This window comes from Zea mays, chromosome 6 (genome assembly GCF_902167145.1).
Source record: "Zea mays cultivar B73 chromosome 6, Zm-B73-REFERENCE-NAM-5.0, whole genome shotgun sequence".
Classification (NCBI taxonomy): Eukaryota; Viridiplantae; Streptophyta; class Magnoliopsida; order Poales; family Poaceae; genus Zea; species Zea mays.
The window spans coordinates 95,338,018-95,409,871 of record NC_050101.1 but is presented as its reverse complement, the minus strand read 5'-3'; the positions used below and the strand labels follow the sequence as shown (position 1 = coordinate 95,409,871).

General features: G+C 42.3%; 2 protein-coding genes, 2 long non-coding RNA genes and 1 pseudogene across 8 annotated transcripts; 4 read left to right on the top strand and 1 right to left on the bottom strand.

Annotated features, from left to right (window-relative positions):
- Nucleotides 1–27,375: 27,375 nt before the first annotated feature.
- On the bottom strand, nt 27,376–35,565 carry LOC103629579 (uncharacterized). 3 transcript variants are annotated; one of them, XM_008650656.2, is made up of 4 exons: nt 35,264–35,565; nt 28,732–28,822; nt 28,370–28,637; nt 27,376–27,933 (listed from the first exon to the last, which is right to left on the bottom strand). In XM_008650656.2, exons 2-4 carry the CDS (start codon nt 28,813–28,815, stop codon nt 27,746–27,748), a joined length of 540 nt encoding a protein of 179 aa, XP_008648878.1. In that variant the 5' UTR covers nt 28,816–28,822; nt 35,264–35,565; the 3' UTR covers nt 27,376–27,745. The 3 variants fall into 3 exon arrangements, with proteins under 3 accessions (XP_008648878.1, XP_035815884.1, XP_008648877.1); XM_035959991.1 differs by having other exon boundaries at nt 31,845–35,472; XM_008650655.1 differs by having other exon boundaries at nt 28,732–28,830; nt 35,264–35,472.
- Nucleotides 35,566–37,147: 1,582 nt separating this feature from the next.
- LOC103629577 (uncharacterized) lies at nt 37,148–39,510 on the top strand. The gene is made up of 4 exons (XR_002748633.1): nt 37,148–37,504; nt 38,188–38,338; nt 38,452–39,250; nt 39,325–39,510. It is a non-coding gene; the product is annotated as an uncharacterized lncRNA (long non-coding RNA).
- A 3,705-nt stretch (nt 39,511–43,215) lies between these two features.
- Nucleotides 43,216–47,592, top strand: LOC109940333 (uncharacterized). 2 transcript variants are annotated; one of them, XR_002263121.2, is made up of 8 exons: nt 43,216–43,294; nt 44,266–44,334; nt 45,048–45,122; nt 45,272–46,136; nt 46,214–46,277; nt 46,351–46,462; nt 46,882–46,949; nt 47,076–47,592. It is a non-coding gene; the product is annotated as an uncharacterized lncRNA (long non-coding RNA). The 2 variants fall into 2 exon arrangements; XR_002263120.2 differs by having other exon boundaries at nt 44,984–45,122.
- Nucleotides 47,593–48,057: 465 nt separating this feature from the next.
- LOC100194351 (uncharacterized) lies at nt 48,058–53,065 on the top strand. Its single transcript, NM_001139386.2, has 3 exons — nt 48,058–48,490; nt 51,946–52,126; nt 52,653–53,065. The coding sequence occupies exons 1-3, from the start codon at nt 48,156–48,158 to the stop codon at nt 52,698–52,700; spliced, it is 564 nt and encodes a 187-aa protein (NP_001132858.2). The 5' UTR covers nt 48,058–48,155; the 3' UTR covers nt 52,701–53,065.
- LOC112529889 (myb pseudogene) lies at nt 48,819–52,033 on the top strand (annotated as a pseudogene). The gene is made up of 4 exons (NR_156470.1): nt 48,819–49,521; nt 49,612–49,923; nt 50,030–50,417; nt 51,946–52,033. The product of NR_156470.1 is annotated as a myb pseudogene (transcript).
- Nucleotides 53,066–71,854: the final 18,789 nt, after the last annotated feature.

Here is a 71,854-nt window from a genome sequence, read left to right as displayed (position 1 = left end):
GTTCGTGAGAATCCTAGGTACACCAAGATGACACCCGAGGAGATACTTGGGAAGTTTGTGAGCGGGCGCATGATGGTGAAGGAGGCCCGATATGTGGACGATGCTCTAAACGGTCCACTACCCATCCACGAGCCTCAAACCATTGCCCTCAAAGCAACAAGCAGCAGGGAGGCACTACCAAGCAAGGTGGCACAAGTTGAAGCTGCCGAGCTAAACGAAGAAGAGATGGCCTTAGTCATTAAGCGCTTCAAGACCGCTCTAAAAGGACGCAAGGAGCAATCCAACAAGAACAAAGCAAAGGGGAAGCGCTCCTGCTTCAAATGCGGTAAGACTGGTCATTTTATAGCACAATGCCCCGATAATGAAAATGACTAGGAACAAGAAAAGCATGGGAAGAGGGAGAAGAAGAAGGTTTACAAGAAGGCGAAGGGCGAGACGCACCTTGGCAAAGAATGGGACTCGGACTGCTCTTCATCCGACTCCGACGATGAAGGACTGGCAGCCTCGGCCTTCAACAAGTCTTCTCTCTTCCCAAACGAACACCACACTTGCCTCATGGCCAAGGAAAAGAAGGTAAGTGTTTGAGATACCCCTAAGTACACTACTTCTAGCGATGATGATTGTAGTGATGATGAAGTAGATTATACTGATTTATTTAAGGGTTTAGATAGAGCTAAAGTAGATAAAATCAATGAGTTAATTGATGCTTTAAATGAAAAGAATAGATTGTTAGAAAAACAAGAGGATATTTTATATGAGGAGCATTAAAAATTTGTTAGCGTACAAAAATCTCTTGCCTTAGAGATTAAAAGGAATGAAATGCTATCTTCTGAGTTATCTGCTTGCCATGAAACTGTATCTAGCTTAAAGAGTTTAAATGATGATTTAAATGCTAAGCTAGAGGAAGCTAGTAAATCTAGTTCATGTGTAGAACATGTTGTAATTTGCAATAGATGCAAGGATTTTGATATTAATGCTTGTAATGAACATCTTGCATCCATTACTAAATTAAATGATGAGGTGGCAAGTCTTAATGATCAACTTAAGACTTGCAAGGTTGATTTTGATAAGTTAAAATTTGCTAGGGATGCCTACACCATTGGTAGACACCCCTCAATTAAGGATGGACTTGGCTTTCGAAAGAAAGCCAAGAACTTAACAAGCCAAAAGGCTCCCATTCCCAACAAGGGGAAAGGGAAGGCCCCTATGGCTAGTAGTACTCAAAGGAATCATGCTTTCATTTATAATGATAGAAAATTTTCTAGGAATGCTCATTATAATAGGAGTTATGATCATGATGCCTTTAATTCACATGCTATGATTGCCTCTAGCTCTACTTTTGTACATGATAGGCCTAGGAAAAGTAATGTTGTGCATCATGTGCCTAGGAGAGTATGTAATGAATCTACTATCATTTACCATATGCTTGCAATACTTCATTTGCTCTTTTATGTAAGAAGGAAAAAGTAGTTGCTAGAAAGTTGGGATCCAAATGCAAGGGAGATAAGACTTGTATTTGGGTTCCAAAGGCTATTGTGACTAACCTTGTAGGACCCAACAAGAGTTGGGTACCTAAAACCCAAGTGTAAATTGCCTTGCAGGTTTATGCATCCGGGGGCTCAAGCTGGATTATCGACAGCGGATGCACAAACCACATGACGGGGGAGAAGAAGATGTTCACCTCCTACATCAAGAACAAGGATTCCCAGGATACGATTATTTTTGGAGATGGGAACCAAGGCAAGGTCAAAGGCTTGGGCAAGATAGCAATTTCATCCGAGCATTTTATATCTAATGTGTTCTTAGTTGAATCGCTCGGGTACAACTTATTATCTGTGAGTCAATTATGTAACATGGGTTATAATTGTCTATTTACCAATATTGATGTTTCTGTCTTTAGAAGCAGTGATGGTTCATTAGCATTTAAGGGAGTATTAGACGGTAAACTCTACTTAGTTGATTTTTCGGAAGAGGAGGCCAATCTAGATGCATGCTTAATAGCTAAGACTAGCATGGGCTGGCTGTGGCATCGCCGTCTAGCACATGTTGGGATGAAGAACCTTCATAAACTTCTAAAGGGAGAACATGTGTTAGGACTAACAAATGTATGTTTTGAGAAAGATAGACCTTGTGCAGCTTGTGAGGTAGGAAAACAGGTGGGGAGCACTCATCACAGCAAGAATGTGATGACCACTGGAGTGACTACATATGGACCTCTTTGGACCCGTCGCCTACCTTAGCATTGGGGGAAGTAAGTATGGTCTAGTAATTGTTGATGACTTTTCCCGCTTCACTTGGGTGTTCTTTTTGTAGGATAAATCAGAAACCCAAGGAACCCTAAAGCGCTTTCTAAGGAGGGCTCAAAACGAATTTGAGCTCAAGGTGAAAAAGATAAGAAGCGACAATGGGTCCGAGTTCAAGAATCTGCAAGTTGAGGAATATCTTGAAGAAGAAGGCGTCAAGCACGAGTTCTCTGCTCCCTACACACCACAGCAAAACGGTGTGGTAGAGAGGAAGAACAGAACGCTCATCGACATGGCGAGGACGATGCTTGGAGAGTTCAAGACTCAAAGTTCCCTTTGCCCGGGAACAGGATCTGGATGTCGCCTAGAGGGGGGTGAATAGGCGGATAAAAATTATCACTTTAAAACTTTAGTTCTTACTCTACTCGAAGGCTGGATCACAGTGGAATGAATGACCCTTCGAGTAGGTTGCAGCGGAATAGAAGATCCTGTCTCAAAGTGCCCTGCACTTCAAATATAACTTGTACAACAAATAAGTATTGAAGTGCAAATATAAAGAGTAGATAATGCAGAGAGACAGCACACAATACAGAGCGAAGCACACAGACACAGGGATTTATCCCGAGGTTCGGCCAAGCCTGAAATGCTTGCCTAGTCCTCGTTGGAGTTAGCCACACCTGGGCTTAGAGTCTATTTCAACTCCTTCCTCTGTTTGCTCAGATCTGTCAGAATGACAGATAGAGCCTTCCACTATGTTGAGTTGGTTACAATGAAACCGCGACTGCTTACAATCTTCTTGGCAGCACTCCGGCAGAGTACGATATGCTCAAGACCTTGCTCTAGCTCTTAGCAGCACTTCCCCACTCTCTCAAGGCTTATAGCTTTGCCTCTACACAAACTAGAGAGATATACACGAGAGGTAGAGAGAGAATTGATTCGAGTGATGTCTACAATTGTTGGCTGCACTTATGTTCTTGTTGGAGGCGCCTAAGGGTCCCTTTTATAGACCCAAGGGGCCTAGGAGCCGTTGGAATTCATTTTGGAAAGCAATACTTGCTTTCTGTCGGGTGGCGCACCGGACAGTCCGGTGCACCATCGGACAGGTCCTGTAGCTTGTCCGGTGCGTGATCTCCTTCCAAATCGGGCTCTGCTGACCGTTGGAGCAACGGTCGTCTTGGCTCACCAGACACAGTCCGGTGCACACCGGACAGTCTGGTGCGCCAATTATCCGTTGGCCCAAGCCACGCGTCGCCCGCTGATCGCGCTGCCGACCGTTGGCGCAGTCGACCGTTGGCTCACCAGACAGTCCGGTGCACCACCGGACAGTCCGGTGAATTATAGTCGTACGCCGCCAAACTTCTCCCGAGAGCGGCCTGTTCACCGGAGTTCAGCCTGGCGCACAGGACACTGTCCGATGCACCACCGGACAGTCCGGTGTGCCAGACTGAGCTGAGTCTTGGCTGTACATAGCCAAGCCTTTTGCATTTCTTTTCTTCTTATTTCTGTTTCTAACACTTAGACAAATATATTAGTACACAAAAACCAATGTACTAAGTCTACAAACATACCTTCTCTTTGATTTTCACTTCTTTAGCATTTGACATGCTTGAGATTGATGTTGGACTCATAAATCATCAAGTCAGCTTGACTTGATCTAGATTGACATTTCTGAGCTCCAACATCCTGCAAAGGTCACATAGAATATCTCCAAACATAGGAACAACCCAAACTAAAGGTCAAGGTGCATTTAGCTCTTTTGGGCTGCTTCCAGTTCTGATTTTGACATTGGTTCTCCTTCCGGTGACCTTGTTTACTTCTTGAGCTAGATCTTGAGCCTTATGACTTACACCACATAAATGTAGATGATACCTCATTGGTTGTAAGTCATGTCCTTATGTAGTGATCCTTGATGCACCATAACTCTTCTTAACTCGATCAACCTTGACTTTGCAAGTCTTCTTCTTCACCCCTGGCTTTGGGTTCCTGGTCTCCTTGACCTTCTCCCGTGCACTCGGTACCTCGAAGCTCTTCTTGCCTCCATCCTTGGCTTGATCGGTTGTCTCTGAGTTACGCACACCGAGTCTCACTTAAGCAATGTCCACCTTTCCTATGATGTCCATTATCTATAGATAATTCCGTCTTTGGACCATCACACCTATTTACTTGTGTTGAACCCTGTTAGCTTTGCATTCAGCACCTGTTCAACACTTAACACACTTGTTAGTCCTTTAATTGGGTTGTCATCCAAACACCAAAACCCACAAGAGAGCTTTCAATCTCCCCCTTTTTGGTGATTGATGGCAACACAATTAAAGCTTACATAAGAATAAGATTTAAAGCATAATTTTTGAATTCTAAGTTTATAGAATGCTCCCCCTAAATATGTGCTTACATAAAAATCTTAAATTTGGCCTTTTATGACAAATTGCACATACTTAGGCTAATTCGAAGCATTACTATACCTTAGCACATGTGGGATGCATTGTGTCACTAATTAAACCGTGATGCGTATGACACATAGATGCACAGAATCAGAGTTAAACACCAATTGAATATATATACCACAGAAATATCAACCTACCACTTTTCACCATTAAGATACCAAATTAAAACAAATTTAAAGCACCAGAACCACATGAATATCTATTACAGGATAAACATAGTAGATACTAATTGATTCGTGTCAACGGAAGCACTAATTTTGCATTATCACCATATAATACAACAATAAGCATATGATACGGAAGCACTAATTTTGCATTATCACCATATAATACAACAATAAGCATATGATAAGAATTATCAATAACACTAACACTATGAAGCGCCCCAATCCTCTGGGACTCAAATGTGATACAATTACTAGTCCTAGGAGGCTAGTAAACACATTTATATAACAAATGATTCTAGATCTGCTTAAACGAGACAAACCTATAAAGGTGGCGAACAATTTTAAGAGTTGGTCCACAACTCGGGGCATAACATCAGATGGGGCTGGAGCAGCCCGATGTACGCAGCGAAGCAAATCAGCGGTCCAACAGCCACAAGCAAGGTTGGGAACAGTCATAACTCTTACCCGATCTCCTTTTCCTGAAAAACAACAAATAAGCAAGGGTGAGTACAAACGTACTCAGCAACCCACCTTCACCCACGGAATGGGGAAATCAGATATAATGCATGGAATATGTGGCTCTCAGGATATTTTGCAGAAACAACAATATTTGATGCAGGGTTGTTTTGTAAAACATTTTGTATTTTGCAAAGCGCATCCTCTCCCAAAGGAGCAGGAAGTTTTTCAGTATAGAACAAAATCCCCTAGACTAAACCATCCAGGTATCTCAGCAGTTTCCCACTAGTTTTCTTTTTCAAAAACAGCTACTGGACTTCCCGTCCACCATAGCTCACGGCTCAACCGCCGGACCTTTTAAAAACCACTTTTTTTCTCAAACACACCATTTTTTTGAAAACAAAACACTAATTGCCATACCACACCAGACTCGTCCATTCCTGTGGACACAGACTATTCGAATAGGTTTTCAAACTCTGCGCAGAGGGGTACACTTTACCCACTAGTCTGGCTCTGCGACCTCATGGCCAATGAGATCCAAATCCGAACCTCTTTCTTTCCTCGCACGTCCTAACCTTAATGGTTATACCGGAAGGAGCCAGACCACCACCATGTCCAAACCGGACAAAACATTCCCCCTCCTTATCCTCCCGGTGCTCCCCAGCCTTCATAACCCTAGGGTTGGACCGTACGAGTTCAGATTGAGTGACTGCCCACACAGTCTCGAGTGGTTGTACTTATCATGAGTACAGGTAGTGAAGGATGACAAACCGATCCTTATGTGAGGGGACAATCTTTCTGCTCACGCCTAAACCAGCTGAGCCATCACCTTAGGCCCTCCCCTAAACCAGGGAGTCCCTGACCATCACTACTCAAAGGTGATAAGGGTGAAAACCCTTCATCCTACCCATTTTGAAAAGCATTTTCTTTTTGAAAACTCACACCTTTTCTCAAATCATTTGTAACAAATATATCAAGGATTGATTGCGGCAAGCGGCTGGGTGGCCATAATAACTTGTCTCAAAATCATATCATGCATAAAATAACAGGCTGAGGGTTGTGGTTGAAAAATCATAGGTAATTTGTGCATCAAAGGGATCCAGTGAGCTTGCCGTGCTTATCCGACGAAGGGGGAAGGAGAGCTCGCGGAACTGGCTTCTGGCTCCACCGCTTGGTGTAGACTTGCAGATCTGGCCTCCACGAGACGACACGAACGCTCCGATAACTATGCAACATGAACAAGCAAACATACAAACAAGCAAGTATACCAACAAATATTTAGTAAGAATAGCGATATATGGATGGGTAGAGTCTTGAGTAGAATCTGTGTCATGTGGTGTTGAGATACTATTAGTGGTGGAGTGGAGGTGCTTACCAAGAGGATGGACTGGAGGCGAAGTGACACTATACGTGTAGCCGGCAGAGCGGAGTAACTAAGTGAGTGGGGGTTTGCCTTGGCTGAGGGTGTTGAGTGTGTGGAGAGGGAGAGGGTAGCTGGGTGTATTTATAGCTGGGTGTATGTGGTGTAGCACAGTGAAGTTCACTGTTGGTGAGAATAGTGACGAATGAGTCGTCTGACTTAGTATGAATAGGAGAGTTATAGGCAGAATATGGGACAAAAGTATTTTGGGAGTTTTCTGTAGTATGAACCATGCTTAAGGGATGACATGGTTGGATAGGGAATAATTCGATAAGAATTTAGAAACAAGAATTATTGGAATCTGAGTTTGGAAGCCTAGTTCGAAGGAATCTCAAAGTTAAGCATGCTCAACTTGGAGAAACCTGGGATGGGTGGCCAGATGGGAAGTTCCCTACTGGAAGGAAAATCACAGTCACCAGAGTTTGTATGACTGGAATATGGGTCTGGCTGGTCGTAGGTGGACTGGACAGCATGATGGATGAGTAGTTGAAATTTGGGGGTGATCGGATGGACGATGAATAGTAACAATGATGAATAGTAACGACGAATAGTAATGGTGAATAGTAATGGTGAATAGTGATGGTGAATAGTTCGTACGAACAAACGATGAACGATGAATAGTGACGATGAACGATGAATAGGAACTATGAACAAACGGACGAACGATCGAATGAACGAACGAACAGAATTTTGACAGCATAACGACAGGACAAAGATTATCTGGAAGAACGATGAATAGGGACTATGAACGAAGATGAACGATGAATAGGAACTATGAACGAACGATGAACGATCGAATAGGAACTATGAACGAACGATGAACGATCAAATAGGAACTATGAACGAACGATGAACGATCGAATGATCGAACGAACGAACGATCGGAATTTCGGCAGCATAACGGCAGGACAAGGATTATCTGGAAGAACGATGAATAGGGACTATGAACGAACGATGAACGATGAATAGGAACTATGAATGAACGATGAACGATCGAATGATCGAACGAACGAACGATCGGAATTTCGGCAGCATAACGGTAGGAAAAAGATTATTTGGACGAACGATCGAACGAACGATCGGACGAACGGACGAACGAACCATGAACGATCGGACGAACGATCGAACGATCGGATGAATGAACGAACAAACTAAGAACAGGGGGACGAACGATCGAAGTAGGGGTGGGCACTTTTTACCATAAACCGAAAACCAAACCGTACCGAACCGAACCGAACCGAAATTTCGGTTTATTCGGTAGTTTGGTTCGGTTTCGGTTTTCGTATCTCAAAAGTTCGATTTTCGGTATCGTAATCGGTTTTCACCATATACCAAACCGATATACCAAAAAACCGAATTACCAAACTTTATCAATTCTAAAATTTGACTATTCGATTATGTAAACTATATGTGTGAAGCAATTAAATTGTTATTCACTTATTTATATGTGATGTATGATGTATCTCTAAATATTTGTACCTATATAATTTTTACTTTTTAAAATTATGTGTAATTTATCATATAAAGTTGTTGTATGTGTTGTCATGAGTATAAGTTTGGTATTCGGTTTTTACCGAAAAACCGAAGTAAAAAACCGAAACCGAACTTCTAGGTTTTTCATTTTCAAGAAAACCGAAGTTTTTTAAAACCGAAAAACCGAACCGAAGTTTCAGAAAAAACCGAATGCCCAGCCCTAGATCGAAGAACGACCGAACGATCCTTGTGCTAGTGTGTGCTTGTGTGGAACATGGAGTGGGTGTATGTGGGGGGGGAAGAGTGTTGCCATGAAATGGCTTGGGGTGGGATGAGAGGAGGCCCTTGCCCCTCTATTTATAGCCATGGTGGGGGATTAGGGGGAGGGATGAGAGGATTAGTGGGAGGATGAGAGGATTAATGGGAGATTAGCATGTATTTGTCTTGTATAAGTGAGATTAGCTTGTAGAGCTCACCGTATGACACTAGAGGCATATGTATACGTATGAGCATGAGGAAAGTTATGAAGAAAATATTTATAGGGACTTGAAAAATGATTCTGAAGGTATTTCTCAAGAGGAAAAATACTTGGAGATATATCGGTGGAATATTTGGACAGTATTTCTGGAAAGAACTTGAAGATGATTATTTGGGAAATATCTGGGCAGTATTTCTGAAAAGAATTTGAGGGGGTCACTGGGGAAACATTTGTAGGATATTTTGAGGAGGATTTTGGAGAGAATATAGACCACTATACTTTATTTGCTGATATCAACTTGCAAACAAACATTTTGAAACGAAATTTGAAATTCATTTTGAATTTAGAGCAAGTTTGAGAAAATTTCAAGATTTGAATTTTTGGGATGCTACAGATCTACCCCACTTAAAATGAATCTCGTCCTCGAGATTCGGATTAGAAGGGTTATGGGTATAGCTTTACTTCAGCTACATATCTTCACTTTGCAGACTCTTCGAGGAGATGGAACTTCAACAAAATCCGGCCTTTGAGGAGCATCTGGTTGCCGATTGCAAACGCTGATTCTGGCTACTCAAAGATCATCTTCAGGCTTCTAGGTTTTGCTTGGCAGCTAGCTTATTGAAGAAGCATCGATGCCAACACACAAACCTTCTTCTTGCGAACTTATCCATGGGTCCCTTCCTTGATTGCTCTTCTAGTGCTTCATCAATGAAACTTGGGTGACCACTTCTCATCCAGAAACTTATAAGCTTCGATGATCTGGTCCTCGACAAGCTTGCTACAGGCCTTCTTCTTTTTCTCCATAGCAGGAACCTTGCTGGAACACGGAACACTACCCCACTTAAAAAGAATGAGGGTAGAACTCTTGAATCTTGGGGATTTAAACTCCTTGAAGTACCTCATAACAAGGGTGTTACGGGGCCTTCTTCTGTTGTTGCTGCTTGACCAGGCTGCAGAGAGATGACTGACACAGGGTTGATTCTGGGAGAACCTTCTTCTTATCTTCTCTTCACTATCTTCTTTTCACTGACCCTTTCTTTCTCTTTGCTCTTCCCACTAGAGGATTCTATCAAAGAGTATTACCATCATACAGAGGAGGAAACCGAAGATGTTGAACCATGTACAACAGTCTTTAACCCAAGAATCACTAAGCATTGTGATCTTAGGGGCGAGGGAGTGGAAAATGGAGTTGCTTGCGATTTGGTAGAGGGAATTTTATCGGGAGTGTTCTTTGCTTTGAGCGAGTTGGGAGTTGAGGGAGCTAGTGGAGGAGTTTATAGGCGAGTGGGGGTGCTCGGGCGCGTAGTGGTGATGATGGAGCAGGTGACACAGGGCAACAAGTGCGATGGAGGGGGGATGGTGTTGCTGGCGGTAATGGTGGCGGTGGGTGCGCTGCAAAGGGGAAGTGGGGCGGTGGTGGTGCGCATGGAGGCGGGCACGCGTGCAGGGGGCACAGGTGAGTGGTGGGGTCAATGACCCTGATGTTTGTGGTCTCTGGTTCCAAGAATCTTTGCCTCTATGTATGGTAATAACTTCTTTTGTCCTCTTTTTCTGTTTACTTTGACTCAGGGGCAGTGCTTTGATTCTCACAGTCGGTCTTTTTGACTGAGCGGCTGGACATGTTTCTTCTGTAGCTTATTCTAGGCTTCAAGGGTAAGCTTCCCGGTATCTTCTTGGGTAAGGTGCTTTTCTCTTGAGATGGGTCAAGATGAGAATGGAAGCATAAGGTGAGGATTAGCTCTAATTTGTGATCTACGTTTTTAGAGAAAAACCTTTCCTAAAAAGAAAGAAAACACATAAGCTCAGCAATGATAAGCAGAAACAAATCAACTATTTTGAATAAGGGAAGAATAGAGTTTTTTCAAAGCACGGACTACTCAGATTCGGGGGCTAAGCATAACTACTATTGCTTGGCTCCTGAATTGAGAACTATGCTAAATGCAACTTATGAGCACTAACGTTAAAGCATCACATATGCACTCAAAAGGGGAGAAAACGTCAAGCAAAATTCATTTTGAAATGCCCTAGGGGGCCACACAATTAGAGTTTTTCAAAACACGAGACTACACGATTACCTCTCATACATGCAGGGCTCTAGCCAAAGTGAAGAAAAACTTCACTACCCAATGCATGCAGAGGACTGGGCATAACTAACTTCAGACCAGGTAGCTTCTCTTCTAGCGAGGCTAGCACAACTTCAATCTGAGATATCTCCTGGATGGGTCAAGAGGGAGCTGATGTTGATGACTTCTTTTGGCGGCAACTGAGATGGCAGGGTTGAACTCTTCTTCAAGCTGGACTGGCTCTTGTAGCTCCTCAGAGGGCAGCGGTGCTGGTGGGGTGCTTGCAGCTTCTTCCTTGACTTCAAGGGATGGTGCTGGAATCTTCTTCATGGTGAGGGGCTCAAACAACTCCGGCGGGGGATCTTGGGAGGATTCAGGGTGCTCTTGCTTATCCATAGCCTGAGGGAAGACTGGAATTCCTTCCAAGACTATGGCTCCTTCCGGGAGTTCCCAAGTCTTCTTATCTCCTCTGATACAGACCGGGTGACCTTCAAGAATCTGGAGATCTTTAGCTCTCATGGGTTGAACTGGGTTGGATGAAGCGGGCTCTTGGATCCGCAGGGCTCTACGTTGGTTATGGGTTACCAAGTAGGCCTCTATCAGCTTCTGAACGTGCTCATCATTGGCTTGCTTCAGGGCTTCAACCGCAATGACTTCACGACTTTCCAATGCAGTTGCATGGGCTTGAGCTGTGGCGAGATCCACATGGAGCTGACGGTTGCGCTTATCTGCATCTTCTGCTCGGGCAAGCATCTGACGGTGATGTCGAGCCAAGAAATCATACTGTGCATCCAGGGTGAGCAGGTATGCAGTGAGGTAAGCGACTGTGGGGTCATCCTCAAGTAGCTGCTTCCCTTCCAATGCACGCATCCTGGCCATCCAAACTGGACGGTCTCTCTGAAAGGGCGGAAAGAATCTGAGCGGTGTGTCGGCCACTTCTTCTTCATAGATCTGACACAGGGTCCTCAATGCCTTGCGAGCGACGACTTGGCAGGTGTCTTTGAATCTGTGCCCCGTAGCAGTGACACTCCATTCCACATGGTGCGAACTAGATCCAATGTATACAGTCACGACACACTTCTCTATGCCATGCTCGACGAATTCACGACCATCATACTCTGGCTGACTCCTAATTCTGAGGCGAATTGTGCATGCTCTCCGTAACTTGGGGAAACCATCTTCATTCTGGCACAAGCTGGTTTGGCAGCGGACATCCATCTGACTTCTGAGAGAAGGAAAGGGGGAAGCATTTTTGAAATGAAGGGATGAGAGCAAGAATTTTTTTTAAGAAAATAGTTTTGACTCAAAAACTTTTTGACCAGGCTAAGGGTTACGTCCTGTGGCCAACCTAACAGCTTTGATACCACCTAAAGCGCCCCAATCCTCTGGGACTCAAATGTGATACAATTACTAGTCCCAGGAGTCTAGTAAACACATTTATACAATAGATGATTCCAGATCTGCTTAAACGAGACAGACCTATAAAGGTGGCGAACAACTTTAAGAGTTGGTCCACAACTCGGGACATAACATCAGAGTGGGGCTGGAGCAGCCCGATATACGCAGCGAAGCAAATCAGCGGTCCAACAGCCACAGTCAAGGTTGGGAACAGTCGTAACTCTTACCCGATCTCCTTTTTCTGAAAAACAACAAATAATCAAGGGTGAGTACAAACGTACTCAGCAGCCCACCTTCACCCACGGAATGGGGAAATCAGATATAATGCATGGAATATGTGGCTCTCAGGATATTTTACAGAAACAACAATATTTGATGCAGGGTTGTTTTGTAAAACATTTTGTATTTTGCAAAGCGCATCCTCTCCCAAAGGAGCAGGAAGTTTTTCAGTATAGAACAAAATCCCCTGGACTAAACCATCCAGGTATCTCAGCAGTTTCCCAGTGGTTTTCTTTTTCAAAAACAGTTACTGGACTTCCCGTCCACCATAGCTCACGGCTCAACCGCCGGACCTTTTAAAAACCACTTTTTCTCAAACACACCTTTTTTTTGAAAACAAAACACTAATTGTCATACCACACCAGACTCGTCCATTCCTGTGGACACAGACTATTCGAATAGGTTTTCAAACTCTGCGCAGAGGGGTACACTTTACCCACTAGTCCGGCTCTACGATCTCATGGCCAATGAGATCCAAATCTGAATCTCTTTCTTTCCTCGCACGTCCTAACCTTAACGGTTATACCGGAAGGAGTCAGGCCACCGCTATGTCCAAACCAGATAAAACATTCCCCCTCTTTATCCTCCCGGTGCTCCGCAGCCATCATAACCCTGGGGTTGGACCGTACGAGTTCAGATTGAGTGACTGCCCACACAGTCTCGAGTGGTTATACTTATCATGAGTACAGGTAGTGAAGGATGACAAACCAGTCCTTATGTGAGGGGACAATCCTTCTGCTCACGCCTAAACCAGCTGAGCCATCACCTTAGGCCCTCCCCTAAACACCAGGGAGTCCCTGATCATCCCTACTCAAAGGTGATAAGGGTGAAAACCCTTCATCCTACCCATTTTGAAAAGCATTTTATTTTTGAAAACTCACACCTTTTCTCAAATCATTTGTAACAAATATATCAAGGATTGATTGCGGCAAGCGGCTGGGTGGCCATAATAACTTGTCTCAAAATCATATCATGCATAAAATAACAGGGTGAGGGTTGTGGTTGAAAAATCATAGGTAATTTATGCATCAAAGGGATCCAGTGAGCTTGTCGTGCTTATCCGGCGAAGGGGGAAGGAGAGCTCGCGGAACTGGCTTCTGGCTCCACCGCTTGGCATAGACTTGCAGATCTGGCCTCCACGAGACGGCATGAACGCTCCGATAACTATGCAACATGAACAAGCAAACATACAAACAAGCAAGTATACCAACAAATATTTAGTATAGTGGTCAGAATAGCGATATATGGATGGGTAGAGTCTTGAGTAGAATCTGTGTCATGTGGTGTTGAGATACTACTAGTGGTGGAGTGGAGGTGCTTACCAGGAGGATGGACTGGAGGCGAAGCGACACTATGCGTGTAGCCGGCAGAGCGGAGTAACTGAGTGAGTGGGGGTTTGCCTTGGCTGAGGGTGTTGAGTGTGTGGAGAGGGAGAGGGTAGCTGGGTGTATTTATAGCTGGGTGTATGTGGTGTAGCATAGTGAAGTTCACTGTTGGTGAGAATAGTGACGAATGAGTCGTCTGACTTAGTATGAATAGGAGAGTTATAGGCAGAATATGGGACAAAAGTATTTTGGGAGTTTTCTGGAGTATGAACCATGCTTAAGGGATGACATGGTTGGATAGGGAATAATTCGATAAGAATTTAGAAACAAGAATTATTGGAATCTGAGTTTGGAAGCCTGGTTCGAAGGAATCTCAAAGTTAAGCATGCTCAACTTGAAGAAACCCGGGATGGGTGGCCAGATGGGAAGTTCCCTACTGGAAGGAAAATCACAGTCACCAGAGTTTGTATGACTGGAATATGGGTCTGGCTGGTCTTAAGTGGACTGGACAACATGATGGATGAGTAGTTGAAATTTGGGGGTGATCGGATGAATGATGAATAGCAACGATGAATAGTAACGATGATGAATAGTAACGGTGAATAGTAATGGTGAATAGTAATGGTAAATGGTGATGGTGAATAGTTCGTATGAACTAACGATGAATAGTGACGATGAACGAACGATGAATAGGAACTATGAACGAACGGACGAACGATTGAATGAACGAACGAACAGAATTTTGACAGCATAACGGCAGGACAAAGATTATCCGGAAGAACGATGAATAGGGACTATGAACAAAGATGAACGATGAATAGGAACTATGAACGATCGAATAGGAACTATGAACGAACGATGAACGATCGAATAGGAACTATGAACGAACGATGAACGATCGAATGATCGAACGAACGAACGATCGGAATTTCGGCAGCATAACAGCAGGACAAGGATTATCTGGAAGAACGATGAATAGGGACTATGAACGAACGATGAACGATGAATAGGAACTATGAACGAACGATGAACGATCGAATGATCGAACGAACGAACGATCGGAATTTCGGCAGCATAACGGCAGGAAAAGATTATTTGGACGAACGAACGAACGATCGATCGAACGATTGGACGAACGGACGAACGAACCATGAACGATCGGACGAACGATCGAACGATCGGACGGACGAATGAACAAACTAAGAACAGGGGGACGAACGATCGAAGAACGACCGAACGATCCTTGTGCTAGTGTGTGCTTGTGTGGAACATGGAGTGGGTGGGTGTGGGGGGGGGAGAGTGTTGCCATGAAATGGCTTGGGGTGGGATGAGGAGGCCCTTGCCCCTCTATTTATAGCCATGGTGGGGGATTAGGGGGAGGGATGAGAGGATTAGTGGGAGGATGAGAGGATTAATGGGAGATTAGCATGTATTTGTCTTGTATAAGTGAGATTAGCTTGTAGAGCTCACCGTATGACACTGGAGGCATATGTATACGTATGAGTATGAGGAAAGTTATGAAGAAAATATTTATAGGGACTTGAAAAATGATTCTGAAGGTATTTCTCAAGAGGAAAATACTTGGAGATATATCGGTGGAATATTTGGACAGTATTTCTGGAAAGAACTTGAATAGGATTATTTGGGAAATATCTGGGCAGTATTTCTGAAAAGAATTTGAGGGGGTCACTGGGGAAACATTTGTAGGATATTTTGAGGAGGATTTTGGAGAGAATATAGACCACTATACTTTATTTGCTGATATCAACTTGCAAACAAACATTTTGAAACGAAATTTGAAATTCATTTTGAATTTAGAGCAAGTTTGAGAAAATTTCAAGATTTGAATTTTTGGGATGCTACACACTAGCACAAACTACACATTCTTCCTTAAGACCAGGGAAACCCCTTTAGGATAACCCCTTTAGGATAAGCTTTCCTCTCAGGTTGAGATAAGCTTTAATGCACAATTTCAATTTCTCCCCCTTTGACATCAAACACCAAAACCATATTCAAGCAAGAACATAGAATGATGTCAAGGGACAGCAGGGTATTGAGCAGGTAAATTTTAACACACTAACATTACTCCCCCTTACACATTGAATAAATGCAACACAAGCATTTGGAGGAAAGTTAAGATACATATACGCAAAAGATCAATACTTCCTTTTGTACCTTTACCATGTTGTGGTGTACTTTCCATCTTGAAAGTTTAATCTCTAGGGAGCTTCTCCACACTTGTGCCTGATCCTTTATCCTAACCTTTTCTTGTTGCTAAGACACCAAGCTTAGATCAAGTTATAGTATTGTGGCACATGATGAAGCTTCTATTCTAGTGATTACCAAAAGTTATCAATTGAAGCAAACTACCACGACTACCAAATGAAAAATCATAATTGTCATAGTTCCATGATATTTAAAGATAAGCATCTAGTATCACCTAAATATTATGGAGCATGAGCAATCTATAAGGATCTAATTACTCATAACTTAAGATACCAAATACTTGTCTTATGGAGATACCCAAGTCCTAATTGCTTCATTTCCTGCTCATCTTCCCTTTTCCACCTTGAGACTATACAAGATCACTCAAGAAACAATTAGTCTCAAAAGACACAAGTTATGTGTGCTCCCCCTAAAGTTGTGCATCAAGTATTTGAATGACTTGCACTTTGCACATTCTAGCTTCCTCAGAACTAGAGGGGATCACAACGTATCTTGGTCAAGGCATACTCTATCAATTTCATCACAAAGAGATACCAATTGAATAGTTGACTTAAATACAACAATGCATGCCTCAAGGAGTATAACATTTTACAAGCAACCTAGGCATGCTTCATACATGATAATCATTGCACCACATATACCAATTGAAAATGACAAGATCATGCATATAAAGCGCAATGTCTAAGTACACTATGATTAAGAAGGTTCCTTAGGTACACCAAAAGAAACAACATTTTAAAGTAAGGAGCACCTAAGCCAAGATACTACCAATTCAGAGGCAAGAACATAGATGTGATCACAATCAATGGAACTTCAAGATATGAGATTGCATAGTTCCATTCTCCATACCTTTGCCTTTTGCCTGAATACCATGAGATCCATTCTTTTAGGTAGTGTAGAGTGAGAGCACCTGTTGTCACCAATTTAGGGCTCCTTTTGCTCATGCACCTCATAACTCAAGAAGGTGCATTAGTGGCACAACATGGATTTGGTATACACACAGTATCAAAATTGGGTAATTATGTGAACATGGACTAAACAAGATGTCATGCTTGCACATAGGTTAATCATTAAAGACAATAGCATGTCTTACAAAAGGATACAGGTTTATCCATTAACACAAAAAGAGTTAATCATAGTGAATATATCGATTGAAAAGCTACCCATTGAATGATTCAAAAGATATAACATATAGAACACACAATCATGATTAAGCAAGCATCATTATGAACCATTGATAACACAGGCAATCTCAAAAGCATAACTACTCCAAGGATAGGTAGCACAACAAACCAACTTAAGAGCAATACTGATTTGCAATAATGTACTTAAGATATCCGGGTACCGTCCTTTGGAGAGCAAGTTGCATATTCTCATCAAGGTCCTTTGCTTGATTCACCAATAATGATTCAAGACCTCTACAACTTATTTAACTTGAGATGAACATGGGATTAGAATTGCACACTCATTCAACCTTGGGTCAATGAATAGACAATAAAATTCAACAGCTTAAGCATAGAGTTTGAATTAACCATCTTAAGCTCTCCCGTGGTCTCCAGTCCATCTCGAGGCACCTGCATGGTCTAGTTGGCACAGTTTGGTACCCATCTCGGGATGGGTCCATAACGATCATCCAAAAGAGCCTTTGGTACCCAAATAGCAATTGTGCTAGTTCTAGGTGATCTCATTACTGATCTAGCACAAGTGTATGGTTTGGGTCTCCTAAGCGAATAAGATTGAGACAAATTTACTTGCTTAGGAACCTTACCTTTATTACATACCTCAGGTGGATGACCATGCTCATCACACATGTAGCAGAAACATCGCTCAACCCGACATGACGCTTGTTGTTTATCATTTTCCTTGGTGAGGGTCATCTTGGAGGGTGCACGTCCTTGATTCTTTATGACCGGACATGAGGTGATCATGTGGTCCTTTTCATTGCATCCAAAACATCTCCTTATCCCTTCGTCCTTGTCTTTGTATGGACAAGAAGCAATGAGGTGACCTAATCTCTTGCACTTGAAGCACCTCCTTTTTCCTCTTCTCTTTTTGCTTTTGGATGACATAGAGAGATTGTTAGTGCAAATAACATGACTAATTGAATCATTACCTCTTTCTTGTCTCTTGTTGATTGCTTCACTTATTGCTTTAGGAACATCTTTCTCAAGGAGTTTGACCCTTGCTTCGGTTTCTCCTTCCTCAAGCTTCTTCACCACATGTTCGTAGATATCTTGAGGAAGTCGAGCAAGGCGTCTTCTCCTTAATTGTCTTTGTTTCCTGTTTCCAAGCAATTTCCTTTTTGACCCTACAACTTGTTGCTCATTCAAACATTCGCTTCCTTTTGAGCGACAGGGGTTAGCACATGGTGATATATTATCCAAATGTGCACTTGTGCAAGAATGAGGTTCACATGAATTTAAATTTGTAATTACAACCTCATGAGCAACATCAAGCATGATATGGTCATCAACTAGTTTACTATGAGAATACGACAACATATCATACTTTTCACCTAGAGCAAGTATTTCTAAATTTATCATTTCTACTTGACTCCTAAGCATAGAATTTTTAGCTTTAAGTTGAGCAACATTAAATAATACATCATGATTATTTCTTTGCCCAATTAAAACAGATTCATAACGTTGGATCAAATTCCCATGAGAGTACTTTAGCTCCTCATGTTCTTTGGTCATCTTCTCCAGGTTGTCGTTGGTTTTGATGAGAGTCTCCTCTAGCCTGAGAAGCGTTTCGCCTTGTTCCTTGTTCCTTCTCAACGGCTTAACCAAGAGCACTTTGTTTTCATTGTTGAGATGGGTGTAGAGCCGGCGAATCTCTTCTTCTTTCACATCATCGGTCTCATTTTCCCTATCATTATTATCAGTGGACGCAAAACAGGAAAATGTACCTTGTGGTGATGAGGACTCATCCTCGCTATCCTCCTCATATTCCTCCTCATCATCGCTTTCGTCTCCACCATCATTGTTAGCGATAAGACATTTATTACCAGTAGAAGACAAACCTGCCGGTGAGGTGGATTCATCGTTTGGTAGCCATCATTTTTCTTCCCCCTTTGAAAGGTTAGTATCACAAGCAATATAGGGAGTTGAAGCAGTACAATTTGACTCAGAATATTTTATTCTAATTCTATTCCATAGATCATGAGCATCAACAAATAAATCACTATCACTACTCATGATGGCAAAATAGGCACCTCTAGAAAGAGAGTCAACTAAGATGTTGCAAGCATGGTGATTGAGAGATAGACATCTTAGTTCATCATTAGAAGGATTTTGACTAATATTAGAGGGAAAATACTTCTGCTAAAGATCTGTCTCAAATTAGGATCAACATGCATGAAAGCATTATAAATAGAGACATACCAAGATTTATAATTAGAACCATCGCCTAGTAGAAGTTCTACAGTTACCTCTTGTGACGACATCGTCATCTCCGGACGGCTAAGCCCACACTGGAGAGGCCTAGCTCTGATACCAATTCAAAGTTCCCTTTGCCCGGGAACAGGATCTGGATGTCGCCTAGAGGGGGGTGAATAGGCGGATAAAAATTATCACTTTAAAACTTTAGTTCTTACTCTACTCGAAGGCTAGATCGCAGTGGAATGAATGACCCTTCGAGTAGGTTGCAGCGGAATAGAAGATCCTGTCTCAAAGTGCCCTGCACTTCAAATATAACTTGTACAACAAATAAGTATTGAAGTGCAAATATAAAGAGTAGATAATGCAGAGAGACAACACACAATATAGAGCGAAGCACACAGACACAGGGATTTATCCCGAGGTTCGGCCAAGCCTGAAATGCTTGCCTAGTCCTCGTTGGAGTTAGCCACACCTGGGCTTGGAGTCTATTTCAACTCCTTCCTCCGTTTGCTCAGATCTGTCAGAATGACAGATAGAGCCATCCACTATGTTGAGTTGGTTACAACGAAACCGCGACTGCTTACAATCTTCTTGGCAGCACTCCGGCAGAGTACGATATGCTCAAGACCTTGCTCTAGCTCTTAGCATCACTTCCCCACTCTCTCAAGGCTTATAGCTTTGCCTCTACACAAACTAGAGAGATATACATGAGAGGGAGAGAGAGAATTGATCCGAGTGATGTCTACAATTGTTGGCTGCACTTATGTTCTTGTTGGAGGCGCCTAGGGGTCCCTTTTATAGACCCAAGGGGCCTAGGAGCCGTTGGAATCCATTTTGGAAATCAATACTTGCTTTCTGTCGGGTGGCGCACCAGACAGTCCGGTGCACCACCGGACAGGTCCTGTAGCTTCTCCGGTGCGTGATCTCCTTCCAAATCGGGCTCTGCTGACCGTTGGAGAAACGGTCGTCTTGGCTCACCGGACACTATCTAGTGCACACCGGACAGTCCGGTGCGCCAACTATCCATTGGCCCAAGCCACGCGTCGCCCGCTGATCGCGCTGCCGACCGTTGGCGCAGTCGACCGTTGGCTCACCGGACAGTCCGGTGCACCACCGGACAGTCCGGTGAATTATAGCCATACGCCGCCAAACTTCTCCCGAGAGTGGCCTGTTCACCGGAGTTTAGCCTGGCGCACCGGACACTGTCCGGTGCACCACCGGATAGTCCGGTGTGCCAAACTGAGCTGAGTCTTGGCTGTACACAGCCAAGCCTTTTGCATTTCTTTTCTTTTCTTCTTCTTTCTGTTTCTAACACTTAGACAAATATATTAGTACACAAAAACCAATGTACTAAGTCTAGAAACATACCTTCTCTTTGATTTTCACTTCTTTAGCATTTGACATGCTTGAGATTGATGTTGGACTCATAAATCATCAAGTCAGCTTGACTTGATCTAGATTGACATTTCTGAGCTCCAACATCCTGCAAAGGTCACATAGAATATCTCCAAACATAGGAACAACCCAAACTAAAGGTCAAGGTGCACTTAGCTCTTTTGGGCTGCTTCCAGTTCTGATTTTGACATTGGTTCTCCTTCCGGTGACCTTGTTTACTTCTTGAGCTAGATCTTGAGCCTTATGACTTACACCACATAAATGTAGATGTTACCTCATTGGTTGTAAGTCATATCCTTATGTAGTGATCCTTGATGCACCATAACTCTTCTTAACTCGATCAACCTTGACTTTGCAAGTCTTCTTCTTCACCCCTGGCTTTGGGTTCCTGGTCTCCTTGACCTTCTCCTGTGCACTCGGTACCTCGAAGCTCTTCTTGCCTCCATCCTTGGCTTGATCGGTTGTCTCTGAGTTACGAACACCGAGTCTCACTTAAGCAATGTCCACCTTTCCTATGATGTCCATTATCTATAGATAATTCCGTCTTTGGACCATCACACCTGTTTACTTGCGTTGAACCCTGTTAGCTTTGCATTCAGCACCTGTTCAACACTTAACACACTTGTTAGTCCTTTAATTGGGTTGTCATCCAAACACCAAAACCCACAAGAGAGCTTTCAAAGACGCCCGAGCGGTTTTGGTCGGAAGCTGTGAATACAGCTTGCCACGCCATAAACCGGCTCTACCTACATCGCCTTCTCAAGAAGACCTCGTATGAACTACTTACCGGTAACAAACCCAACGTCTCATACTTTCGTGTATTTGGGAGCAAATGTTACATTCTAGTGAAGAAAGGTAGAAATTCTAAATTTGCTCCCAGGGCAGTAGAAGGGTTTTTACTAGGGTATGACTCAAATACAAGGGCGTAAAGAGTCTTCAACAAATCATCGGGTTTGGTTGAAGTCTCTAGCGACATTGTATCTGATGAGACTAATGGCTCTCCAAGAGAGCAAGTTGATCTTGATGATGTAGATGAAGATGATGTTCCAACGGCCGCAATACGCATGATGGCGATAGGTGATGTGCGACCATAGGAACAACAAGAGCAAGATCAGCCATCTTCCTCAACTATGGTGCATTCCCCAACTCAAGACGGTGAACAGGTACCTCAAGAAGAGGGACAGGATCAAGGGGGAGCACAGGAAGAACAAGTGATGGAGGAAGAAGCACCACGGGCCCCTCCAACTCAAGTCCGAGCGACGATCCAACGACATCACCCTGTCGATCAGATACTAGGTGACATAAGCAAGGGAGTAACAACTCGCTCACGTCTAGCAATTTTTGTGAGCATTACTCATTTGTCTCTTCTATTGAGCCTTTCAGGGTAGAAGAGGCCTTGTAGGATCCGGACTGGGTGTTGGCCATGTAGGAAGAGCTCAACAACTTCAAGAGGAATAAAGTTTGGAGCCTGGTGCCACGTCCCAAGCAAAATGTTGTGGGAACCAAGTGGGTGTTCTGCAACAAGCAAGACGAGCACGGGGTGGTGACAAGAAACAAGGCTTGACTTATGGCAAAAGGTTATGCCCAAGTCGCAGGTTTGGATTTTGAGGAGACTTTTGCTCCTGTGGCTAGGCTAGAGTCTATTCGAATATTATTAGCCTATGTCGCTCACCACTCTTTCAAGTTGTTTCAAATGGATGTGAAGAGCGCTTTCCTCAACGGGCCAATCAAGGAGGAGGTGTACGTGGAACAATCCCCTGGCTTTGAGGATGACAGGTACCCCGACCATGTGTGTAAGCTCTCTAAGGTGCTCTATGGACTTAAGCAAGCCCCAAGAGCATGGTATGAATGCCTTAGAGATTTCTTAATTGCTAATGCTTTCAAGGTTGGGAAAGCCGATCCCACTCTTTTCACTAAGACTTGTGATGGTGACCTTTTTGTGTGCCAAATGTATATCGATGACATAATATTTGGTTCTACTAACCAAAAGTCTTGTGAGGAGTTTAGCAGGGTGATGACTCAAAAGTTTGAGATGTCGATGATGGGCGAGTTGAACTACTTCCTTGGGTTCCAAGTGAAGCAACTCAAGGACGGCACCTTCCTCTCCCAAACAAAGTACACTCAAGACCTTCTCAAGAGGTTTGGGATGAAGGACGCAAAGCCCGTGAAGACACCAATAGGAACCGACGGGCATGTCGACCTCAACAAAGGAGGTAAGTTCGTCGATCAAAATGCATACGGTCTATGATAGGTTCCTTGCTTTATTTATGTGCTAGTAGACCGGACATTATGCTTAGCGTATGCATGTGTGCTAGATTTCAATCCGACCCCAAGGAATGTCACCTTGTGGCCATTAAGCGAATTCTTAGGTATTTAGTTGCTACGTCTTGCTTTGGGATCTGGTATCCAAACGGGTCTACCTTTGACTTAATTGGATATTCAGACTCCGATTATGCTGGATGCAAGGTTGATAGGAAGAGTACATCAGGGACGTGCCAATTCCTAGGAAGGTCCCTGGTGTCTTGGAGTTCAAAGAAACAAACATTTGTTGCCCTATCCACCGCTGAGGTCGAGTATGTTGCCGCAGGACAGTGTTGCACGCAACTACTTTGGATGAGGCAAACCCTCAGGGACTTTGGCTACAATCTGAGCAAAGTACCACTCCTATGTGACAATGAGAGTGCAATCTGCATGGCGGATAATCCTGTTGAACACAGCCGCACTAAGCACATAGACATCCGGCATCACTTCCTGAGAGACCACCAGCAAAAGGGAGATATCGAGGTGTACCATATTAACATCGAGAACCAGCTAGCCGATATCTTCACCAAGCCTTTAGATGAGAAAAGGTTTTGCAGGTTGCGTAGTGAGCTAAATGTCTTAGATTCGCGTAACTTGGATTGATCTATAGCATACATGTGTTCTATGCCTTTGATCATGTTACTTATACATTTATGCAATTTGTTGCTTATTTATGGTGCTCAAGTTGTGCAAGGAATCCCCGGACCTCACAAGTCCATGTGTGAATAATGCACATATTTAGGGGGAGAAGTGCTACAACTTGACCCTTTGAGACTAATCCTTGTGTTTGAGTTACTTGATGTAGTCTCAAAGGTGCATTGAAAGGGAAAATGGACTTGGACGTTGCAAAGACTTCCACTGCACTCCGGTATTGGTGTATTTCGTCCCAAGTTCATCTTTATGCTCCTATTGCCTTTTTGCTCTTAATTGACATTTTTGGTGAGGCAATGGGGTTAAAGGGACAAAAATGATCCTGTTTTGGTGCTTAATGCCAAAGGGGGAGAAATTAAGGCCAAAGAAAATGGATCAGCTACCACTTGTGAATTTTGAAAACAATAGAGTTAGAACTTTTGATTTGTCAAAATACTCTTATTGTCAAAATTTGGTCCCTTGTGGGGAGAATTTATGATTATGGGGAAAAGGGGGAGTTTTTGGCTCTTGATAAATTTTTCCATTGGAATATCTCTCTTTATGCCCAAACAAGTGAGTTTGACTTAGAGATAGGAAAATAAATTTGATTTGCAAAAATAAACCAAGTGGTGGCAAAGAATGATCCAAATATGCCAAATTAGAGTCAAAAACAATTTGGTCCTTATTTGCATCGATGTTGCACTTATTTGTGTTGCTTTTTGATGTGTTGGCATAAATCACCAAAAAGGGGGAGATTGAAAGGGAAATGTGCCTTTGGGCCATTTCTATAATGTTTTGGTGATTAAGTGTCCAACACATATTAAGTGAGTTGATTATGTGCCAAACAAGCAAGAAGTGCAAATCATGTAGCAAGGTATGTTTCTAGACTTAGTACATTGTTTTGAGTACTAACATATATTGTATAAGTGCTAGAAACAGAGAAAAGAAGAGAAGAAAAGAAATGCAAAAGACTTGGCTTGGTACAGCCAAAGTCCAGCTCGGCTTGGCACACCGGACAATGTCCGGTGTGCCAGGCCAGCCTCTGGTGAATAGGCCACTCTCGAGAAAAATCGGCGGCGTACGGCTATAATTCACCGGACTGTCCAGTGGTGCACCGAACTGTCCGGTGAGCCAACGGCCGCCAGCGCAACGGTCGGCCGTGCAATCCGCGGGCGACGCGTGGCCCGTGCCAACGATCGGCAGGGGGCACCGGACTGTCCGGTGCGCCAACTGCCACGAATCTACAACGGTCGTCTGCGCCAGAATAGGAAAGAGATCGGCACCGGACCGTCTACAGTGACTGTCCGGTGGCACACCGGACTGTCTGATGCGCCACTCGACAGAAGGCAAGGATAGCCTTCCTTGTTGATCTCCAATGGCTCCTAGCTGCCTTAGGGCTATAAAAGGGACCCCTAGGCGCATGGAGGAGTTACCCAAGCTTATAAGAAACAGTCTAAGACTCCAAGACTTCAACTTCGCGCATTTGATTTTTTGAGATAGTAACTTGAGCTCCATTTGAGTCGAGAACTCCGTGCGTGTGTTTTGAGCTCGAGTTGTGACTTGTGTGCGTGATTGTGCTGTGATTTGAGTCTTGTGTGCGTTGCTCTCCCCTCCCTTACTTATGTGCTTCTTTTGTGATCATCATTGTAAGGGCGAGAGGCTCCAAGTTGTGGAGATTCCTCGCAAATGGGAGAAAAGACTAAGGAAAAAGCCGTGGTATTCAAGTTGATCATTGGATCCCTTGAAAGGGGTTGAGTGCAACCCTCGTCCATTGGGACGCCAAAACGTGGAAGTAGACAAGTATCACTTGGCCGAACCACGGGATAAAAATCGTGTGTCTCTTGTGTTACTCCTCTCTGTGATTAATTGTGTTCGCAAGAGATTGCTTCAAGCCATTTAACCGCACAAACACTTATAACTAAGTTTTGTGGCTATTAGTTTTTGATTTTTACAGGATCACCTATTCACCCCCCTCTAGGTGCTCTCAATAAACTGTAGCGGGATTTCTGAAGCTAGTGGAACTTTGTAAAGGCCTCGTAGTGTTATCCTGCCTCGCCTCCTCGGTAGAGGTGTATGAGATTAGCCGTCTCTTGGCAGATGGGTAACATGACTTGTGAGTAAAGATGCGCAACATCTGCAGAGTGTAAAACTGGTATACTAGCCGTGCTCACGGTCATGAGCAGCTCGCACCCTCACATGATTAATTTATGGAACTTAAATTTAATTGAACATTTGCATTTGGGATTATTTTATTTTTACTTTCTTTATTATTATTAAGGTTTGGTATTTACTTACACTTAGTAATTGCTAATAAAATTTTGACCAACTTATAAAAGTAATGCTCAGCTTTAGCCTTTATTTTGTTGATCAGCCTTACACTTCACATGAACTCCCACCTTTGATGAGTTTATGCACATTATTCCCCACGACTTGTTGAGCTATGAACGTATATGAGCTCTGTCTTGCTGTCTCACACCCCCCAAGAGAAGAACAAGTGGTCAAAGTGGAACCGCCTAACACCGAGGCATTCGACTTGATTTAGGTGGCGTCTCCCAGTCTGCTTTGTGGTGCCAGGGAATAATATTTAGTTTGTTTTATTTTATCATTTATTTTTGTAAGGCTTCCGCTATGTAATACATACCTTTATGATATTTATGACATTTATCTCTATGCAATCTATTATTATGTGTGTTGTTCTTTCTTGGCGCACATATGAGATACACCTGAATTTGTCCCTTAAATCCGGGTGTAACAATCCCCCTCCCTTTTCCACATTTTTAAGGGGATATCACTATCAGTACACATTTTGTCTGTCAAGAAAATTATCACAAAGTACATGTACATCCATGTTTGTCTTGGATAAAAAAAAATCACAAACACTAGTCAGTCACGGTGTGTCTTGAATACTGAACACTTTATACAAATTTATAGCACAACATCGGCACTACTAATTCATTATGAAAACTACCCTTATGATATACTTGATAAGTTAAACGCAGGATTTTACAGAAATTATAAAATAATTCACAGGGATTAGTTTATTTTCACAAAAAGAAATAGAAACAGGAAAAGAAATCTCGCACCATGGGGGACTAAGATCGGTAGACAGATTTCAGTGGCACTTGTCACACTCGTTCCAAAAGATTTTACAACAATAACAATGGCAAAATTATTAGGGACGATCTGTAGAGTACACAAGCAATACAGAGCAACGAGATACATCTATTCCATAAACACAGCGGCACTTCTCAAAGCGGGGAGGGCTCAGGAATCAGGACGGAAGTCGAGTAGCTGATCAGAGAATTTTCCTGTCCGTTCCCCCCGGAATAACGAAAATTCCTGATCGCAGAATCCATTTGGCGTCAGATTACCTTCCCCTAATGTACATAAACTTACAGCTCCATCTAGCTATCGCAACTCGCAATCAAACTAGCACCTTCAGAAAGGGCTCACTCTCCCAGCAAGCTTTAGCATGAACTCAAGTATCAGTTTTGAATAACAAGCCTTAGCATGAACTCAAGTATCAGCTTTAGCATGAACTCAAGTATCAGTTTTGAATACAAGGGGATCCGGGCTCACATCTTTTTTTTCCCAATATATCTGTATTTCTCCTTGTTTTCAATGCGCCACATCATTTTTATACTTATAAATTCATATGTACAACCCTAAAACATCAACTATTCTGGGACAGAGGGAATAGCTGAATGAATAAATTCATACGCCACCCACCTTTACTTCAGTTTCAAACATGACTACTACAGATTGAGAACCTTTGACTACACCCAGCTCATCATCAGGAACTACACACTGACTATGCCACAATCTCACAGCAAATAAGAATACACACATCAATCGAGAACAATTTTTTCGCAATTGCTAACAACCATGCAAAATTTTGTTCCAAACAAAAGCAAAGAAAATCTATACATATAGCCTTGTTCAGTTTGGTGTGGACTGCAGGTAATTGAGTTAAACAACACCAATCCCCTTCAATCCCTTCCGGCAGGGGATATACCGAACAAACACCGGATATCCAAGAAATATATTGTGGCTGAACAGTTGACGACTCAACAAAACTGGTACTTCACCTCCCCGCCCTCCCGTGTTGATTTAGTTGTGTCTGTAAGGCTGACCAAAGATTTTACAGTGTCAGCACCGAATCTGCCTGCTAGGGCGCCTTTCTCCGCAATCACAAGTGATTTCTCCTTGACAAAGCTTTGCAGTTTCTTGGTATCCAAATCCAGGCGTTCTTGGTCTACACCATCAAAAAATGAAATAAACAAATGTTAGCTACTCATCTGTATTTCTCGAGGAACTGCCTGACTATAAAGTAGTCGGGCCAAATTGCTACACGAGCTTCCTTTTGCAGAGAAAGTAAAGCATACATTTCAACAGATTTTTCTTGGAATCTTATCTTACAAAAATGAAGACATTTTGAATGACAGAAGGGAACGTCAGTAAACAAAAAGAACCAAGTGTCAGCACACAGACTTCTTTACATCCAGTCCTGCTAAACACACTCACAATAAAAGTTTGCAACTTTGCATGCAAAAAAAGCTATAAAGAAAATGCAAGAGCTACAACCAAAGCATGATCTACCTGAATCTTAATTTTAAAATCAACAGAAGAGGCTTGGTCCATGTAACTACTTCAAATGCACTGATTATCATCAGCAAGGTTCTGGAACATACCTTTTTCCACAACAGTGTGTGCCACATGAAATGGAACACGAGAAAACATATCTGATCCAGGAAACATTAGCCAAGTATGTTCCTTGGGGTCATGATCTCCACAAGTTGGGCATATCTCCTTTATCAGCTGCTTGCCAGAGCTTCCTTCCATCTCTTTCATTATGACCTCAAAGGGAGATGGCACGCTAGTCTTGGACGTCCTAGCTTGTTTCCGAAGGGCTGTCAGAGCCTCCCTGTTACCATTTCTTATCTTATCATTTTCCACCAACTGATGGTAACAGAGATCAACAAATCAGAAGATTAATATTGGGATTGTCATCTGGTATGAACAAGAATCCAATAGCAAATTAGCACATATGAACCTGATGTCTAGCCAGAAGAACTTTTTCTGCATCAGTCTCAATATCAACCAGAGCCTCTTGAAGCTGCTTCATGTTGGGATCCATTATAAAGCTGAAAAACTAATGTCAATAGTTTTTTTATTATTATGCCAGTAAATTGCTTAGAAGAACACAACCATCACCATATTGTACACTGTATATATCTTAAAGTGACATACACAATCTTCACAGTCTCAAGCGCAGCTACACGGTTCTGAAAAAAAACTTGCTTGCACAAGAGTAGCAGTACTTCTCCTTCAGGTGGTGAGGTAGCATCAGAATTCTCCCTGATACAACACATTGACTACATGGCTCCAGGAGGGGATGTACCTGTTGTTCACCACTCACCAGCTCGTCTCGCCTTCCTTTCGCCAGTCCAATCCGCCTGGCTCTGGCTCACTAAGGAACGAACGCCGCCACCCGCAACGAGGAGGATGCGTGGTGGTCCGACCACGTGGAGCGACGCCGGTAGGCTCCGGCACTCCGTCCACTGGCAGCGAAGCTAGGGTTTCAGGTCACCCAGGTCCCAGACTACCAGAGGGAGGGGAAATTTTGCATTACACGACCTCTCAGTTGGATTTTAGCAGCAGATCCCTCCCCTCCACCTGCCGAGCTCGATAGGACCAAATGAACTGGGCCAACCTTCCCTGTATTGGGCTTTACCTCAATTCGTTGAGACATTCACGGCCCATCCTGGTTATCCGTCCCCTCGGTCAGATACTCAGATTGGGGCGCGCTGAGACGGTCGACAGACGACAGGCTCAGTGATCCGCAAACTGCTCCGCTGGCCTAGCACCTGGGTTTCTCCCTCAACCTCACCATGGCGTCCACCTCGTCCCCCCACCGGAAGTTGCTCCACTTCGTAATCCTCTCTGACCCGCGCCCCTCCCATTTCCGATCCCAACTCCAAACTACACCTCCTAACAGCATCTCCAACAACGTGACCTATAAAAATACCCTATAATTTAAAAATAAGTATATTTTATAGAATTTAGGGCATCAACAAAACATCCCGCTCCAACAGTAAAGCTCCAAATCTAGATTATAGGACAGCCTACTACGGTGTAGTATATTTGAGGCACTTGAGAGGGTGCCTTATAGTTTTTTGACAAAATTTTATGAAATGAGGCACTGTTGGAGTGGTTTTTCCTGTGTAGAGCCCCATATTTCAATTTGAGGCACTAGTTTGAGGCATTGTTGGAGATACTCTAACGAAAAGTTTTCCGCGCCTCGTTTTCAGCTGGTGTACTGGGCGGTGGTGAAGCGCTGAGGGTCAGTGGCGGATCCAGGATTGATCCAAGGGAGGGGCTAATAAGCTAGGACTATAAAAAATTTAAACCAAACAAAAAGATTCTAGTTTAATATGACACAAACAGCAAGATATAATTTAAACATTCAAGAGATATGTAGCCCAAAACAAGTCAATACAAATTCTAGAAATACATAATCAATACATTATCGTTTATGAGTGATGAGTTGATGTTGTTGCGAGGTAAATCTATCTTTCAAGTTATTAAACCTTGAAAATGCTTAAAAAATTCATATTTAATATCTACAAACATATCCCGCTCAATATAGCATAGAATGTTGTTATTCATCCATTGTGTTTCTTCTTTCAGTCTTGATGATGTTCATAGCAGAGAAGGGCACAAAAATTAATTTTATCAAATAACCTACTAAACATGGGACTGTTAAGTTATCGAAGAAATAATCAAATCAAAGTGGCACAGTACCAAGGGAACATATCTGGTGCAAACCAACTCCTATGTGCAACCATGCAAACTTCTAATCTGGGCCACATGATGTTGATCAAGGGACACAGGGGCGTGGATAATTTTACACTTAACCACCCGCTGTTAATCACACTTTTTCAAATCCCCCTCCCACTCTCCCCGCATGCCCCCTTGAATCAACATCATGTGGTTCACATTAAAAGTTTACACGGTTACACGGATGGATTGGTTTGCACCAGATACGTTCCCCAATACCAATACCAATACCTAGCACTAGCACTAGCACGCACAGTAGGCATAAGTAGCACACGGTTTATTTACTCTTCACCTTCACACCGTCAGGCGGTTCAGGTTTAGCAGCATAGCAGCGCGACAGTGCCCCCCGCCCAGGCTTCCTGCCTCCACGGACCATGGATGCCGGTCGGAGCAGCAAAAGCAGGAGCTGGCGAGCTGCTACGAGCGACCAAGCGGGTCCGGAGTGGACTACGGAGGCCGGAGCACCGAGCGCGTGCTACCGTGCCACGCCCCGTGATGGCGAGCCGTGCCGCGCCCGAGAACCGAGATGCCGCGTCCGCGACGTGATGGAGCACCGCTACACCCGCGATGGAGAGCCCTATCGCCGTGTCGCGAGGGGCCGAGCGGCGGCTGGACCGTGGATACCGCGTTGGGGCTGAGCTGACCTATTTTTCGTGGGCCGTTTTTACTGGGTCGCGACCGGGGCTGCAGATCCGCCCCTGCTGCCGGATGTCGGAGTCACCGTGCCGGCTTATCCGCTTATGGTCTCCCGCAAGCACCCAGCCGAACGAGTTTTTTGCTATTATAGTATTAGTTTTGTTAGGCTTCTCTTTTTAAGTATTTTGTATTTTCAATTTAATTTTCTTTCAAATAGTATTCGTAAGTTGACATATCCTTTAAAATATTATTCTAACTCTTTTTAACTATTATTCTTTTCTTATCTTGTTTTTCACTATCTAAATTGATCATGTTATCCTCTCTAAATTTGTTCTCCGAACCGGCGATTCACGTCAAAAGACATGCCGCTTAAAATCTCTCCCGCGAGACGCTGCAGCATCTGAAAGCCGCAAGAACCTTGTCAAAATCTCCCGCGGTGACCGTGTGACGAGCTAGCTGATTGCTCCGCATCATATGAACTAAAATGGTAGGATGTGTTGCGCCATGTCGTACGTCACCAACATGTTTAGTCGTAGTAGCACAAGTACGCAAGAGGCAAAGAAAAAAATTAAATAATTCCTTTCTTCCCTCTGCAACGAGTGACAACGGCGAACTCTTGGCGCACACAAGTATGCACGGCATAATATTCTTCATCAATCAAAACAAAAAGGAAATGATCAATGCGCAAACCGAGGCTGGGGCGCGAGCCTGCGACAGCGTCCGCCTTCATCGGTTCATCTATCTGCTTCGGCGGCTGGTTTTCTAGGCACGGATGATGCGCAGGTGAATCACGAGGAGCCCAGAAGCGTAGCAGGTAGATGACTGGGCGCTCGCATGGACGACGTGTTCAGTCGCGGGTTGGAGAGTGAGAGAACAAAGAGAGAGGGGATTATGATCGATTTAGATAGTGAGAAATAAGAAAAAAAGAAAAATGATTAAAAAAGGTTAAAATACTATTTTAAAGGATAGATCAAAATATGAATACTATTTCAGAGAAGATTAAATTAGAAGTACTAAAAGAGAGAAGCCTAATAAAACCAATACTATAATAGCAAAAAACTCCCGCTGAACCCACCAGGCTCCTTGCCGCTGCGCGTCTCAGGTAACATAGCCTGCGGCGGTGCTCCATCCTTAATCCTGATTATTATTACATCGCCCTCTAGGGCTTCTAACATTAGTTTACTGCTTAAACATTTGGTGGACTGTCACAGTTTCGGATACGTGGGTGGGGAGCAAACTGGAAGGAGTTCCTGGAGCTTGATGCCCTGGCGCGTGAGACTCCAGTAGAGAAATGGGGTATGTGATATTGTGATGCTCCCCTGCTCTTCCAGATTGCCTTAAAAAGTTCGGTTCTGATGCTTGAAAAAACATCTCAGTTACTAGTAGGAAGTTGGATTTGTTGGTGTGGATGTATGTCCAAAACACCCAGGTTAAGTCAGGCAAATTTGGTCGCATGTTTTCTTCTTAATGTTAAGATAAAGCCACATAGTTCATCCTAGGTTGGTCTAGTTTTTTTTTTCAAACGATGAGTAGTCACCTTTAAGTTTTCTGATGGTAAGGTGGTCAAATTTGTTTATAATAATATTAATACATCCGGAATTAAAGGTTGTCTGATGGTAAGGTGGTCAAATGTTCTTCACTGACACTACCAACTTTGGTTTGACAATGACTTGGACAACAGAAATGGAATAGTTATTGTTTTCTGTTCATCTTCCTCTGTCTTATGTGGTTTCTATCTGCTTGCAGATGGCACACTCTTAATCACAACTACTGGTACGTTTTCTGTTTCACTGCATGGTATACTTCAGTGTTCTGTTTGTGTTATGGTCTTATGGATACCGATTGATGAGAAGTACTGACTTTGCTAGGAGTTCATTAGTTTTAGCTATTCGAAATTGCTTGCTTGGTTGTGCTGGTCCTCTTCTCAACAGAGCAAGTTGGTATCTTGAGAATTCATCTGACAAAAAACTGTGGAACTTGATAGCGATGGTAACAAACAGATATATTGAATCATATAAAGATGGGAGCATTCTATGTTCGGACTCTCACCATGATTCTCTCAAATTTGCTCTTATCTTGATTTCCTCACTACTTTCATTTGTTATTCATGCTTTTTTTCCTCTTTCTCTTTGTCTGTTTTCTTCTTTTGTAGTGTAGTTTTGTTTACATTTTCTCTTACTTTGCAAGTGCTAAATGGCAAAACACAAAGAATTATACAGTAGAATAGTACATCATAGTTTCTACTACCTACTTATATCTATTTAGATGAAGGAATTATTAGCAGTTGAGCACATTGTTTTGGGTGTACAAGTCGCTACCATAGTCTCTATCAATTGCATATTGCAATGCATGCAAATGGCAAAAATGCATCTGAGAAGGTTGTTTTTGTTTCATTTGTGATATTGTGAATAGTCATTGATGATTTCTTGCCTATATCTGTAGGAATCAATGATGAAGCCATTTATCGTTATCGAATTAATCTTCAAGAAGAGATATCAAGTGCAAGATTGAGCAAGCTGGCTACCACATACAGAAATCATGCACGATTCAGGTAGGCTGTCTGTTGTTAGTTTGATGTAACCAAATGAATACCTTGATTGATTAAATCTTGGATTTGTTTCTCAACACAGTGGAACTGAAGTCTGCCTTTGTCTCTCAAATGATGCAGATGTTGATGATTTTATATTATGGTTGGTTGGCTTCTTCAGAAAGGTTTTTTGCCATATCTATTTATATGCTTAAATTTAGCGAAAGGCCAAAAGGATGGTCAGAATTTCCAATGTTAGCTATTGTAAACAGCTTTTCTGCGACTTCTATCATCTTCCATCAGGATTTGTTTGCCATGCATCTGGAAGTATCACATTGTTTCATCTTTTTGATGTGCTTAGACTAGAAATTGCATGTATGGACTATGGAGGCTAACTAAAGTTTGTTCATTACAAAATCATCTGTTAACATTTGACTGAAAAAGGGAAATTAGTTTGATGCTTGTTTTAAAATTACGAGATGTTAATTTTCCACTGCGAAATAATCTGTTACCATCATCTTTCACCTAGAAGAAAAGGTACTGGTCCTTATTGTGTCTAAATTGGCACTCCAAAAATAATTGGTGAATCTAGAGAATTTTAAGTTGATTAAAATGAGTGATGATACCATCAAGATAAACTGGCACCATGAGTGTTCTCTCCCTTTAGCTTCCAAATAGATATGCCACGCAATATGTTTTTAAACCCATGTTAAATCCTAGTTATAACTGTTTGTACATATCTTATCCTTCATTCCATCTACCCAGGAACAATGCTTTATATGAACTAATTTAGTTTTAACCTTTTTAATCTTTAATGTTTAATCAATGAGCAACTGTCTCCAGACACATGGAATCAATGAGAATTATATCAACATATGATTTCTCAACATATCAGTATTAGAATCCTAATAATGATCTTATGGTAGAGATCTGTAGAATTTATTGGCAAATACAGTAGAATTAAGTGTCAATTTTGCACAATTAAGTATGTCCTTTTTGTGTTGTTGGCTCCAATATTGACTGAGTTGATTTTTTTTTCTCTTAATCTATGCAGATACAAGTGATAAAAGCAGCAGTAAGTATAACTGAACTGTTATCTTTCCTTAAGTCCGAAGTGTAGTATTTCACACACTTTAATTTTCAATGCTCCTTTGCAGGTTCAATGTCTCATTGTCTACTCTAATGTGATCTCAGATTTTACCTATCCTTAATCCCTTCAGCCTTTAGTTGTTGCATCTTTGACTCACATGCTTTTCCGCTAAAAAAACTAATCCAGTAGAATTGACAGTGCTTTTTTTTATGTAGGCTTCAGGTTCAGGCTTTCAACAAGGCAAACAGCCATACGTGATACGCCCATGGACATGGGCAGCAACAGGCCAACAGCCATACTACAACATGAAGCAAATAATCACTGGAAGGTTTCAGGCTTTCAGCATCTAAGTAAAACTGAAAACCAACAAACATGGACATGGGCAGCAACAGGCCAACAGCCATACGCCCATAACTACATGCTACGGTACAACAGAGCACACCAGAAAACAGGGACAAGCTAAGCTCTGAATCTGGATTCTGGAGACCGTACCTGCAGGCCGGCTGCTGGCGCCGCCGCGCCGGGGATGGAGGAGGGGCCGAGGGGGACGATGCCGCCGTATCCCCCGTCACCGGTAGCGCGCCGCCGTCACCTGTTCCGCTAGGGTTCCTCCCTCGGCAGCTGGTTGCCTGGTTCGTGTCGTTTGTGCCTGGGCGTTGCTCTGTTGGCTCTTGGTTGTGCTGCTTCTGCTCACGTGGTGGGAATTGGGAAAAAGGAACCTGGACTGGGCCGCTGGGTAAGTGAAGTGGGCCACTGGGCCGAAATTTCAATCCAGCCAACCAGGCTGATAGTTCCTAATCGGACGATTAGGCGCGATTAATCGCCGACTAATCGGATGATCAGATATCTGATCGCCCTGATCGCGTGAATATGTTCCTGACCTTGCAGAATCAATCGCTGGGCTAATCTGGTCGTCCACCAATGAAGAGTTCCAAGACGAATGCATCGGGCTTCTTGGGCTAGGCTCGGAATATGACGTGTCGGAAGGACCAGTTCGATCGTCGATCTGTGAGAAGATGATCCATATCATCGAGATGAATGATACCAAAGAGAACGCAGAGGACAACGTGCCGTATCTGTTCGAGTGCGAGAAGCTGGATGGAGGTAGCGAGCTGGACGCCAAACATAGCCGTAGGCAGTTAGCCACACTCCAGTTAGCCAAACTAGTCTATATTTAGAAAATGTAATCGCAGAAATTGGATAGCTACAACGGGGATATAATTGCAGCATTTCGTGGATTTCTGTATTTTTAATTGAACTAAGGGACTGTTTGGTTTCTTTGTCTAGGAACTAAAGTTTATTCTTTACCTTGTTTGATAAACATAAGAAAACCAAAATTTCTCTTAGCATTATACGGCAATTAGTGTAACCGAAATAAATGATAGGTAAAAGGTAAAATTAATAAGATTTAATCCTTTTTAGTCATTCAATGAGGGACTAGAGACTAAAACAGTTTAGTCCCTGTTTTAATCTCATCATTTAATAATTTAAAGACTAAATAAAACTAAAATAAGGAGACTAATCTTTAATTCCTCAGACTAAACGGTATCTAACCTTTTCAATTTGACGCCACTTTTTAATCAAGTAGAGATCACGGCCTGAGTAAAAAAATTGTTGTAAAGCTATCCCGTACTTTCACGTGTAAGATAACGGAAGTCTCTTCTTCACTCTTGCTACATCATGGACGAGGTAACCAAAAAATTAGATATGATGCATAGAGAAGTAATTATCTGCTATTAAATTTTAAATAATAAAAGAATTCCTTCTCATAGACCCTCTCCGATTTCTTGGTAATTAGATCAGTCCTTAGAGTAAAGTTTCTTCTTTATATTTTGAAATTTTGAAGAACCATCTATTATTTCATTATAACAGTTCATAAATACTCCTATAAAAGATGTTTTCTGCTGAGGAATCTCTACTACTTATTAAGTAAGCAATAGTAGTCTGCCTCTGACATGTTCTGCCACGGATGTGTTCTGCCCTGCCCTGGTTCTGCCATCTACACGCCTCGCCTCCTGCATGTGGGTCATTATCCAGCAAAAAATTTCACGTCCGCACGAGTTTATTTAAACTGACCATTCAGCTATCAAACACAATATAGTTCAACATTAGAGTTCTTATTGTTGAGTCCGAGCCAACGCTTATAAGCTGCTCTATGTCTCCTTTACTAGACAGTATGGTACTAAGTTTTTTTGCAAGACAATACAACAATAGTGCAGGCGTTCTGGGCTGAATTTTTGGTGCGGCCCATACTCCAGCCGGTTTGGGGCGGCCCATACTCCACCGACGGCACTCCCATCCATCGTCTGAAACCCTTCCTAGCGCTCTCCTCCCCACGCCACCATCTCTCTCACCCCTCTCCCTCAACCGCCCCGATCTGGTTACCCGAGCGCGCATGGTGGATACGGGAACGCCGACGAGCGCGCATGGTGGATACGGGAACGCCGACGAGCGCGCTCATGCTCACGCCTCTATCTCCCCCTTCTCTCTCCCTCAACCGCCCTGATCCAGATACACAAGTTCATGCGAGGCAGAGAGACGGGAGCGATATCCGGGATGATTCGGGCGAGCGCCTCACGTCCGCGGTTGTTGGGAGCTTCGCTCACCATCTCGCGGTTGTTGGCGGCGGAAGATAGAGAAGGGCGAGCGGCCGCGCGGAACATCGACGACCGAGAGGCACCCTCGTCTGCAACCCCATCTGCTATTCTCCCTGACGGCATTCCTGGCAGCAAGGTACCTGATGCTTCCCTTCATTCTTCTCATTGGGTTCATGTGTGCGCTGGATCAATCGATCAGATTTGACTAGATTATGGGTAATGGGTGGCTGTGTAATTGGGTAATGGATTGGATTGGATTGCTGTGTAATTGGATTATGGGTGGATGTGCGGTTGGATTGGATTAGGTTCTGTTCTCTTCATTTGTTTCTGGAAGTCGTGTTCTGCAAGATGTTGAATTAATTATAGTGCTAAAAATGATGTGGTCTGCATTGGATTAATGAAGAATTAATTGGTACATCCACATCATGCTTACTGCTATTTAGAACAAACTGGATTATTTTTTGTAGTAATAGGAATAAACTGAATTATTTTTTTATAGAACAAAAAGGCGTGGTCTGCATAGTATCCCGAGTATTTTGGCTTACCTCTATGTCCAGTTCCAGGTGACAGTCCACCTCAAAAATAGTAATAAGCACTGCACTGCATTAAATTTAGTCAGCAACCTGTGTTGTGCCTAACTGCAACTTTAAATTTCTATATATATGATCCCTTTATTTTCTTTCTCGTAAGCTGTTATAGATGACTGAAATTAATTGGAATGCTGAGAACGCTCGAGAAATTTGTAAACTATTTGCCGAACAAGTAGAGAATCATCCAAACAGTTGTTTGACTTGGTTGGTTATGCCGAGGTTGAAAAAGGATTGAAAGACATGGTCCATATTGTGGCAACCAAGACACAAATAAAGAACAAATGGGACAGGTTGAAAGAATTCAAGGCATGGAAGAAGTTGATGAGGAAGACATGTACTGGTGGGTGCTCTACAAAAGGAACCATCGATATGGCTGGCAGGTGGTGGAAAAAAGCTGAAGTTATAAGTGTTGAGTTATTGCTTTCTTTTCTATTTATGTCATGTACATTTCTGATTTCTTGTAATTCGTGCACCACATGTTGCTCTTTTACAGGACATTCCAAGTTGTGGGAACTTCAAAATATGGAGGAACTAGAAATATGTTTTGGCAGCATCACAAGTATTGGTGTTGATCACTGGTCTCCTCATATGGCCACTGCTTTCACCATTGCTGAACAAGGAGGTACACCACACGAGGCAATCAATTGTGACACAAGAAGATGGTGACACCAATGAATGTGAAGTTTCACCGGTCAGTCCAAATGACAAGAGACCGCCAACGCCAAGGTTCAATCAAAATAAAGGCAAGAAGCAGAAAACAGAAAACAGGGACAACACTAATCATCGTTCAATAAGCAGTTACATCTATGTCTGTTTCAACTAATTCTTATGCTGCAAAAAAGGAAAAATTTCCATTGATGAAGTGATGAAACATGTGCTTGCTTGTGGTGCCACCTATGGTAGTAACGAGCACTTCATTACAACTGAATTATTTGTCAAACTGACCCAAAAAGAGATGTTCATGACCTTTTTTACCGAACATAGATTCAACTGGCTTTCAGGGAAATACATAACCAAGTATGGCAATTATAGAGGGCCATGGATGTGATATGAGTTCTACATGTTTGTTTTTTATCTCGTTGTGTGAGACTTATTTGTTTCTTGTTCCTTTCATTTCTTTATGTGAGACTCAATGGATCATTGTATCTGCTATCTCATTTGATGATGGTTATGTATTATTGTACTATTACTTGTGTTTGTATAAAATCTCATATTTGCTATCTTATTTGACATTATTATATGTTTGTTTGATATGGGGGTTAATGAAAAGGAGTTTCCTCGTCAACTACAAGGTACGAATATTTGTAAACTATTTTTGTCAATACCATGATTGCTTGCATATTAATGTTTTATCTTACATTTGTAGGTAAGTACTATAGATGTGGGTTATCATAATCGACCTAGATATCTAGCTCTATATAAAGGGTGGAAGATACCACTTAGGGCGTGATGGTGAGCGCCTAACAACTATGTTCTGGAGTAGGCAGATGCAGTGATGCATTATCCTAAAACGAAACTTGCATTCTTATTAGGAGGTCAGACTCATGAGCTGCCTTTTTCTGAAATAGTAAGTACATGCATCAATTTGCTTTCAATTACCTCAATCTTCTTAATGTCTCGACATTCGTTCATTTGCCCCATTAACCACGCATTAATGCTACTAAAAACAACATTAACTGGTTACTGGCTCACAACCGTGCGCTCGCGTGAAGATGTGTGAACAAGCAGCAGCACAAAGTTAGGGAGGAACTAACTTGGTTTTGTTTCTACATTGGTACCTGGACTTGTGAATCCAGCAGAAGCAGTTGGAGAGTTTGGTAAATCTACTGGCAGAGACAAACAGGTAATGTTGCTATGCACCTTCCTCTCAGTCTAATAATAGTGAAATTCATGCTGATTAAGTTGCTGCTGCAGTGATATATAATGGTCACCTATTATGAAGAAATAGTGAATGGGAGAAGGGTTGAGTTTTGGAGCCGGTGCATGCAAATCATATACCAGGTTTATACTATAATGTTTTCCTTATGAAGAATTAAATATTTGTGTGTTTTTATATTGTCTGGGTAGTTCTGCCAATTCAGTGTTAATGTTGTTTGAAATGTGCCACAACAACATTTGACGATTGGTCGCAGCATCATGTTTGATTAAATATCTGACTCCTGTCATATGGCAACTATCCATTATGACCACCTGATGGATATGAACCAAGCAGTTTGCGTCGCTAACTTGTTTCTGTTATCCTTAACATAAGTGACATGGAGCTTGTATATTTTCAATAGGCCCAAGTTAAACCTTATTCAGTTTTGAACCGAAGGCAGATTTCGTTTTGTAGACCTACTTATAGGTATACTGATCATTGTCCCAATTCTAGATCTGATCATTGTCCCAGTTTTAAACTGATCATTGTCCCTCCAAGTACCCAGTTCTGCTCATGGGATGTACAACATTTCTTTTGGTCATGATATTGGAAATGTTGATCCGACTATCTAAGTAAACATGTCAGCAAGTCACATGGGCAACTACCTTGTTAACAACAATCAGCCAAGCAGAGGTTAGCTTGATTTCAGCATTTTCCTCTGAAATTATTAATTACACATGCACTATCTCATTTTCATTTATGTAAAAGGGAAGTATGCTTCATGGGCGCTCCCGGTCGACCGATGTGGTGGTCAGGGTCGGAGCGTGCAGACTCTGCTCTCGCTCACCGTGAAACAGACCATGGACGCGGCGCAAGCCAGCGGTTGAACTATGGTGTGGTGTTCACCGTGAAGAGCTTACAAGGAGCTCAAGATCTTGTAAAAGGTACGGCCCCCTGTTTCTTCCCTAATTGAGTGAATTGCTCGCCTCTTTGCTGTTACGACTCATAAAAGAAAAATTGCTTTGAATTATTTTTTTCTTCACTAACAAAAAAAACGGTAATTCCTAAGGCTTGCTGGCCTATTGATCCTAAACTCTAATATCATTTCAATTGTGTGTTTCTTTTAGCCTATTGGATGAGCAGGGCATGCTTTACTAGCTTGTTATTTTGCTCTACCCATATGGCATGCCGAGTGACTTCATTGAGGGGTTTGGCTTATAAAGATACTGTCTCGCCCCACCCCTCCTTAATTACATGATGCTTTTTTTTGGTCGAGTTAAAATGTGTACATGTTCAAGTACCTATACTGAATTTATTGTAATGGTATCCTTAACAAACATGTTCTCAGAAACTTATTCACCATTACAATGGAATGAGAACTACACTTACACTAGGGAGCTTGTCGAACGCACATGGACGTCAGCCGAGTGCAAGGTGCAGGGTCAGCTCTAAGGGCAAGGCGTTACAATAAATCCTGGACTGTGGTGTTGACGCAGGGTTTCGTCACGAAGCCAGAGACGCTGACCGATGGGATAGTGAAGCTGATGTTCCATTAATGTGCCCCCAAGCTTCTCTGACTGAATAGATAAAATTTTTCTCAGTGTCAGTTTGAAAACTGAAAGTTTAGAGCTACAAAGATAGTTTTTTATTGAACATTGAGTTTTTATTGAACATTGAGTTTTTTATTGATCAAGCAAATATTATTATTTCTGTCTTTCTTGCTCACTGTGGAATGTTTACAGAACTTTGGTGGATTGCGAGATAGCCCGATAGTTATCTTTGTAAGTATTCTTTACTACAACCTTCATATATACTTTGGTTCACAATTATCTATTGAGCATATTGTGGTTACAGTTACCTTTTAGGTTTCTTATCTTTGCTGATTTGGTACTTTGCCCCCTTATATACAACAAGGATCCACGAGAACGCCCTTGTCTAGCTGCATCAGTTGTTGCGGTTCGTCCTAAACCTTGTACATGTTACTTCCCATTATGAGAAAAATAGATGTCTGATGTGTTTCCCTATGCCCTGGTAATTCATATAATTGTAGAACGACTTACAATTTGGAACAAAGATAGTTTTTATTGAACATTGAGTTGTCTAAATATTTTACTTGTGGATGTCAATTTTTTGCAGCCTTCCATTCTGAACAAAAAATACAATTAATTTAAGAATTACAGCTAAGCAACCTGGGAAAGCAAATTTTAAAGCTACCTTTTCTGTCTGAAGATCATTAAGATGCTCCTTCAATTCCCCTAATCTCTTCAAGGATAAATCATTCTCATCTACCACATGAGTAGGATCCCCATGATCAATGGCTCCTGAAATTTCTGCTCGTAGACGTACAATCTTTGACTGAATAGCCTTGAACTCATTCTCAGTGTCAGTTTGAAAACTGAAAGTTTAGAGCTACAAACAGACCACATAAACATTTAAATTACTAGATGGTAGTATAATTAAAATTTGAATACTATACATCAATCTAAAGTTTGTACACGATGTTCAGTTCTAACGTTTGTTTTGTGGATCACATAGTTAAATTATTGTATTCTTTTTTGCTTTACTGTGATTTAGAGTTGAAGTGACATACTATGATTCAAATACACGCCAACTTTTTGTGATTCAGAAGAAGACATACTGTGATTCAGAAGAAGAAAACGCTAGGGAATTTTTTCATTGTTACTGGCCTTTTTGTATAGGTTTTATCTCACTGTCCCGTATGGTGGTTTATTTTCTTTGCTTCTCATCAACTGCAGTATGGAATAAAATAACCACATGAAGATAGAAAAGAAGGCTTACAGAGTAGTATTTTCTTTTGCACTTTTGGATCTTCTTTTTACAAAAAGTTGGGTGCACTCTTGTAATAGGCAAACAGTGCTATGTGTGCACAGTTTAGTCATTCAGTTTTTGAGAATCATAAATTTATTGCATTTTGGATAACTGGATACATTTAACTTGGTAAGCAATGTTAGTACATGCATGCATGGTACCTTGTGTCATGAAAACATAGTATCTATCGTACCATACCATTACTGTCTCTAGAAGTTTGTTTCCAAAACCACAACCAATTTCAGTCTCTAAGCAGCCAAGTCTCAGTTTGCATGTGAAGTGAATCTTCTGTGCCATGGGAGCATAATCAGAAACTCCACTGCTTGTAACCTGAAATAGTTTAATCTTTTTCTGCTTTGTACATTTTTTAAAGTTGATCTGACAGTGTCAATAACTGAATATTGTGTTCCTTGGAGCAGTACATAAATATGAAGACTCAGAAGATCTCCAAACATATTAGTAAGCAATTTACAACACCGGTTTGGATTAAGGTTAGCCTTTGTATTCAACAGGATATTTGTAACCAGTGATTTTGCTTTTTCAGGTTTTGTTGCTCAAATTTGCATTTCCTTTTTCTTTGTATGTTCAACTAAAACAGCACAAGGAACCGAGGGAAGTGAACATGTTTGTTGATCTACTACTTCTTGAGGTTTGTTCAGTTCCTTTTTCTATTGCGTTATGTCTACTTCTAATGCTACTATGGATACAAATTCATAATTGAGCATGCAGTTCCATGCCAGTTTAGGTATTGGAGTCTACTTTCAGAAACATGAGTTCTTTTAGGCTATCTCCGCGGCGATCAGTATAGTTATGTTCTCAACGCAGCGGGATTTTATTTCTCCCCAAAAGAAGGATACGTAGGACATATAGATCGGTGAAGAGAATCAGTTATCATTGATTTTTCTTCAGATTTCTTCATAGCCTTTTGTGCCTTGGGTGCAGCAGCCTCGGTAGTTTCCTTGACTTAGTTTGGAAGCTCTCCTGCAAAGGTAATACTAAGATGAAGTATCTTCACAGTTGAAATTGATAATATAACTAGCGATTGACAGATCGAACAATCAAAATTTTGCGGTAAAAAAACAGTGTCGTCTCGCACTTACATGTGGTTGCATGTCCTCTGGTCAAGAACAGCTGAGAGCATGTGAGTTTGATTTCTTAGTAGTGCATTCTGTTGGACTAGCCCGCTGGTGTCTTCAAAAGAAAGTGCAGAAAATATATTCGTGTTAGTGCACAAAATATGCATAGTAAACATAATTCATATAGTTGTTTGGTCCTGTCAACATCGCACACATTGTAAGGAATTATGATAATATTCCCTTGCAGTGCCTGGATAGTTCATTTTTTTACTGCTGAATGAAGTTAGCCAAACTAAATTTGTGATCACCACCTCGATGTAGTTCATCCTGTTTGATTTTGTTACCTATACTTTATCTGTGACTGGCCATGTGAACATGTACTGGCTTGGTTTAATGTCCACTTTCCCATCCCTGTTTTTCCCTCCTGATGTAGTTCATCCTGTTTGATTTTGTTACCTGTACTTTATCTGTGACTGGCCATGTGAACATATACTGGCTTGGTTTCTAATGTTCACTTTCCCATCCCTGTTTTCCCCTCCTTCAGGACTTCTTGAGTGATCTTTCGGTACATCGCTGCTGATACAAGCAGCCTAACCAGACTGCTTTTGTGAAGGTATGTGCGTACCTATATTGCTTCTTGAGGCTGGCTCATGTGATTGTGGTGTTTGGAAGATACATTAAAGTTTAATTCGACAAATGTCTTTTGCTTAGGGCTCCTAGCTTGGTGTTTCTTGTTCTGTGATACTTGTGCATGCGAAGTAGGTGAACTGCTACTTAAATGGTACATATTTAGCTTAATTACTTACTGGTGGCATTGCAGATTATATGTTTCTGTCTTAAAGATACATTAGTAGGCTGTAGTACTCACACTGCTTCTGTTCTCATCTGTTCACACACTGCATCTGTTCACAGCCTGATTCAGAGGCATGCATGAGGTTGTAGTAGGCGAGACCACCCAAAAGCACTCCCAACGCCTGACCACAAGAGCTAGCAGATATCAGCCCTACTTTTGGCAATCCAATAATCACATACGAAGTTTTCCTTGAAATGTTTTGAGTCTTGAATTGACTTCTTCCTTAATTTATAGTTTCAACTCAAAGTGAATACACTATTTTTTGTTGAACCACATTTTTCCTCTGCTCAGTTTGGCATCATTATTGTATCATAATATTATCATAATTAATCCATTCTGGTAAACTGACCCTAGAAAATTTTCTTGAATGGTTTCCTATCTTTTACAGTCTAAGCTACATTATGTGCAGGGAATTTTGCAATATACCTTCTGTTTCTTGCTCACATGATTGATGTGATTTTGAATTCATTTAGCACATTGCTTTCTGAGAAGCCATTTGCAGTACAAGGATGAAACTTGGTCAGAGTGTTTACCATATGGACTGGCAGGTATCTTTCAGCTTCTTACATATTAAAGGTTATATTGTACTTTTCTGAGCTAATCTGCCTCTATTGGCATCGACAATTTACTTCAGTAGCCCCAAACAAAGCTCTAGATTGTCCTATTCCCATGACAAGGTTGTGCTCTTCTCCTGCAGTGAAACCAAAAAAGGAGGCGCGCTACTGTTCTTCTGTATTCATATCAATGTAACAGCATGTACAAGTAGTCTTCTTGGGAGCTACCCAGTAGTTGAGTGAGACATTAATAAGCTATTCTAAATTAAATGTAAATATGCATTTCTGACCATAGTATGAAGTTCAAAGGTGTTTATGTTCCTTTCCTGTGTATAAGATAAACATTTTTTCTAACCCTTCTTCCTTAGGTCGCTTAAATTGAATTTGATGTCTACAAAGTGCTTCCCATTTCATTATTAGATTACTGATATAGCTATGCCTGGAGAGTGGAGATAAGTGGAGGTGGCACCACCAATTCCTTGATGTACCAGGAATGTTTGGATTGTTGTATTTTGACATTGTTTAGTTCAACATATTCAAGGTATGTTCCAAGGCTATCTTAGAAAAATTCCTGCAAATATTGCATTTTGATTCATCTTGTTGCCCTTTTTGTTTCTGGTATGGACCATACTATGATTTCTTTGAACAATTAGTTACTCTCTCAGTCTCCCAACCACATCTCTCTCGGTCTTGCTTCTTGCCCGTTCCTAATTTTGGCCATTATATATTTATAAGGACGGGTTTGAGAAAACATCTCTCGACAACTGAAATTGTTGAGAAGATTGTGTTTGCTCGTATATTATTCTCGGATCACAGCTCTATTAACAACAAAGGTTGTGGTGGTCATATCACCCTTGTAAGTCTAATTCATGATCAGTGCTTGAAACATGCAAATCACAGGTTATCTGCATGCTTCCTTGGATCAGGGCAACCTGATAGTCGCGTTGAAGCTAAAGCGATAGCTGGCATGTATAAGATTGTTTATGTTTGCCACGAGACAATATTAAGGTTATCATTCTTGTGGTATTCTAAAGTTTATTAACATGTTGTCGTGCCTATCTTGGTGGTGATGTCTCTTCTTGCAGATTAATGGATTCGTTGAAGAAACTTGCAAAAAAGCTAGGGATTGCACTTTTTGCCATTGATGAGGTCCATTGTGTTTCTAAATAGGGCCATGATTTTCGACCTGACTATAGGTCCACTCTTGTGTTTGGTACTCAAGGAATGGTGAGGTTTAACAAACTGCAAAGAAGGGGAAGAAAGGAGGTACATGGAAGGTTTCAATATATCTGTCAACCTGTATCAGCATGGTCACTAGGAATAAACTTATAAAGGTACGACTTACTGAGAACTTTCTTGTTCTTGTTGTTGCATCACTGAAGTACAATTACTTAATTTGAACAAAACAGTTCTATATTTTCATGAATACGTTTCACTCTCCCAATTATTTTTCTGGCTGCACAGTTTAGACAATAGCAAACTGCATTGACATGTGATTTAAATGTCAACATTTATCTACAGTTTGCTATTTGATCTACAGTGTCAGGTTGCTGAACTGTTTGGCTTGCTCTCGTGGTAATTGCCACCTTTCTTTTGCCTTTGCCTAATATTAAAATGTACAAACAAGGGCTACTCTTGGCATGCGTTATTTTCACTGGTTTGACGTAGTCTCAATTATGTATTTAGGTATTAAGAAGTAGCTATCTCAAATTTCTATGAATTCAATTGTCTTTCTTGTTCTCTGTCATTGTAGAAGGGGAAGAAACATGAAGGAAATCTAAAATAAGTCGTGAGATAACTTAAGGTGCTTTTGCAGAGAAGGTATTGCACATTTCATACTTTAAGATACAATAATTATGTGTCCATATTCATCTTATATGGTTATTCCCTTCTTATGTTTGAATGACACATCCAAAACAACATTATTAATTGTTTATTTTCCAGCAGGCAATTTGCATCTCCCAGCAGCGATGGTTAGAGCATCTCAGAGCATAAATCTAAACCTGTCGCAAGATCTATTCATGACAATATGAGCAGATATTCTTCTCTTAGTAGTTAGTTTTAAGACACAACTGAATTCAGTAGGATAAGCTTTCGATACAAAACATTCTTTAGTTCCTCATGAGAATGGTCATGGCAAATCATTGGGCACTAAGTTGCACACGCTTGGCAGTCTGCCTTCACGTGTACTACTTAATGGCACCGATGGGGATGATCATAGTGACCATTTGAAGCAAGGTTTCGTGACAGGTGGTATGGTTGCTAGATCATCCAATGTTAAATGCGATGAAAAGGCTGTAATTATCATGTCTACAAGTTTTGTCTACTGTGACAATGTTGTTATGGATAAGGCTGAAGATGAAGAACCTTAGTTGTATTAAGTTTGTGCAGAAAGAAACTAATCATAATGTAATGGATACCTTGGAGCAACAAGATTCTTTTACCCATGTGTATTATAAAAAATTGTAATTTTCAGTGTATCATCAAAAAGTATTACTTGTGTGTTATTACAAACTATAATTTACTGTGTGTAAAAAAGTAAAATGAATACAGTTGCCATTGATAAAAACTTTGCCCTCCATGGAATTTTCATTTTGTCCAGTTTATTCTTTGTGGTGTTGTTGGTCTTGAACCACCATGATGACTGCCAGCAACTTCCTTCAATGCTGAAGCACCTCAATTGGGGACAATTGATAATATTGTTCCATAGTATCTGATTCCTCTGTTGCTGATTTTAGTGACATATGTCAAGAATCTGATGTCTTTTGTACTTCAAAAAAACAATTAATTTATGCCCGTCGCAACGCACGGGCACCTAACTAGTAGACAAAAAAATGTTATGACTTCTGTACAGGACATTTTTTCTCTTGTTGCAAAAAATAACTTTTTGTGGAAAGATATTTATTACGTCTTCTAATTTGTTTATTTTAACACGTGAGCTCTTTTTGCAGTCTGCTCGCTGGCGATTGCGATTCCCACCAGTCCCCCAGCCCCAGGCACGAAACCTAACCCACCCAAGCGGCAACCATGGAGCCCTCCCCCGTCGGCGCCAGCGGCTCGGCGGAGCGGTGGCGCGCGGAGGCGGCGCGGGCGTTCCAGCACTACCTGGACCGCTCGGCGCCGCACACGGCGGGGCGGTGGGCGGGCACGCTCGTGGCCGCGGCGGTGTACGCGCTGCGGGTCTACTACGTGCGGGGCTTCTACGTCGTCACCTACGGGCTGGGCATCTACCTGATCAACCTCCTCATCGGCTTCCTCTCCCCCATGGTCGAACCGGAGCTCGAGGCCGGGCCCGGGCTCCCAACCAGCGGCTCCGACGAGTTCAAGCCCTTCATCCGTCGCCTCCCCGAGTTCAAGTTCTGGTATGCCACTGCGTTTCTGCCCTGACCGCATTTTTGGACTATGCTTACTCCAAAGGCACCACACTGGCCGAGCTGATTTCTATTAACTACTACCAGGGATCCAATTCTATAAGACAATCATAGCAATACGTTGCTTTTGTGCTAGATTTCGATTGAACCAGATCTGCTGACTAGTTAGGCCCTGTTTGTTTAGGGCCTGTTTGTTTACCCCCCAGATTATATAATCTGGATTAAATAATCCTAAGAGGCAAACAAACAGTCCAGCTTATTTGCCCAGATTATATAATCTAACCCCTTGGATTATGATAATCCATAAGCAAGTGAGGAGGTGCTTATTTCAGATTATTTTTTTCCCACTTCCCCACTACCCTTTCAAGTTTCCTAGAAATTACCCACCATTGCCATTATAATCTACCGAATCCCGCCGCGAGAAGCCTCTGCCGCCTGGCACAGGATCCCGCCGCCTGGCACTCCGACGCGTCCCGCGCGCAGCAGATTCCCGCACGGCACACGATCCCGCCGCCAGAAGCCTCCGCGCGGTCGACGGGGACGCGTCCCGCGCCCGGCATAGGATCCCGCCGCGCCGTCGTCGCCCGGCACAGGATCCCGCCGCCAGAAGCCTCCGCGCGGTCGACGAACACGCGTCCCGCGCCCAGCACAGGATCCCGCCGTGCCGTCGTCGCCCGGCACAGGATTCCGCCGCCAGAAGCCTCCGCGCCGTCGTCGTGGTGATGGATCCTCCGTCGGAACCAGCAGACATTGAATCAGGAGTTGGTGATGTTACGACACCTGAACGAGGCAGACCAACCATGGTACGTGGTTCCATGACGGCAGGTCGTCGTGGCGCAGGATTTACACTGGCAGGGCGTAGTGCCGGTCGTGGCACTAGTTGTGTGATGCGCGATAGTAGGAGTGCCGGAAGGAGCATTCGTGGTGGCCGAAGTGTTGGTATTGACATCGATTTAAATGCTCAAGGTCGGGAAGATGATGAACCAATTGAAGTTGAAGCTGAAATTACTGCAAATAATTCGGTGAGTAATTTTCTAACACATGGCCATTGCTAATTTGTAGACATTTGTAATGTTCATATGTGATATGCTTGTACATATATTTTCGTATAGAAGGAGAAATATGACAAGGCAGATTGGTCATCCATGAATACTAGAACTTTTTGTGAAATATGTGTTGAAGAGGTTGAAGCTGGTAACAGACCAAATGGAACACTAACTACTACAGCGTATAAAAATATTTGTGTTAAGTATCGACAAAGAACTGGTTTGCTTCACAGCAAAACTCAATTGAAGAATAAGTGGGATTTACTGAAAGGGCTTTACAGTTTTTGGCTTGGTCTAAACAAAGATACAGGACTTGGATGGGATTCTAAGCTAAGGACTGTGATTGCAAGTGATGAATACTGGAAGAAAAATACAAAGGTAATAACATATTAGTTAAAGTTATATTGTACTTGTTTTAATTTCTTTCATCTATGGTGTAGTACTAAATATTGTAATTGTTATGCACGGGCATCCTGATTGGAAGAAACTGAAATATGGCCCTCCAGAAAATGAAGATTTCATGACACAAATGTTTGAACATATTGCAGTGGATGGATCTACATCATGCGCTCTAGGTGAATTTTATGATGTGGAAAATCATGAGACTGAGGTTGATGGTATTGATGGAGTTGATTTTGGCACATTTGAGGCAGACTGTGATGCTCAATATGATGAATTTGTGTCTCCTTTTGCTAGTGGCAGCAAGTCAACTCAGTCGAAGAGAGGCGTCTCAACTCAGTCAAAGAAAAGAGCTAGTCCTACTGTTGTTAATAGCCCACTGAAGCGCTCAAAGAATCCCATGGTTAAGGTCATGAATAAGATTCATAATACTTTGGAGATCAATTGCAATATTTCAAACAAAGTAATGCTTGGTGAGTATAGGTATGAATCAATCAAGCAATGCATGGAATGAGCTGTTGAGTGTGGAGCAACTGAAGGATCACTTGAGCATTTCATGGCTACTCAGCTTTTTGTTAAGGCGGAGCATAGGGATGTATTTAAGTCATTCAAAACAAATGAAGGAAGACTTCTATGGTTGAAGAGGCACTGCGCTAAGGATGGCTTATGTTAGGAACATCTATTTATTTTCGTGTGTTAGGACCATCTATTTACTTTCATGTGTGGAACATCTATTTATTGTTTATGTGTGGAACATCTATTTATTTTTATGTGTGGCTTCTGGTACATCTATATAATCCAGATTATATAATCCATGGGGGTAAACAAACAGGCCCTTACTCTCTAGATTATATAATCCAGCTTAAATAAGTTGAGAGGTAAACAAACAATATAGATTATTAGGTGGATTATGTAATCTAGATACCTAGATTATGATAATCCATAAGCAGGTCAATAGGTGCTTATATAATCTATAAGCTGGATTATATAATCCAGGAAGGAAACAAACAGGGCCTTAATCTTCATCATTCAGGTATTCACCAACCAACCAGATAGCCAATGTTTCTTACAGAACAGAATGTACAGTCCACCGGCTGATATGGTAGTTTTCCTAGTAGTGCTCGATGCTATGCAGCTTAGGTATGATTTGTAGAAGGGATTATAAGATATGCCGAGTTTGTGGCTTCGTCCATTGGTGCTTAATTAGCTCACCCTTCACTAACCAACCAGCTTAGTTTGTCTCATGGTCTGCCTGTTGCATCTGAAAGCATTTTTTCCTGTTTGTATTTGTTTATCAGTAATTGTTCAACTGCTGGAAAACAAACATGTAGCTTTTCATTAACCGATGCTATGTGTGCGCTATTGAGAAATATATCCCAGTGAAGGCCTATGCACAGTTTATTCCTATGAAAAGAACATAGTACATTCTTATTATCACTCCATCAGAATTCTTAGTACTTACGCCTGTACATTGTAACGCATTGTCTGAGAAGTATAGGCTGCATTTCCTTGTGGAACTGATGTACTTTTGTGCAATTTTCATTGTGTAAATTGTTTTTACTTTCATATTGAATATTAGTTCATCTTTTGATGTTCTAGTTTTATAGTGCAATGCATTTTTCACTCCTTTTAAGTTATATTGTGTTGCCAGCAGTCATCTACTTTCTGTATGATTTGCATGGAATGATGGAATTGAACAGTCTATCACCATGTAGCTTGCAGTCTGCAGATAATATAGAAGTTTTTGAGCCAATGGATGCCTTCGCGGCACTGCTTTCCCCTGGGGATCTGACAAGCTCAATTTAGAAAGACATTTGCTATTTTATGTGAACAATTTGTTATCTTTATTATTGTAGACTACATACATTAGGAACATCGTGTTACTAGGCTACTCAATGTTTGAATCAAGCTTTGCTGTTTCAGTGGCTTGTAGTTTCCTATCCTTTTTTTCCAATGGAAGTGTGTAGCTGAAAATAGCTAACCAACCGCTTCTTGTTTCAGGTATGCCGTCACAAAAGCCTTTTGCATTGCCTTTGTCATGACCTTCTTCTCTGTATTCGACGTTCCTGTCTTTTGGCCAATACTTCTCTGTTATTGGATTGTGCTTTTTGTCCTGACAATGAAGCGACAAATTGTGCATATGATCAAGTACAAGTATGTCCCATTCAGCATAGGAAAGCAGGTGAGACCTCTATGTTTCTGAGCCGTTGTGTTTCCTTTCACTGCTTGAAAGTTACACAGATCATGCTTTGTAGCAGAGTTTCTTGAAGTTAATACCAAATAGTTTATGTTCTGTTGGCTGTGGTTTTCTACTTCCGATTGTCGGATTGTGTCTAGGTTTAGTCAATAGTAAGTGGTTCAATGTCCTATTGCTGCTTGGTATTATGATTCCTAGGAAGCAATTAGAATTCAGAACTGAGTTATAGGAGCCTTTGCATTTCATCCTTAGTTTGTTTTCTGAGATTGAAATTTAGGAACTTGTTTTCTGAGTTATTCATTTATGATCTGCTTGGTACTATATAGTCCATTGACTGCCACCATGTAACAGCACACCTTTTCTATTTTGAGGCAAATGGTTTTACACCATAAGCATATCCATTGCCAATGCATGCTCCCTACAATCTTCTGAAATTTGAAAGTGTTGAACTGCATCTGCGATTCGGTCATCATATGTCGATTCGTAAACTCTGTTTGCAATTCCAATGCAGAGGTATGGCGGAAAGAAAGGCCCTGCCGCCAGTGCATCTAAGGAGTAAAGACGGAGGGAGGGTGTGGGACCTCGAGAGCAGTGCATGTGCTATCTTTGAGGCATCCTGCTGGCATGGTGGTATTTTGAGTACCAGGGCTACTGATAGTGAACGCACACCATATTCGCTAGTGGAGAGTGGAGATTGCAGAGAAGCTGACCAGACTTTTGCATTGGTTGATGATTTCTGTTTTACGTGTCGGTAGTTTATGTACAATGGCATGGAGCATAGCTAGTAGATCAAATTTCCGGATCCTCTGTTGTACTGTCCCTTTGTGGACAAGTTGTGGACCTGTTGGATCCTTGCAAACGCATTGTGATCCAGGACCTAGAGGACAAAATCAAACTGTCCAGCGATTGTTACTTGGACCTTCCAACATTGACTGCATACTAGTACCAGCGATTCGTAGCTGCTACTGCCTTTCTCATGGTTACCGGCGAACGTTTCAGCCATTGTTTATTTGCATCTAGCAGGCAGTTGTAAGGGAGTTATTCGCTATTATATTACTCGTTTGAAGTGGCTTCTTCGTAATAGTATTAACAACTAAGGCTAACTGTAACTTGTTTTGTCACTGATCTGTGGTTTGTCGCCAATCTCTATCAGATGGCTCTCTATCAGGGTGTGTTTGGAAACCAAGCATTTCAAAACCATAGTTTTGAAGTATTTCAAAACCATAGTTTTAAAGTACTATGGTTTTAAGATATCATGATAAAACTATAATTTTTTTACACACTCTTAACAATGCATGTTTGAAAATAAATTATCTTAAACATGTGCAAGACTAGTTGTAGACAAAAACTTTGAGTTTGAAAACAGTTTTTTTACAAAGTAGTCAAACACCTCTTGTTAAAAAAATATTATGATATTTTTACCATGGTTTTACCTCAAAACTCAATTTTTTTTGCTTCCAAACACCCATGGTTGAGGTGGCATGTATTTAAGTGTACCATGTATTTATATTGAAAAGTGAGAATGATATATGTTTAAACCGAACGAATGCACGCACTAAGAACCGTTTGAAATACATGGTTTTTGACAGAAATTGTACTGTTTGAAATACATGGTCTTTGACAGAAATCGTACTGGTACGTGGTGTCTGTCATGGCTATAGAGCAAAACTCTAAGGATAAGTTTGCCAAATCCAACCAAACGTCATAACTCTAGAGTTACGAATTTAGGTAGTGTTTGGTTGAGGAGCCAAGTAGAACGGAGCCGTTCTATCCCTGATTTTAGGAACAGAGCCGCTCTGTTATGTGTTTGGTAAGTTGGAACAGAGCGGCTCTATTTTTTGTTTGGTTGCAGAGTGAACTGTAACAGAACGACTCCATCCTTTGTTTGGTTGAAGAGTCACTGAAGTAGACATTAGCATGACATACACGTCCATCACAACGTGCATATATTTGACATGATACAAAGTGCCATGATACAAAGTGCCATGTTCATGAATACAATTAGCATGACATACAAGTTCATATCACCTAAAATGAAGTATTCCCAAAGTGCCTTGTTTATGGATACATAGAAGCATGACATACAAGTTCATGTCATCCAAAATCAATCTGGTTTCTGAAAGTCGCCTAGAGGGGGGGTGAATAGGGCGAATCTGAAATTTATAAACTTAAACACAACTACAAGCCAGGTTAGCGTTAGAAGTATGAACGAGTCCGAGAGAGAGGGTTGTTGGGGACTTGCTCTCAAATGCTATGAATTAAGAACAAGGCAACATAAAATGTTAAATATCGATGTCCTTCGTCCGTCGAAGCATTATCTCCACAAGGATCAAATGAGCTTCGGACGAAGGTCACAAACATAATATTACGAAGGTTTCACCTTCGTAATTAAACTTATAGAATTAATACAAAGTAAGGTAAAGCGTGAAACATTAGAGATAAATACATTGAAAATGAATAACATCATTCACATATATCATTATATGAATTTAAAATATTTAAACACAATGATTAGGTACATTTATACCTTTGCCTTGACAAACAATAATTCCCGAGTGATGCGTTAGCAATTACAGGAATGCTTGAACAGTAAAGGAATACTGTTCACTATTTATAGGCACATGACACAGTTCATGAAGAATTACAATTATGCCCCTCATAAAAGTTTACAACAATGACTCAGACCTTTGAAGGCTAAAAGGTCATTTTATCTTTAAGTCGGTTCGACTCTTCGTCTTCGGATATGCTGTAGTTCCGAAGCTTCGTGAACGGTGTCTTCGGCATCATGTTCAAGTAGCTTCAGCTGAAGCTGTTTCTTTTTGCAGGACCTTCGGCGACGAAGCATGGTCCCAACAGTAGCCCCTTCGCGGTGCTAGATCGTTTTTTGTAACGAGCTTGATCCGTGAAAAAAGTCTATTAGGCTTCAGGAAGCCGAAGGTCCAAAAAACACCTTCCCTGAGCTCGTTGTCGAGAAACGATACAGCTTTCAAGCGTGTAGCGGTCCCACCATGCAGGTTCACTGTTCTGATTTTTGCGGCCCACCGTTCAGCGGGTGCGAGCAACTGTTCACCTGGTGTAAAAATCCTGACGATTCACCTTCTTACCTGCAACACTATATAAACAGACGGGTAGGTGTGAAGTTACCACAGCATTCATTGCTATTGCACTGTTTTGCTGCCAAAATTTTCAACCATAGCCGAAGCTTGACTTTCGCATTCAAACGAAGCTCCAATTTAGTGTTTGCTTCGTCAGAAGAATAGCTTCGGAAGAGAAGGCTATTATTTTCTAAGAAATTTTTCAAGAAATTCAAAATTAAATGGCCAGAGTGCGCTCTACTGCTAGAGTTGAGCACGAGGGAGACGAAGCCGAAGGCGCGGAAACTGTTCCTATCTCTGAAGCAATGAAGCGATCTGGATTGATGACATCAGAAGACATCCCTGCCGCTGAAGCAAAACAAGCAGATATTGAGGAGGCTGGTACTGACGATGATTACAATATCGCAGTACCGAGCAAGCCTAGTCACCTGGAGTTCGGAAAGTCGACTATCTCGAAGGCTGATTTCCCAAAGATGGTGAAGTCGGGCTACTTCAGCGAAGATGAGAAAAAGATGATTCGCTTTGGTGGAGAAGAGATTATCCCGAAGCCACAAAAAGATGAAATAGTGATTTTTAAGAGTTTCCTCAAAGCTGGTTTGAGATTTCCTTTAAATAGGATTATTGCCGATGTGCTGAAAAAATTTGGGATCTATTTCCACCAACTAACTCCTAACGCTATTGTTAGGCTTAGCGTTTATATTTGGGCTCTCTGAAGCCAAGCAGTGGAGCCATTTGCCGAAGGTTTCTGCCGAGTACATGAGCTACACTACCAAACTAAGGCCAGAAAGGATGGGCTACATGAAAATTTTGGTTGTTACAACTTTGCATATCGGAAAACTACAAAATTTTCTGTGATCAGCTATCGAAGCAAGTGGCCGGCAGGCTGAAAATCGGAATGGTTCTACGTCAAAGTTGATGACGACAAGGAGAAGCTTGTGCAGAGTCCGCTTGAACTAATCTTCGGAGAAACCCGACCTCAGTGCAATATGACACCAGAAGGTCCAACCCAAACGGCGTTGGCTGAATTCAGAATTATTGCAGAGCACATTGGCACTAGGGATTTCGTGCAAGAATTTCTGGCTTTCAAAGTATTCCCAACTATGAAGGAATGGGCTATGCCGAAGCTTAAAGGAGAGAAGAAAGAGGGGGAGCTTGTCCGACTACCCTATCATTATAAATTCAAGAAATATTTTAAGGCACCCTGCCAAGAATGGCTCGATACCATCGAAATAATGAGTACTGAAATTCTTGGAAATTATTCTAAAAAAGAGGACCAATTGATGACAGCAGCCTTCGGCACCCGGCCGAAACGAAGGCTAAACAGAGTACGTGATGCTATAGGCTTTGAATATCCTGACTATGGGCGACTGGGTGGAGATGCTGGCAGCCCGAAGAGAAAAAGAATTGCCAGTGCCGTTGATGAAGAGAGCACCAAAGTGACAAAAAAGAAAAAGGAGATTTCTGAAAAGCTGAGTCCTGAAAAGTTGAGCCCTGAGCCGAAGGTGGCCGCTACAAGAAAAAGAAAAAGTGCATCTCTAGAACCAAAAATGTTGGTTCAAGAAGAAGACACTCCTGCAACGCCTTCTGCTGTCGAAGTAGAAGAGATTATGAAGGTAATGACTGAACCCTTGCCTGTCAAGCTAAGTCCGCTGGCGCCGGAACTGACGAAGTTTTTTCAGAAGGACAAAGCAGCTTCGGCAGAAGAAAGTCCTGCACTGCCGAAAAAACGAAGAATTATTCAAATAGCAGATGTGATTTATCAGACGCCGCCACCGGCGACAGTGTCGAAAATTGCTTTTGTCGAGACCGCTGAAGCCGAAGGCGCCGCAGCCGAAGCTTCCAGAGTGGAGACCACTGAAGCTGAAACCGGCGACGCCGAAGCTGCTGGGGCTGAAGCTGGGACCACGGAAGGTTCGAATCTGGAAACCACCCTTGAAGTTATTGACAATATCCTCCTGAAATGGCTGAGGAAGAAACTGCTGTGGCTGCGGTAACCACTGCAACTGGAAAGAGAATGGAGCAGATTGATGACACTTTAGAAGAAGAAAGTTTTAACTTTCAAGATTTGCTTGGACAAGAGCTAACAGGCGTCGAAAAAGAAGAGTTGAAAAAATATGCCATATCTTGCGGGTATAAGCCAGGGGCTACACTATTTGGTGGAGTCAACGAAGGGAAGCTAAGATGCCTTCGGAACCGCACCGAGGCCAAAGTTGTTAGAACCCTGTCCAAAAGCGTTGGCCTACCGAAACTAGAAGCTGACCTCTGCAGATATCAACGACACCATATTGCCGGAAGCCTGCTCTATGCTAATTTTAAGGTAACAAATTTTATTATTATTATTTTATTTATTTTTAGGTCATTTACTGACGAGGATTGTTTTGACAGAGTATACTATTGAGTAAGGTTCTGAAAATGCAACAAGATCTCGAAGAAGAGAAGAACAAAACTATCATCAAAGATTTGGAAGAAAAAGTTGAAAACTACGAAGTTGTTCTGAAAAAGAAGGACTTCACCATCCAGGACCTTGAAATCATGACTAAAGAACACGAAGGTGCATTAGAAAAGAAAGACTTTGTTATTCAGTCCATGGAAGGCTCCTTGGCTGAGGTCCAAGCCGAGAATAACAGCTTAAAGAATGAATTGCTCAAACAACTAGAAAAATCTGAGCAGGAAAAGAAACACCTTGAAGCAAGTCTTAAAACTGAGATGGAAAAGAATTCAAATTTGCAAAAGTCCTTGAAAGAGCTTCAAGAGAAATGCCTAAGCTTCGGCAGCCGATGCGTGCAGCGGCTGAAGGATGTGTTTCATTCTATTGGAGTCAGCTCTGAAAAATTTACACCTTCAGCCGAAAACTTGCCCAACACATTAGAATATATCGAAGGCGAGGTTGAAGCTCTTGACGAAGTTATTGGTGGCCATGCTGACTTCTGCGCCCTTGTAGCTTCTCGGGGCACAGCTACCGCTTTTCTGAAGGCTGGCTGCACACATGGAAAAATTGTTAATAGGCCCAACTTCAGCTTATCATCATCAGATCTGATAGATATTCCAAGCCTAGCCCGAAGCATCGGGAATAGATTTATGACCCAGATTTGGGTAAATGGCGGGCGGAAAATGGCGGGTGACGAAGCTCGAAGTCATCTTAAGCCGGTAAGAAGCTTATATTTGTTACTTTTACCTTCTCCTTGAAATTTGCACCTTTCTTATTTTGTTCTTTAATATTCGTAGGATGACGAAGCTGAAGTATAACAAAGCTGAAGCATGACAAAGTTGAATCTTGATAGTCGCTACAATGTTCTTTCCTGCAAAAATTCTGGGGAGACTTTTGTAATATTATTATGGAAAAAACTCATGTAAATTTGTACATACCTTGTAATATATTTTGTTTCTGCTATCTGTGTACAATCTGCTTTGTTGTGGACGAAACTTCTTTTTTGAGCCGAAGGCGAAAAACACCTTCCCTTCTTTTCGTACATAACGAAGCATAAAAATTTTTCCTTTTTCAAAGTCTTTCCTCATTGCTGAAACGCCTATCTTTTTCGTGTGATGTGATGATGATTCTATATATGTCTAAATGAATGCTTATGAATGCAAATGACATGATGAAATGTATTGTGGAAATGAATATTGAGAATGATTCAAATCTTTTCACTTTTCAGCTTCATCGTTTACTTTTCAGTGTATCAGCGTTGACTTTTCGCTGTAAGCCTCCCTTAGGAGCTTCTTCGCCTTTTACTTTTAGCGGAATCAGCGTTGACTTTTCGCTGTAAGCCTCCCTTAGGAGCTTCTTCGCCTTTTACTTTCAGCGGAATCAGCGTTGACTTTTCGCTGTAAGCCTCCCTTAGGAGCTTCTTCGCCTTTTACTTTCAGCGGAATCAGCGTTGACTTTTCGCTGTAAGCTCTGCATTCCCTTAGGAACGACTTTTGAGCTTCTCCCTGTTTTCTTTTCTTTTCCCTTGGCATTTTACATTTACATTTTTTGGGGGATATCACTTTTATAGAACCGAAATAAGGAAAGAAAAATTACATGTTGTGGCCCCATTAAAAACCTTTCTCCCCCTTTGGAAAGGAAAAGGGTGCCACAAAAAAGAATAGAAAAAATTACATCAAATTAAACATAATATCGCCGAAGCTCATCCGCATTCCAAGACCTAGGGATGTCGTTGCCGTCCATATCCTTCAATCTATAGGAACCGGGTCTTGACGAAGATACTACCAAAAAAGGTCCTTCCCACTTCAGCTGTAATTTGCCCACTGTCTTAGGGTTAGCTACTCTTCGAAGCACCAGATGTCCTGGTTCAATGTTCTTCAGCTTAACCTTTCTGTCACGCCATTTTATTGTTTCGGCTTGATATTTATTGATGTTTTCCACAGCCTGAAGTCTGATCCCTTCTATAGCATCTTTTTCCACAGAGCAATCAGCTTCGTCTTCACCTTCTGCCGAAGTTACCGTTCTTATTGATCCTGCTTTGGCCTCTTCCGGGGTTATTGCTTCATCCCCAAACAATAGTTTGAAAGGTGTAAAGCCTGTTGATCTTGACATGGTTGTGTTATGGCCCCACACCACTTTGATTAACTCGTCTGGCCACTTTCCCCTGTGCTGATTGAAGATTGACTTCATTATTCCTGTCATTATGATCCCGTTAGCTCGTTCGACAAGTCCGTTTGACTCAGGATGTCGAACTGATGCAAAATGGATCTTCGTGCCAATTTGATCACAAAATTCTCTAAAAGCTTCAGAATCAAACTGTGTCCCATTATCCACAGTAATGCCCTTCGGCACTCCGAAGCGACAAACAATATTTTGCCAGAAAAACTTTTGAACAGTAACCGAAGTTATTGTGGCTAGTGGCTTTGCCTCAAACCACTTGGAAAAATATTCCACTGCCACTACAACATATCTTAAGTTTCCCTGTGCTGGTGGTAATGGACCTAGTAAATCAAGGCCCCACCTTTGCAACGGCCAAGTGGGTTGTATTAATTGAGTTAAAGACGAATGTTGTTTTTGATCTCTTGCACATTTCTGACAACCTTCGCACTTTTGGACTAAATCCGCTGCATCCGAAGCTGCCTTTGGACAATAAAATCCTTGACGAAAAACTTTCCCAAGCAAAGGCCTAGATCCAATATGAGATCCACACAGGCCTGTGTGTATTTCTTTCATCAATTCTATACCTTCGGATCTGGATAAACACTTGAGCAATGGGGAACAGACCCCACGCTTGTATAGCTCCCCTTCTATTATGACATATGGTCGAGCTCTTGCTTCTATTCTCTTGTTGTAAGCTTCGTCGTCTGAAAGAAAATTACCCTGAAGGAAAGAGATGATTTCAGTTCTCCAATCTTCACTATAGACAGGGGATATATTGAGGACCGCTCTTTCAAGAAGCTCGACCGAAGGTGCTTTTATTGTTTCGAAAAATACTTCCGAAGGTAAAGGCAGCCCCTGTGCAGCTGACTTGGCCAATAAATCAGCATATTCATTTTCTCCACGAGGAATATTTTTAACAGAGAATCCTTCAAAGGAAGCCTCGATCCTTCGGACTGTATCTAGATACTTTTCAAGCTTCGGATCTCTTGCTTTATAGCTCTTGTCAACATGACCAGAAATAACTTGGGAATCAGTTTTAAGAATGGCCCTTCTGATCCCCATTGCCTTTAACTTCCGAAGACCCAAGAGCAGAGCTTCGTATTCAGCAATGTTGTTTGTACAACTGAAATCAAGTCTTGCCGCATAACAAGTTTTAACTTTGGAAGGTGAAACCAACACAGCAGCTGCTCCTGCTCCGAAGGTTCCCCAAGACCCATCGCAAAACACTGTCCATGCTTCGGCATCTTTATTCATTTCTTACTCCTGAGCCCCTGGCGTCCAGTCAGCAATGAAGTCTGCCAACGCTTGGGACTGAATCGAAGATCTGTGGACATAATCAATACAAAATTCATTGAGCTCTGCAGCCCATTTTCCAATCCTTCCAGTAGCTTCTCGGTTTCTCATAATATCCTTCAAAGGTTGTGAAGAAGGAACAATTATGTTGTAAGCTTGAAAATAATGCCGAAGCTTCCTGGAGGCCATCAAAACAGCATACAATACTTTCTCCAATTCTGTATAATTTTTCTTTGATAAACTAAGAACTTCGGATACAAAATATATTGGGGCCTGCTTCTTGACTTGGCCTTCAAGCTTCTCCTGGACAAGTGCTGCACTTACCGCTGAGTGCGAAGCTGCCACATATAATAACAAAGGAGCCCCTGGCGTTGGTGGAGTTAGTGTTGTTAGATCTATCAAATATTGCTTCAGTTCTTCGAAGGCTCTCTGCTGGACTGGTCCCCATTGAAAGACTTCGACTGACTTCAGCACTTCGAAAAATGGTAAATTTCTCTCTGTTGATCTAGATATGAATCTGTTGAGAGATGCCAGCCTTCCTGTCAATCTTTGAGCCCCCTTCTTTGTACTTGGTGGTTCCATTCGAAGTATAGCTTCGATTTTGCTTGGATTAGCCTCAATTCCCTTTGTTGAAACTAGGCAACCAAGAAATTTCCCCTTATTCACTCCGAAGACACATTTTTCTGGATTCAGCTTTAAACCAGCCTGTCTAAAATTAGCGAAGGTCTCCTGTAGATCAGCAATATGATTATCTTGCTTTGTGCTTTTTACAATGATATCATCAACATAAGTTAGCACATTCCTGCCTATCTGAGAATGGAGGACCTTCGCTGTCATTCTGCTGAAACTTCCTCCGGTATTCTTAAGCCCATCAGGAATCCGAAGGTAACAATATGTTCCACTGGGGGTTATGAAGCTGGTTTTCGGTTCATCCTCCTTCTTCATCCAGATTTGGTGATAGCCTGAATAGCAATCCAGCAGACTCATAAGCTCTGATGAAGCTGCTGCATCGACTAAGGAATCTATCCTTGGCAATGGAAACTTGTCCTTCGGACATGCCTTGTTGAGATCAGTAAAATCGATACACATTCTCCATTTACCATTAGCCTTCTTTACCATAACAGTGTTAGCCAACCATTCTAGATATTTTACTTCTCTGATAACTCCGGCACTGAGGAGTCTTTTCACTTCGTTCCGAGCACCTTCGGCCTTGTCATCAGACATCTTCCGAAGCCTTTGCTTTCTTGGCCTGAAGGATGGATCAACATTGAGCGAGTGCTCAATAACATCCCTGTTAACCCCGCAAAGATCGTTAGCTGACCAAGCAAAAACATCTTTGTTGTTGAACAAAAACCTTATCAAGGTTTTCTCTTGTTCTTCGGACAGTTGAGATCCCAATAACACCTTCTGCTCTGCTATGTCCTCACATAAGAGCATGGGCTTCGGCTGATCAGCCGAAGCAGCTTTTTCCCTTCTGAACTTGTATTGCTCACAAGCTTCAGCTCCATCTATATTATGGATTGCTTTTGAGTCTGTCCAATTTCCTTCGGCCCTTCTGGCAGCTTCCTGACTTCCATAAATAGCAATGGGCCCTTGGTCTGAAGGTATCTTCATGCAAAGATAAGCTGGATGAAGAATTGCTTCGAAGGCATTGAGAGTGCCTCGACCAATGATTGCATTGTAAGGGTATTCCATGTCAACAATATCAAACACAACTTGTTCAGTCCTTGTGTTGTTGATAAATCCGAAGGTCACTGGCATTGTGATTTTACCGAGTGCGACAATCTGCCTTCCTCCGAAGCCACAAAGGGGATGCGTGGCATCATGAATTTTGTCTTCGGGCTCTTGCATTTGTCTGAAGGCCTTAGCAAATATAATATCAGCTGCGCTGCCTGTATCAACCAAAACATTATGGACCAGGAATCCTTTGATCACACAAGAGATAACCATAGCGTCGTTGTGCGGGTAATCCTTGAGTTGAAGATCCTCTTGAGAGAAGGTAATTGGAATGTGAGACCATCTTGACTTGATGAAGGGTCCCTGCACCCCGACATGCTGTACCCTTCTCTGTGCCTCCTTCTTCTGCTTCTTGTTGGCTGGCTCTGAGCATGAACCGCCTGTTATCGGGAGTACCAGCTTCGGAGCCGAAGCAGCTCCAGCTTGAATGTTGGATGAAGCCATCAGCTCAAAAAAGTGGAAGTGAGTTCACCGGAGGTGGGCGCCAATGTTGGGGACTTGCTCTCAAATGCTATGAATTAAGAACAAGGCAACATAAAATGTTAAATATCGATGTCCTTCGTCCGTCGAAGCATTATCTCCACAAGGATCAAATGAGCTTCGGACGAAGGTCACAAACATAATATTACGAAGGTTTCACCTTCGTAATTAAACTTATAGAATTAATACAAAGTAAGGTAAAGCGTGAAACATTAGAGATAAATACATTGAAAATGAATAACATCATTCACATATATCATTATATGAATTTAAAATATTTAAACACAATGATTAGGTACATTTATACCTTTGCCTTGACAAACAATAATTCCCGAGTGATGCGTTAGCAATTACATGAATGCTTGAACAGTAAAGGAATACTGTTCACTATTTATAAGCACAGGACACAGCTCATGAAGAATTACAATTATGCCCCTCATAAAAGTTTACAACAATGACTCAGACCTTTGAAGGCTAAAAGGTCATTTTATCTTTAAGTTGGTTCGACCCTTCGTCTTCGGATATGCTGTAGTTCCGAAGCTTCGTGAACGGTGTCTTCGGCATCATGTTCAAGCAGCTTCAGCTGAAGCTGTTTCTTTTTACAGGACCTTCGGCGACGAAGCATGGTCCCAACAAGGATGAAAAACAAATCACAAGCAAATAAAGAGTGTGACACAAGGATTTGTTTTACCGAGGTTCGGTTCTTGCAAACCTACTCCCCGTTGAGGTGGTCACAAAGACTGGGTCTCTTTCAACCCTTTCCCTCTCTCAAACGGTCACTTAGACCGAGTGAGCTTCTCTTCTCAATCAAACGGGACACAAAGTCCCCGCAAGGACCACCACACAATTGGTGTCTCTTGCCTCGGTTATAATTGAGTTGATCACAAGAAAGAATGAGAAAAAGAAGCAATCCAAGCGCAAGAGCTCAAATGAACACAAGTTACTCTCTCACTAGTCACTATTTGATTGGGAATGATCTATGGACTTGGGAGAGGATTTGATCTCTTTGGTGTGACTTGTATTGAATGCTATAGCTCTTGTAAGGTGTGGAAAGTTAGAAAACTTGGATGCAATGAATGGTGGGTAGTTGGGGGTATTTATAGCCCCAACCACCAAACTAGCCGTTTGGTGAAGGCTGCTGTCGCATGGCGCACCGGACAGTCCGGTGCGCCTGCCACGTCACCAAACCGTTGGATTCCGACCGTTGGAGCTTCCGTCTTCTGGGCCACCGGACAGTTCGGTGGTGCACCGGACAGCACTGTTCACTGTCCGGTGCGCCATCTGGCTCTGCCCTGACTCTGGCGCGCACTGTAGCGCATTTAATGCCTTCTGCAGTCGACCGTTGGCGCGAAGTAGCCGTTGCTCCGCTGGCACACCGGACAGTCCGGTGAATTATAGCGGAGCGGCCTCCAGAATTCTCGAAGGTGAGCAGTTCGGAGTTGGAGTCCCTCGTGCACTGGACATTGTCCGGTGGTGCACCAGACACTGTCCTGTGGCACACCGGACAGTCCGGTGCGCCAGACCAGGGCACACTTCGGCTGACTTTTGCTCTCTATATTTGAATCCTTTCTCGGTCTTTTTATTGGTTTGTTGTGAACCTTTGGAAAATCTAGAGCAAACTAGTTAGTCCAATTATTTGTGTTGGACAATTCAACCACCAAAATCAATTTAGGAAAAGGTGTAATCCTATTCCCTTTCAATCTCCCCCTTTTTGGTGATTGATGCCAACACAAACCAAAGCAAATATAGAAGTGCATAATTGAACTAGTTTGCATAATGTAAGTGCAAAGGATACTAAGAATTGAACCAATAAATTCTCATAAGATGCGCATGGATTGATTTCTTTATTTTTAACATTTTGGACCACGCTTGCACCACATGTTTTGTTTTTGCAAATTCTTTTGTAAATTCTTTTCAAAGTCTTTTTGCAAATAGTCAAAGTTAAATGAATAAGATTTTGAGAAGCATTTTCAAGATTTGAAATTTTCTCCCCCTGTTTCAAATGCTTTTCCTTTGACTAAACAAAACTCCCCCTCAATCAAATCCACCTCTTAGTGTTCAAGAGGGTTTTAGATATTAGTTTTGAAAGGGTTGTACCAATTTGAAATTCTAATAAGATAACGATTGAAAATTCATCAATTGAAAAATCTTTTCTTAACTCAAAATTTTTGAAATTGGTGGTGGTGCAGTCCTTTTGCTTTGGGCTAATACTTTCTCCCCCTTTGGCATGAATCGCCAAAAACGGATACTTGAGTGAGATATAAGCTCGTTTAACTTTCTCTCCCTGTGGTAAATAACATAAGAGTGAAGATTATACCAAAGTTGGAGAGTTGTGTGGAGCGACGACAAAGGGTGAGTAATTTGATGGAGTGGAGTGGAAGCCTTTGTCTTTGCCGAAGACTCCAATTCCCTTTCAATCTATGACTTGGTTTGAAATACACTTGAAAACACATTAGTCATAGCATATAAAAGAGACATGATCAAAAGTATATTAATGAGCTATGTGTGCAAAACATCAAAAGAAATTCCGAGAGTCAAGAATATTTAGCTCATGCCTAAGTTTGTTAAATGTTTGTTCATCTAGTGGCTTGGTAAAGATATCGGCTAATTGTTCTTTGGTGTTAATATATGCAATGTCGATATCTTTACCAAGCCACTAGATGAACAAACTTTTAACAAACTTAGGCATGAGCTAAATATTCTTGATTCTAGGAACTTCTTTTGATATCTTGCATGCATAGCTCATAAATATACCTTTGATCATGTCTCCTTTATATATGCTATGACTAATGTGTTTTCAAGTCTATTTCAAACCAAGTCATAGGTGTATTGAAAGGGAATTGGAGTCTTCGGCGAAGACAAAGGCTTCCACTCCGTAACTCATCCTTCGCCGTCGCTCCGAGCCACTCTCCACCTTTGGGGGAGAAGGACTCCGTCTTTGGTATAATCTTCACTCATTTATTTATGACCAAAGGGGGAGAAAGTAATTCTAAGGGCTCTAATGACTCTGTTTTTGGCGATTCATGCCAAAGGGGGAGAAAGTATTAGCCCAAAGCAAAAGGACCGCACCACCACCTAATTTTAAAATGATTTTCAATTGGAAATTTCAAATTGGTATCCTATTATGTTCAAAAGGGGGAGAAAGTAGTATTTCAAAATTGATATATCAAAACCCTCTTGAACACTAAGAGGAGATTTCATTTAGGGGAAGTTTTGTTTCAAGTCAAAGGAAAAGCATTTGAAACAGTGGGAGAAAATTTCAAATCTTGAAAATGCTTCGCAAAATCTTATTCATTTACCTTTGACTATTTGCAAAAGAACTTTGAAAAAGATTTACAAAAGAATTTGCAAAAACAAAACAAGTGATGCAAGCGTGGTCCAAAATGTTAAAAATGAAGAAACAATCCATGCATATATTATAAGTATTTATATTGGCTCAATTCCAAGCAACCTTTGCACTTACATTATGCAAACTAGTTCAATTATGCATTTCTATACTTGATTTGGTTTGTGTTGGCATCAATCACCAAAAAGGGGGAGATCGAAAGGGAATTAGGCTTACACCTATTTCTTAAATGATTTTGGTGGTTGAATTGCCCAACACAAATAAATTGGACTAACTAGTTTGCTCTAGTGTATAAGTTATACAGGTGCCAAAGGTTCACACTTAGCCAATAAAAAGACCAAGAATTGGGTTCAACAAAGAGAGCAAGGGATAACCGAAGTGTGCCCTGGTCTGGCGCACCGGACTGTCCGGTGTGCCACCGAACAGTGTCCGGTGCACCACCGGACAATGTCCGGTGCACCAGGGGACTTCACGCTGAACTCTTCACCTTCGGGAAAATCCAGAGGCGCTCCGCTATAATTCACCGGACTGTCCGGTGTACACCGGACATTGTCCGGTGCCCCAAGGAAGAGCAACTCTGGAACTCGCCAGCTTCGGGAATTCGCTCCGCTATAATTCACCGGACATGTCCGATGTGCACAGGACTGTCCGGTGAGCCAGCGGAGCAACGACTACTTCGCGCCAACGGTCACCTGCAGAGGCATTAAATGCGCGCCAGTGCGCGCAGAAGTCAGGCACGCGCGAAGTGGCGCACCGGACACTCTACAGTGCATGTCCGATGTGCCACCGGACATCCAGGCGGGCCCAGCAGTCAGAGCTCCAACGGTCGGAACCCAACGGCCTGGTGACGTGGCTGGCGCACCGGACTGTCCGGTGTGCCATGCGACAACAGCCTCCACCAAATGGCTAGTTTGGTGGTTAAGGTTATAAATACCCCCAACCACCCCACATTCAAGACATCCAAGTTTTCCAACTTCCAACCACTTACAAGAGCTAGGCATTCAATATAAGACACACCCAAGTGATCAAATCCTCTCCCAATTCCACAAAAGCATTAGTGACTAGTGAGAGTGATTTGTCGTTGTGATATCCTGGCCCCTGGGATGGGATGTCCTGGCCCAAGGCTTAATAGAATTAATAGTGTAATCATACCAACAAGGTGCATCTTCTTTTTCGAAAGCCTATCTCGAAAGAACCTCCAAGTTAAGCGTGCTTGGCTTGGAGCAATTTGGGATGGGTGACCGACCGGGAAGTTTTCTCGGGTGCGCATGAGTGAGGACAAAGTGCGCACAAAAGACTCGTGTTGGTCTGTGGGGACAATATATGATCCTAGAGAGCTGCTAGGAGTAAGTACCGCCGGTCCAGGGATTGGACGGGGTGTTACAAGTGGTATCAGAGCCGACCCTCGTGGTTTCACGGGCGTGTGTGGGCTAGGGGGTTCGGGTATATGGCGCATGGTGCATGTGGGCCCGGAGTGGTCACATGGCATGGCATATGACGACACTAGACATACAGACGTGGCCAAGAGGGGAGGTTCCTGGATTGGGGTTGACCGACGAGGACGTCGGTCTTCTAAGGGGGGTGGATTGTGATATCCTGGCCCCTGGGATGGGATGTCCTGGCCCAAGGCTTAATAGAATTAATAGTGTAATCATACCAACAAGGTGCATCTTCTTTTTCGGAAGCCTATCTCGAAAGAACCTCCAAGTTAAGCGTGCTTGGCTTGGAGCAATTTGGGATGGGTGACCGACCGGGAAGTTTTCTCGGGTGCGCATGAGTGAGGACAAAGTGCGCACAAAAGACTCGTGTTGGTCTGTGGGGACAATATATGATCCTAGAGAGCTGCTAGGAGTAAGTACCGCCGGTCCAGGGATTGGACGGGGTGTTACAGTCGTGTTTCTTTGAGCTCTTGCGCTTGGATTGCTTTCTTCTTTCTCATTCTTTCTTGAGATCAATACTCACTTGTAACCAAGGCAAGAGACACCAATTGTGTGGTGGTCCTTGCGGGGAAGTTTTGTTCCCGGTTGATTTGAGAAGAGAAAGCTCACTCGGTCCGAGGGACCGTTTGAGAGAGGGAAGGGGTTGAAAAAGACCCGGCCTTTGTGGCCTCCTCAACGGGGAGTAGGTTTGCAAGAACCGAACCTCGGTAAAACAAATCCGCGTGTCACACTCTTTATTCTCTTGCGATTTGTTTTGCACCCTCTCTCTCGGACTCGATTATATTTTTAACGCTAACCCGGCTTGTAGTTGTGATTAACTTTGTAAATTTCAGTTTCGCCCTATTCACCCCCCCTCTAGGCGACTTTCAATTGGTATCGGAGCCCGGTGCTTCATTAGAGCCTAACCGCTCGAAGTGATGTCGGGAGAACACGCCAAGAAGGAGATGGAGACCGGCGACAAACCCGCTACAAGCCACGTGAAAGCTTCATCGGAAGAGTCCCGCAAAAAGGGAAAAGGGAAGGAGAAGAAAGCCTCCTCCCACAAGTCGCATCGGAGTGGGGACAAGAAAAAGAAGATGAGGAAGGTGGTCTACTACGAGACCGACACCTCATCACCATCTACATCCGGCTCCGACGCGCCCTCTGTAACTTCTAAGTGCCATGAGCGCAAGAAGTTTAGTAAGATTCCCTTACACTACCCTCGCACCTCTAGACATACTCCATTGCTTTCCGTTCCATTAGGCAAACCGCCAACCTTTGACGGTGAAGATTATGCTAGGTGGAGTGATTTAATGAAATATCACCTAACCTCACTCCACAAAAGTATATGGAATGTTGTTGAGTTTGGAGCACAGGTACCATACATAGGGGATGAGGATTATGATGAGGACGAGGTGGCCCAAATCGAGCACTTCAACTCCCAAGCCACAACCATACTCCTCGCCTCTCTAAGTAGGGAGGAGTATAACAAGGTGCAAGGATTAAAGAGCGCCAAGGAAGTTTGGGACGTGCTCAAGACCGCACACGAGGGTGATGAACTAACCAAGATCACCAAGCGGGAAACGATCGAGGGGGAGCTCGGTCGCTTCCGTCTTCGCCAAGGGGAGGAGCCACAAGACATGTACAACCGGCTCAAAACCTTGGTGAATCAAGTGCGCAACCTCGGGAGCAAGAAGTGGGATGACCACGAGGTGGTTAAGGTTATTTTAAGATCACTTATTTTCCTTAACCCTACTCAAGTACAATTAATTCGTGGCAATCCAAGATATACACTAATGACTCCCGAGGAAGTAATCGGGAATTTTGTGAGCTTTGAATTTATGATCAAGGGCTCATGGAAGATCAACGAGCTTGACAGTCCTTCTACGTCCGAAGCTCAACCGGTCGCATTCAAAATGACGGAAGAGAAGAAGGAGTCTGCACCGAGTAGAACACCCATCGACGCCTCCAAGCTCGACAACGAGGAAATGACGCTTGTCATCAAAAGCTTTCGCCAAATCCTCAAGCAAAGGAGAGGGAAAGATTACAAGCCCCGCTCCAAGAAGGTTTGCTACAAGTGTGGTAAGCCCGGTCACTTCATTGAAAAATGTCCTATTTCTAGTGACAGTGACAGGGGCGATGACAAGAAGGGGAGAAGAAAGGAGAAGAAGAGGTACTACAAGAAGAAGGGCGGCGATGCCCATGTTTGTCGGGAGTGGGACTCCGACGAAAGCTCTAGCGACTCCTCCTCCGACGAGGACGCCGCCAACATCGCCGTCACCAAGGGACTTCTCTTCCCCAACGTCAGCCACAAGTGCCTCATGGCAAAGGACGGCAAAAAGAAGAAGGTTAAATCTAAATCCTCCACTAGATATGAGTCTTCTAGTGATGATAATGCTAGTGATAAGGAAGATAATTTGCGTACTCTTTTTGCCAACTTAAACATGCAACAAAAAGAGAAGTTAAATGAATTGATTAGTGCCATCCATGAGAAGGATGACCTCTTGGACACCCAAGAGGACTTCCTAATCAAGGAAAACAAAAAGCATGTTAAAGTTAAAAATGCTTATGCTCTAGAGGTTGAAAAATGTGAAAAATTATCTAGTGAGCTAAGCACTTGCCATGAGACTATAGACAACCTTAGAAATGAGAATGCTGATTTGTTAGCTAAGGTTGATTCCAGTGCTTGTAATGTTTCAATTCCCAATCTTAGAAATAATAATGATGATTTGCTTGCTAAGATTGAAGAATTGAACATTTCTCTTGCTAGCCATAGAGATGAAAATGAAAAATTGCTTGCTAAGGCTAAAGATCTTGATGTTTGCAATGCTACTATTTCCGACCTTAGAAGTAAAAATGATATATTGCTTGCTAAGGTTGTAGAATTGAAATCTTGCAAACCCTCTACATCTACCGTTGAGCACACTTCTATTTGTACTAGATGTAGAGATGTTGATATTAATGCTATACATGATCACATGGCTTTAATTAAACAACAAAATGATCATATAGCAAAATTAGATGCTAAAATTGCCGAGCATGACTTAGAGAATGAAAAATTTAAATTTGCTCGTAGTATGCTTTATAGTGGGAGACGCCCTGGCATTAAGGATGGCATTGGCTTCCAACAGGGAGGCAATGTCAAACTTAATGCCCCTCCTAAGAAATTGTCTAATTTTGTTAAGGGCAAGGCTCCAATGCCTCAAGATAACGAGGGCTACATTTTGTACCCTGCCGGTTATCCTGAGAGCAAAATTAGGAGAATTCATTCTAGGAAATCTCACTCTGGCCCTAATCATGCTTTTTTGTATAAGGGTGAGACATCTAGCTCTAGGCAACCAACCCGTGCTAAGTTGCCTAAAAAGAAAACTCCTAGTGCATCAAATGATCATGACATTTCATTTAAAACTTTTGATGCATCCTATGTTTTGGCTAACAAATCCGGCAAGGTAGTTGCCAAATATGTTGGGGGCAAACACAAGGGATCAAAAACTTGTGTTTGGGTACCCAAAGTTCTTGTATCTAATGCCAAAGGACCCAAAACCATTTGGGTACCTAAAGTCAAGAACTAAACATGTTTTGTAGGTTTATGCATCCGGGGGCTCAAGTTGGATCATCGACAGCGGGTGCACAAACCACATGACAGGGGAGAAGAAGATGTTCTCCTCCTATGAGAAAAACCAAGATCCCCAACGAGCTATCACATTCGGGGATGGGAACCAAGTTTTGGTCAAAGGATTGGGTAAAATTGCTATA

Excerpts from the sequence above, each read along its gene's own strand:
- LOC103629579 (XM_008650656.2), bottom strand. The coding sequence starts at position 28,815 with ATGGATCCCAACATGAAGCAGCTTCAAGAGGCTCTGGTTGATATTGAG. Across the intron at positions 28,638-28,731 it reads TTCTTCTGGCTAGACATCAG|TTGGTGGAAAATGATAAGAT; the intron begins GTTCATATGTGC and ends TGTTACCATCAG. Across the intron at positions 27,934-28,369 it reads ACACACTGTTGTGGAAAAAG|ACCAAGAACGCCTGGATTTG; the intron begins GTATGTTCCAGA and ends TTGATGGTGTAG.
- LOC100194351 (NM_001139386.2), top strand. The coding sequence starts at position 48,156 with ATGGAGCCCTCCCCCGTCGGCGCCAGCGGCTCGGCGGAGCGGTGGCGC. Across the intron at positions 48,491-51,945 it reads CTCCCCGAGTTCAAGTTCTG|GTATGCCGTCACAAAAGCCT; the intron begins GTATGCCACTGC and ends TTCTTGTTTCAG. Across the intron at positions 52,127-52,652 it reads CATTCAGCATAGGAAAGCAG|AGGTATGGCGGAAAGAAAGG; the intron begins GTGAGACCTCTA and ends ATTCCAATGCAG.